The sequence below is a fragment of the Aristolochia californica genome, unplaced genomic scaffold (genome assembly GCF_029961685.1).
Source record: "Aristolochia californica isolate CCGP_79_NKW_82.1479 unplaced genomic scaffold, dmAriCali1.0.hap1 SCAF_6, whole genome shotgun sequence".
Taxonomy (NCBI): Eukaryota; Viridiplantae; Streptophyta; class Magnoliopsida; order Piperales; family Aristolochiaceae; genus Aristolochia; species Aristolochia californica.
Window position 1 is genome coordinate 11900414 of NW_027182257.1, and position 72089 is coordinate 11972502.

A 72089-nucleotide genomic window follows, 5' to 3' on the forward strand; every position below is an offset into this window, starting at 1 on the left:
TTTGATCCATAGGTCAATTGCATCATTAACATGTTGCAAGCATGCATATCCATTTTAAAACATGTGTAGAAATTTTCTTTCTTATAAAATTCCAAGCTATTATGGTTGAACTAGTTGAATTTCCCAAACTTGGATAACAAAACTTTTGTGTCCATTTGTGGTGTGTGAATAAATTTTCTTTATTTACATATGTTATTTTTTAAAACTTTTTCCATAAAAAAAACTCTAAAATTTTCATTTAGTTGTGATCTATTTTCGTATTCATCACTTTTCTTGTTTACGAGTTGAAGGGGGAGTGGAAACTCATGTTTTGGTTTAATAAAAAATTATACATCTAAAATGGAAATTTATAAAAGTGTTTGTAATTTTAATGGATTCTAAACTCTTTCTAGTTTTTATATATTAGGTTTTGCAATCGTCGGGAAAAGGGGGAGGCGGGGAGTTTTTTAACTAAGTCTTGACACCCACTCCATAAGTCATTTATTACAAAAATATAGCTCATTACACATGATTAACTGCTTTACAATCATCTATGATTGTTTGGTCAGCTTTTTGTAAGTGGGCAAACTAATGGCTTGTTTGACTCGGGTAAATATCCCACCACACGTTCACTTAAAAATTTAATGACCGTTTGTTATTTTCTTTAAAAGGTTTGGATCCTTTGGTCATTTTCATCTTTAATATGTGTCGATCATGCATATCCATTTTTAAAACATGTGTAGAAATCTCTTTCTTATAAATTCCCTGCAATAATGGTTGAACTAGTGGAATTTCCCAAACATGAATAACAAAAGTGTTGTGTTCTTTTGTGGTGTGTAAATAAATTTTCTTTACTTACATTTTTTATTGTTCTCAACTTTTTACAAACATATACTCTAAAATTCTCATTTTGTTGTGATCTATTTGCGTTTTCATCTCTTTTCTTGTTTACGAGATGAAGGGGGGGGGGGGGGGGGGGGGGGGGGGGGGGGGGGGGGGGTGTGGAAACTCAAGATTTTATTTAAGAAAACACTTTACATCTAAAATTGAAATGCACAATGCACTAATGTAGAGAGAGATAATGCCAAAAAAATTTTGTAATTTTAAAGGATTGTGAACTCTTTTTAGTTTTTATATATTAGGTTTTGCAATTGTTGGGAAAAGTGGGTGGCAGGGGATTTTTAAACTGCGTGTTGACTCCCAATCCATAAGTCATTTCTTACAAAAATATACCCCATTATGCATAATGAATTGCTTTACAATCATCTCTGATTGTGACGTCAACTTTTTGTTAGTGGGGAAAATAATAACCTGTTTGACTCGGGTAAATATGCCACTGCACGTTCACTTGAGAATTTAATGAGCATTTATTATTCTCTTTAAAAGGTTTGTATCCATGGTCATTTGCATCTAACATATTTCAAGCATGCAAATCCATTTTTAAAAAATGTGTAGAAATCTCTAATTCAAAGCTATTAGGGTTGAACTAGTGGAATTTCTCAAACTTGGATAACAAAAATTTTGTGTTAATTTGTGGTGGGTGAATATATTTTCTTTACTAATATTTGTTATTGTTTTAAAATATTTCCATACATAATCTCTAATTTTTTTTTATGTTGTGATCTATTAGTGTTTTCATCGCTTTTCTTGTTTACAAGATGAAGGGGGAGTGGAAACTCAAGTTTTGATCTAAGAAAATGGATATGGACAATGCACAAATGTAGAGGGAGATAATTCCAAAAAGTTTCTATCACTTTTAAGGATTGTAAGCTCTTTCGAGGTCTTTTTTATAACGTTTTTTAATCATTGGGAACTAGGAGAGGTGGGGGATTTTTGAACTAAGTGTTGACTCCCAATCCATAAGTCATTTCTTACAAAAATATAGCCCGTTATGCATGATAAATCAATTTACAATAATCTATGATTGTTAGGTCAGCTTTTTGTAAGTGGGCAAAATAATGGCTTGTTTGACTTGGGTAAATATCCCACCACACTTTCACTTGAGAATTTAATGAGCGTTTATTATTCTCATTAAAATGTTTGGATCGATAGGTCATTTGCATTTTTAAAATGTTTCAACCATGCATATCCATTTTTAAAACATGTGTAGAAATCTCTTTCTTATAAAATTCCAAGCTATTAGGGTTGAACTAGGGGAATTTTCAAAACTTGGATAACAAAACTTTTGTGTTCATTTGTGATGTGTGAATAAATTTTCTTTACTTACATTTGTTATAGTTTTAAACTTTTTCCATTCATAAACTCTAAAATTTTCATTTTCTTATGATCTATTTATGTTTTCATCTCTTTTCTTGTTTACAAGATGAAGGGGGAGTTGAAACTCAAGTTTTGATTTAAGAGAAAATAATACATCTAAAATGGAAATGCACAAAGCAAAAATGTAGAGGGAGATAATTCGAAAAAATTTCTGTAATTTTTAAGGATTGTAAACTCTTTCGAGTTTTTATTTATTCGGTTTTGCAAACATCGGGAAAAAAGGGGGTGGCGGGGATTTTTAAATTGAGTGTTTACTCCAAATCCATAAGTCATTTCTTACAAAAATATAGCCCATTACGCATGATAAATCGCTTTACAATCATCTATGATTGTTATGCCAACTTTTTGTAAGTGGGCAAAATAATGGCTTGTTTGACTCGGGTAAATATCGCACCACACGTTCACTTGAGAAATCAATGAGTGTTTGCTATTCTCTTTAAAAAGGTTGGATCCATTGATCATTCTCATCTTTAACAAGTTGCATGCACGCATATCCATTTTTAAAAACATGTGTAGAAATCTCTTTCTTAAAAAATTCAAAGCTATAATGGTTGAACTTGTGGAATTTCCCAAACATGGATAAGAAAAGTTTTGGGTTCATTTGTGGTGTCTGAATAAATTTTATTTGCTTACATTTGTTATTGTTATAAACTTTTTCCGTACATAATATCTAAAATTCTCATTTTGTTGTGATCTATTTGCGTTTTCATCTCTTTTCTTGTTTACAAGATGAAGGGGGAGTGGAAACTCAAGTTTGTTTTAAGAAAAAAGTATACATCTAAAATTGAAATGGTCAATGCACAAATTTAGAGGGAGATAATTCCAAAAAGTGTCTGTAATTTTTAGGGATTTTCAACTCTTTTTAGTTTTTATATATTAGGTTTTGCAATTGTCAGGAAAATGGGGAGGCAGGGGATTTTTAAATTGAGTGTTGACTCCCAATCCATAAATGATTTCTTACTAAAATATAACCCATTACGCATGATAAATTGGTTTACAGTCATCTCTGATTGTTGGGTCAGCTTTTTCTAAGTTGGCAAAATAATGGCTTGAGTAAATATCCCACTGCACATTCACTTTAGACTTTAGTGAGAATTTATTATTCTCTTTAAAAGGTTTGTATCCATTGGTCATTTGCATCTTTAACATATTTCAAGCATGCATATCCATTTTTAAAAAATATGTAGAAATCCTTTTCTTATAAAATTCGAAAGTAATAGGGTTGAACTAGTGGAATTTCCCAAACATGGATAACAAAACTTTTGTCTTCATTTGTGGTGTATGAATAAATTTTCCATACTTACATTTCTTATTGTTTTAAACTTTAAAATTTTCATTTTTTTTATCTATTTGCTTTTTCATATCTTTTCTTGTTTACGAGATGAAGGGGGAGTTGAAACTAAAGTTTTAAATTAAGAAAAAAAGTATACATCTCAAAAGGAAATGCACAATCCACATATGTAGAGGGAGATAATTCCAAAAAGTGTCTGTAATTTTTATGGATTGTAAACTCTTTCTAGTTTTTATCTATTTGGTTTTGTAATTGTCGGGAAAAGGTGGTGACAGGGGATTTTTAAACTGAGTGTTGACTCCCAATCCATAAGTCATTTCTTACAAAAATAAAGCATGTTATGCATAATAAATCGCTTTACAATCATATATGATTGTTAGGTCAGCTTTTTGTAAGTGGGCAAAATAATGGCTTGTTTGACTTGGGTAAATATCCTACCGCATATTCTCTTGAGAATTTAATGAGCATCTGTTATTATGTAGAAAAGGTATGGATCCATAGGTCATTTGCATCTTTAACATGTTTCAAGCATGCATATCCAGTTTAAAAAAATGTGTAGAAATGCTGTTCTTATAAAATGCCAAGGTATTCGAGTTGAACCAGTGGAATTTCCCAAACTTGGACAACAAAACTTTTGTGTTCATTTGTGGTGTGTGAATTAATTTTCTTTACTTATATTTTTTATTGTTTTAAACTTTGTCCAAACATAAAGACTAAAATTTTCATTTTGTTGTGATCTATTTCCGTTTTCATCTCTTTTCTAGTTTACGAGATGAAGGGGTAGTGGAAACTCATGTTTTGGTTTAAGAAAAAATTATACATCTAAAACAGAAATGCACAATGCACAAATGTTAAGGGAGATAATTCCAAAAGGTTTCTGTAATTTTTAGGGAATGTAAAATCTTTCTTGTTTTTATGTAATAGGTATTCCAGTCATCTAGAAAAAGGGGAGGTGGGGGAATTTTCAACAGAGTGTTGACTCCAAATCCATAAGTAATTTCTTAAAAAAAAATAGCTTGTTACGCAAGATAAATTGCTTTAGAATCTTCTATGATTGTTAGGTCAGCATTTTCTAATTGGGCAAAATAATGGCTTGTTTGACTCAGGTAAATATCCCACTGCACGTTCACTTGAGAATTTAATGAGCGTTTGTTATTCTCTTTAAATGGTTGGGATCCAAAGGTCATTTGCATCTTTAACATGTTTCAAGCATGCATATCCATTTTTAAAACATGTCTAGAAATCTCTTTCTTATAAAATTCCAAAGTATTAGGGTTGAACTAGTGGAAATTACCAAAGTTGGAGAACAAAACTTGTGTTCATTTGTAGCGAGTGAATAAAAAAGTATACATCTAAAATGGCAATGCACAATTCACAAATGTAGAGGGAGATAATTCCAAAAAGTTTCTATAATTTTTAGGTATTGTAAACTCTTTCTAGTTTTTATATATTAGGCTTTGCAATCATTGGGACAAGAGGGAGGCAGGGGATTTTTAACCTGAGTGTTTACTCCGAATCCATAAATCATTTCTTACAAAAATAAAGCCCGTTAATCATGATAAATCCCTTTACAATCATCTATGATTGTTAGGTTAGCTTTTTGTAAGTGGGCAAAATAATGACTTGTTTGACTCGGGTAAATATCCCACAGCACATTCCGTTGAGAAATTAATGAGCCTTTTTTATTCTTATTAAAAGAATTTGATCCATGGGTAATTTGCATCTTTAACATGTTTCAAGCTTTCATATCAATTTTTTTCACATGTGTGGAAATCTCTTTCTTATAAAATTACAAGCCATTATGGTTGAACTAGAGGAATTTCTCAAACTTGGATCTCAAAACTTTTGTGCTCATTTTTAGTGTGTGAATAAATTTTCATAACTTACATTTGTTATTGTTTTAAACTTTTTCCATACATAAACTCTACAATTTTCATTTAGTTGTGACCTTTTTGCGTTTTCATTTCTTTTCTTTTTTACGAGATGAAGAGGGAGTGAAAACTCAAGTTTTGATTTAAAAAAAAATTATACATCTAAAATTAAAATGCAAAATGCACAAATGTAGAGGGAGATAATTCAAAAAAGTGTCTGTAATGTTTTGGGATTGTAAATTCTTTCTAGTTTTTATATATTAGGTTTTGTAGTCGTCGGGAAAAGGGGAGGCGGGGAATTTTTAAACTGAGTGTTGACTCCAATTCCATAAGTCATTTCTCACAAAAATAGAGCCCGTTACACACGATAAATCACTTTACAATCATATATGATTGTTAGCTTAGCTTTTTGTAAGTAAGCAAAATATTGGCTTGTTTGAGGCACGTTCACTTGAGAATTTAATGAAAGTTTGTCATTCTCTTTAAAAGGTTTGGATCCATAGGTGTTTTGAATCTTTAACATGTTTCAAGCATGCATATCCATTTTTAAAACATGACAAGAAATCTCTTTCCAATAAAATTCCAAGCAATTAGTGTTGAACCAGTGGAATTTCCCAAACTTGGATAAGAAAACTTTTGTGTTCATTTGGATTGTGTGAATAAATTTTCTTTATTAAAATTTGTTACTGTTTGAAACTTTTTCCATACGTAAACTCTAAAATTTTCATTTTGTTGTGATCTATTTGTGTTTTCATTTCTTTTCTTGTTTACGAGGTGAAGGGGCAGTGGAAACTCAAGTTTTGATTAAAGATAAAATTATATATCTAAAATTGAAATGCACAATGCACAAATGTAGAGGGAGATAATTCCAAAAAGTGTCTATAATTTTAATGGATTGTGATCTCTTTCTAGTTTTTATATATTAGGTTTTGCAATCGTCAGGAAAAGGGGGAGGCGGGGGATTTTTATATTGAGTGTTGTCTCACACTCCATAAGTCATTTCTTACAAAAATAAAGCCCGTTACGAATAATAAATCACTTTAAAATCATCTATGATTGATAGGTAAGCTTTTTTTAAGTGGGCAAAATAATGGCTTGTTTGACTCGGGTAAATATCCCACCGCATGTTCACTTGAGAATGTAACATGCGTTTGTTGTTCTCTTTAAAAGGTTTAGATCCATAGGTCATTTGTATCTTTAACATGTTTCGAGCATGCATATCCATTTTTAAAACATGTGTAGAAATCTCTTTCTTATAAAATTCCATGCTGTAACGGTTGAACTAGTGGAGTCACCCAAACTTTAATAACAAAACTTTTGTGTTCATTTGTGGTGTGTGAATAAATTTTCTTTACTTATATTTTTTATTGTTTTAAACTTTTTCCATACATTAACTATAGATTTTCATTTTGTTGTGATCTATTTGTCTTTTCATCTCTTTTCTTGTTTACGAGATGAAGGGGAAGTGGAAACTAAAGTTTTAATTTAAGAAAAAATTATTCATCTAAATTGGAAATGCACAATGCACAAATGTAGAGGGAGATAATTCCAAAAGGTGGCTGTAATTTAATGGATTTCTAAACTCTTTATAGTTTTTATAAATTAGGTTTTGCAATCATCGGGAAAAGGGGGAGGCAGGGGATTTTTAAAGTGAGTGTTGACACCCAATCCATAAGTCATTTCTTACAAAAACATAGCCCATTATGCTTGATAAATTGCTTTACAATCATCTATGATTTTTAGGTCAGCTTTTTGGAAGTTGGCAAAATAATGGTTTGTTTGACTCAGGTAAAGATCCCACCGCACGTCCACTTAAGAATTTAATGAGCGTTTGTTATTCTCTTTAAAAGGTTTGTATGCATGGGTCATTTGCATCTTTAACATGTTTCAATGCGCATATCCATTTTAAAATATTTTTGAAATCTCTTTGCTATAAAATTCCAAGCTATTAGGGTTGAACTAGTGGAATTTCCAAAACATGGATACTGAAACTTTTATGTTCATTTGTGGTGTCTGAATAATTTTTCTTTACTTACATTTGTTATTGTTTTAAACTTTTTTCATACATAAACTCTAAAATTTTCATTTTGTTGTGATCTATTTGTGTTTTCATCTCTTTTCTTGTTTTCCAGATGAAGAGGGAGTGGAAAATCAAGTTTTCATTGAAGAAAAAAATATACATCTAAAATAGAAATGCACAATGCACAAATGCAGAGGGAGATAATTCCAAAAAGTTGTTGTGATTTTTATGGATTTAAAAATCTTTTTAGTTTTTATATATTAGGTTTTGCAATCGCCGAGAAAAGGACGAGGGGGTGAATTTTTAAAGTGAGTGTTGGCTCCCAATCTATAAGTCATTTCTTACAAAAATAAAGCTCATTACTCATGGTAAATCGCTTTACAATCATCTATGATTGTTAGGTCATCTTTTTATAAGTGGGCAAAATAATTGCTTGTTTGACCGAGGTAAATATCCCACTGCTTGTTCAATTGAGAATTTAATGAGCGTTTGTTATTCTCTTTAATAGGTTTGGATCCATAGGTTATTTGAATCTTTAACTTGTTTCAAGCATGCACATCCGTTTTTGAAACATGTGTAGAAATCTCTTTCTTATAAAATTCCTTGGTATTAGGGTTGGTCTAGTGGAATTGCCAAAACATGGATAACAAAACTTTTGTGTTCATTTGTGTGTGAGAATAATTTTTCTTTACTTACATTTGTTATGGTTTTAAATTTTTTCCATACATAAACTCTAAAATTTTCATTTTGTTGTGATCTATTTGTGTTTTCATCTCTTTCCTTGTTTACGAAATGAAGGGGGACAGGAAACTCAAGTTTTGATTTAAGAAAAAAATTGTACATCTAAAATGGAAATGCACAATGCACAAATGTAGAGGGAGATAATTTCAAAAAGTGGCTTTAATTTTTAGGGATTGTAAAATCTTTCTAGTTTTTATATATTAGGTTTTGCAATCGTTAGGAAAATGGGGTGGCGGGGGATTTTTAAACTGAGTGTTGACATCCAATCCATAAGTAATTTATTACAAAAATATAGCATGTTACGCATGATTAATCGCTTTACAATCATCTATAATTGTTGGGTCTGCTTTTTGTAAGTGGGCAAAATAATGGTTTGTTTGACTCTGGTAAATATCTCACCACACTATCACTTGAGAATTTGCATCTTTAACATGTTTGAAGAATGCTTATCCATTTTTTAAACATGTGTAGAAATCTCTTTATTATATAATTCCTAGGTATTAGGGTTGAACTAGTGGAATTTCCCAAACTTGGATAACAAAACTTTTATGTTCATTTGTGGTGTGTGAATAAATTCTTTTTACTTACTTTTTTTTATACTTTTAAATTTTTCTATAGATAAACTCTAAAATTTTCATTTTGTTTTGATCTATTTGCGTTTTTTGTCTCTTTTCATAGTTTGTGAGATGAAGGGAAACTGGAAACTCAAGTTGTGATTTAAGAAAAAATTATACATCTAAAATGGAAATCCATATTGCACAAATGTACAGGGAGACAATTCCAAAAAGTGTCTAAATTTTTTATGAATTGTAATCTCTTCCTAGTTTTTATATATTAGGTTTTGAAATCGTCGGGAAAAGGGGGAGGCGGGGGATTTTTAAATTGAGTGTTGACTTCCAATTCTTAAGTCATTTCTTACACAAATAAAGCCCATTATGCATGATATATAACTTTAGAATTATCAATGATTGTTAGGTAAGCTTTTTGTAAGTGGGCAAAATAATGGCTTGTTTGACTCGCGTAAATTTCCCACTGCTCGTTCACTTGAGAATGTAATGTGCGCTTGTTATTCTCTTTAAAAGGTTTGGATCCATAGGTCATTTGCATCTTTAACAAGTTCCAAGCTTACATATCAATTTTAAAACATGTGAAGAAATTTTCTTTCTCAAAAAATTCCAAGTTATTACGGTTGAACTAGTTGAATTTCCCAAACTTGGATAACAAAACTTTTGTGTCCATTTGTGGTGTGTGAATAAATTTTCTTTACTTACATATGTTATTTTTTTAAAAATTTTTCATACAGAAACTCTAAAAGTTTCATTTAGTTCTGATCTATTTTTGTATTCATCACTTTTCTTGTTTACGAGTTGAAGGGGGAGTGGAAACTCATGTTTTGGTTTAAGAAAAAATTATACATCTAAAATGGAAATGCACAATACATAAATGTAAAGGGAGATATTTCATAAAAGTGTTTGTAATTTTAAGGGATTGTAAACTCTTTCTAGTTTTTATATATTAGGTTTTGCAATCGTCGGGAAAAGGGGGAGGCAGGGGATTTTGTAACTAAGTCTTGATTCCCACTCCATAAGTCATTTATTACAAAAGTATAGCTCATTACGCATGATTAATTGCTTTACAATCATCTATGATTGTTAGGTCAACTTTTTGTATGTGGCCAAACTAATGGCTTGTTTGACTCAATAATGGTTGAACTAGTGGAATTTCCCAAACATGAATAACAAAAGTTTTGAGTTTTTTTGTGGTGTGTAAATAAATTTTTTTTACTTACATTTGTTATTGTTTTAAACTTTTCACAAACAGAAACTCTAAAATTCTCATTTTGTTGCGATCTATTTGTGTTTTCATCTCTTTTCTTGTTTACGAGATGAAGGTGGAGTGGAAACTCAAGTTATTATTTATGAAAAAACTATACATCTAAAATTGAATTGCACAATGCACATATGTAGAGGGAGATAATTCCTAAAAGTGAGAAGTGTCTATAATTTTTAGGGATTGTAAACTCTTTTTAGTTTTAAAATATTAGGTTTTGCAATTGTCGGGAAAAAGGGGTGGTAGGGGATTTTTAAACTGAGTGTTGACTCCCAATCCATAAGTCATTTCTTAGAAAAATATTGCCCATTATGCATAATGAATTGCTTTACAATCATCTATGATTGTAAGGTCAACTTTTTTTTAAGTGGGGAAAATAATGGCATGTTTGACTCGAGTAAATATGCCACTGCACGTTCACTTGAGAATTTAATGAGCGTTTATTATTCTCTTTAAAAGGTTTGTATCCATGGTCATTTGGATCTTTAACCTATTTCAAACATGCATTTCCCTTTTTAAAAGATGTTTAGGAATCTCTTTCTTATAAAATTCAAAGCTAATAGGATTGAAGTAGTGGAATTTCCCAAACTCTGATAACAAAACTTTTCTATTCATTTGTGGATTCTGAATATATTTTCTTTACTAATATTTTTTATTGTTTCAAAATTATTTCATACATAATCTCTAAAAAATTTATTATGTTGTGATCTATTAGTGTTTTCATCTGTTTTCTTGTTTACAAGATGAAGGGGGAGTGGAAACTCAAGTTTTGATATAAGAAAATATTATACATCTAAAATGGAAATGCACAATGCACAAATGTAGAGGAAGAGAATTCCAGAAAGTTTCTGTAATTTTTAAGGATTGTAAGCTCTTTCGAGTTTTTTTTATTAGGTTTTGCAATCATCGGGAAATGGGGGAGGTGGGGGGTTTTTAAACTGAGTGTTGACTCCCAATCCATAAGTCATTTCTTACAAAAATATTGTCTCTTATGAATGATAAATCAATTTACAATCATCTATGATTGTTAGGTCAGCTTTTTGTAAGTGGGCAAAATAATGGCTTGTTTGACTTGGGTAAATATCCCACAGCATGTTCACTTGAGAATTTAATGAGCGTTTATTATTCTCATTAAAAGGTTTGGATCCAAACGTCATTTGCATCTTTAACATGTTTCAAGCATGCATATCCATTTTTAAAACCTGCGTAGAAATCTTTTTCTAATACAATTCCAAGCTATTAGGGTTGAACTAGTGGAATTTCCAAAACTTTCGTGTTCATTTGTGGTGTGTGAATAAATTTTCTTTACTTCAAATTGTTATAGTTTTAAACTTTTTCCATTTTAAAACTCTAAAATTTTCATTTTCTTATGATCTATTTATGTTTTCATCTCTTTTCTTGTTTACAAGATGAAGGGGGAGTGGAAACTCAAGTTTTGATTTAAGAGAAAATTATACGTCTAAAATGGAAATGCACAATGCACAAATGTAGAGGGAGATAATTCCAAAAAGTTTCTGTACTTTTTAAGGTTTGTAAACTCTTTCGAGTTTTTATTTATTAGGTTTTGCAAACATCCGAAAAAAGGGGGTGGCGGGGATTTTTAAACTGAGTGTTTACTCCCAATCCATAAGTCATTACTTACAAAAATATAGCCCATTACACATGAGAAATCCTTTTACAATCATCTATGATTATTATGCCAGCTTTTTGTAAGTGGGCAAAATAATGGTTTGTTTGACTCGGGTAAATAGCCCACCGCACGTTCACTTGAGAAATTAATGAGCGTTTGTTATTCTCTTTGAAAAGTGTGGATCCATTGGTCATTTGCATATTTAACATGTTGTAAGCATGCATATCCATTTTTAAAACATGTGTGGAAATCTCTTTCTTATAAAATTCCAAGCCATTATGGTTGAACTAGTAGAATTTCCCAAACTTGGATCACAATACTCATTTGTAGTGTGTTAATAAATTTTCCTAACTTACATTTGTTATTTTTTTAAACTTTTTCCATACATAAACTCTACAATTTTATTTTGTTGTGATCTTTTTGCGTTTTTATGTCTTTTCTTGTTTAGAAGATGAAGGGGGAGTGCAAACTCAAGTTTTGATATAAGAAAATATTATACATCTAAAATGGAAATGGACAATGCACAAATGTAGAGGGAGATAATTCCAAAAAGTTTATGTAATTTTTAGGGTTTGTAAACTCTTTCAAGTTTTTTTTATTAGATTTTGCAATCATCGGGAAAAGGGGGAGGCGGGGGATTTTTAAGTTGAGTATTGACTCCCAATCCATTAGTCATTTCTTACAAAAATATAGCCCGATAGGCATGATAAATCACTTTGCAAAATAATGGCTTGTTTGACTTGGGTAAATATCCCACCCCACCTTCACTTGAGAATTTAATGAGCGTTCGTTATTCTCATTAAAAATTTTGGATCCATTGGTCATTTGCATCTTTAACATGTTTGAAGCATGCATATCTATTTTTAAAACATGTGTGGAAATGTCTGTCTTACAAAATTCCAAGCCATTATGGTTGAACTAGTGGAATTTCCTAAACTTCGATCACAAAACTTTTGTGTTCATTTGTGGTGTGTGAATAAATTTTCTTAACTTACATTTGTTATTTTTTTAAACTTTTTCGATACATAAACTGTACAATTTTCATTTTGTTGTGATCTATTTTCATTTTCATCTCTTTTCTTGTTTACGAGATGAAGGGGGTGTGGAAACTCAAGTTTTGATTTCAGGAAAAAATTCTACATCTAAAATGGAAATGCACTATGCACAAAAGTAGAGGGAGATAATTCCAAAAAGTGTCTGTAATTTTTAGGGATTGTAACTCTTTTTAGTTTTTATATATTAGGTTTTACAATCGTGAGGAAAAATGGGAGGCGAGGGATTTTTAAATTGAGTGTTGACTCCTAATCCATAAGTTATTTCTTACAAAAGTATAGCCCGTTACACATGATAAATCGGTTTAAAATCATCTAAGATTGTTAGGTCAGCTTTCTGTAATTGGGCAAAATAATGACTTGTTTGAATCGGGTAAATATTCTACCACACGTTCACTTGAGAATTTAATGATTGTTTGTTATTCTTTTTTTAAAGGTTTGGATCCATTGGTCATTTTCTTCTTTACCATGTAGCAAGCACACATATGCATTTTTAAAACATGTGTAGAAATCTCTTTCTTAAAAAATTCCAAGCTCTAGTGGAATTTCCCAAACTTGGATAAGAAAAGTTTGTGTTCCTTTGTGGTGTCTGAATAAATTTTCTTTCCTTACATTTTTTATTGTTTTAAACTTTTTCCATACATAAACTCTAAAATTCTCATTTTGTTGTGATTTATTTTCATTTTCATCTACTTTCTAGTTTATGCGATGAAGCGGTAGTGGAAACTCAAGTTTTGATTTAAGGAAAAAGTATACATCTAAATTTGAAATTTACAATGCCAAAATGTAGAGGGAGATAATTCCAAAAAGTGTCTATAATTTTAAGGGATTGTAAACTCTTTTCTTGTATTTATAGTTTAGGTTTTGAATTTGATGGGAAAAGGGGGAAGCGGGAGATTTTTAAACTGAGTGTTGACACCCAATGCATAAGTCATTTCTTACCAAAATATAGCCCATTACGCATGATAAATTGCTTTTCAATCATCTATGATTGTTTGGTGAACTTTTTTTAAGTGGGGAAAATAATGGCTTGTTTGACTTGGGTAAATATCCCACTGTATGTTCACTTGAGAATTTCATGAGCGTTTATTACTCTCTTTAAAAGGTTTGTATCCATAGGTCATTTGCATCTTTAACATGTTTCAAGCATGCATATCTATTTTTAAAACAAGTCTAGAAATCTGTTTCTTATAACATTCCAAAGTATTAGGGTTGAACTAGTTGACTTTCCCAAACTTGGATAACAAAACTTTTGTCTTCATTTGTGGTGTGTGAATAAATTTTCTGTACATACCTTTGTTATTTTTTTGAACTTTTTCCATATATAAACTCTAAATTTTTTATTTTTTTGTGATATATTTGCGTTTTCATCTCTTCTCTTGTTTGCGAGATGAAGGGGGGAGTTGAAACTCAAGTTTTGATTTAAGAAAATAGTATAATTCTAAAATGGAAATGCACAATGCACAAAAGTAAAGGGAAATAATCCCAAAAAGTGTCTGTTATTTTTATGAATTGTAAACTCTTTCAAATTTTTATATATTCAGCTTTACAATCGTCTGGAGAAAGGTGGAGGCAGGGGATTTTTAAACTGAGTGTTGACACCCAATCCATAAGTCATTTCTTACTAAAATAAAGCCCATTACGCATTGTAAATAATTTTACAATCATATATGATTCTTAGGCCAGCTTTTTGTAAGTGGGCAAAATAATGGCTTGTTTGACTTGGGTAAATATCCCACCACACGTTCACTTGAGAATTTAATAAGCGTTTGTTATTCTCTTTAAAAGGTTTGGATCCATAGGTCATTTGCTTCTTTAACTTGTTTCAAGCAAGCATATCCATTTTTAAAACATGTGTAGAAATCTCTTTCTTATAAAATTCCAAGCAATTAGGGTATAACTAGTGCAATTTTCCAAACTTGGGTAATAAAACTTTTGTGTTCATTTGTGGTGTGTGAATAAATTTTCTTTACTTACATTTGTTATTGATTTCAACTTTTTCCATGGATAAACTCTAAAATTTTCATTTTGTTGTGATATATTTGCATTTTAATTTCTTTTCTAGTTTACATGATGAAGGGAGAGTGGAAACTTAAGTTTTGATATAAGAAAAAATTATAGATCTAAAATGGAAATGCACAATGCACAAATGTAGATGGAGAAATTCTGGAAACTTTCTGTAATTTTTAGGGATTGTAAACTCTTTCAAGCTTTATATATAAGGTTTTGCAATCATCTGGAAAAGGGGGAGGCAGGCGATTTATAAACTGAGTGTTTACTCCCAATCCATAAGTCATTTCTTGCAAAAATATAGCTCGTTACACATGATAAATCGCTTTGCAATCATCTATGATTGTTAGGCCAGCTTTTTGTAAGTGGGCAAAATAATGGCTTGTTTGACTCGGGTAAATATCTTGCCCCATGTTCACTTGAGATTTTAAAGAGAGTTTGTTATTCTCATTAAAAGGTTTGGATCCACAAGTCATTTCCATCTTTAAAATGTTTCAAGCATGCATATCCATTTTGAAAACATGTGTAGAAATCCATTTCTTATAAAATTCGAAGCTATTAGGGTTGAACTAGTGAATTTCCAAAACTTGGATAACAAAACTTTTGTGTTTATTTGTGGTGTGTGAATAAATTTTTTTACTTACATTTTTTATTTTTTAAAACTTTTTCCATACATAAACTCTAAAATTTTCATATTGTTGTGATCCTTTTGCGTTTTCATCTCTTTTCTTGTTTACAAGATCAAGGTGGAGTGGAAACTCAAGTTTTGATCTAAGAAAAAATTATATATCTAAAATGGAAATGCACAATGCACAAATGTAGAGGGAGATAATTCCAAAATGTTTCTGTAATTTTTAGGGATTGTAAAATCTTTCTAGTTTTTATATATTAGGTTTTGCAATCATCGTGAAAAGGGGGAGGTGGGGGATTTTTAAATTGTGTGTTTAATCCCAATCCATAAATCATTTCTTACAAAAATAAAGCCAATTACTCACGATAAATTGCTTTACCATCATATATGACTGTTAGGGCAGCTTTTTGTTAGTGGGCAAAATAATGCCTTGCTTGACTTGGGTAAATATCCCACCGCACGTTCACTTGAGAATTTGATGAGCGTTTGTTATTCTCTTTAAAGGGTTTAGATCCATAGGTCAGTTGCATCTTTAACATGTTTCAAACATGCATATCCATTTTTAAAAGATGTGTAGAAATCTCTTTCTTATAAAATTCCAAGTTGTTAGGGTTGAGCTTGTGGAATTTCCCAAACTTGGATAATAAAACTTTTGTGTTTATTTGTGGTGTGTTAATAAATTTTCTTTACTTATATTTTTATTTTTTTAAACTTTTTCTATACATAAACTCTAAAATTTTCATTTTGTTGTGATCTATTTGCGTTTTTATCTCTTTTCTTGTTTACAAGATGATGGGGGAGTGGAAACTCAAGTTTTGACATAAGAAAATACTATACATCTAAAATGGAATTGCACAATGCAGAAATTTAGAGGGAGATAATTCCAAAAATTTTATGTAATTTTTAAGGATTGTAAGCTCTTTCTTGTTTTTATATATATTAGGATTTCCAATCATCGGGAAAAGGGGGAGGAGGGGGATTTTTAAACTGAGTGTCTACTCCCAATGCGTAAGTCATTTTTGACAAAAATATAACCCGTTATGCATGATAAATCGATTTAGAATCAGCTATGATTGTTAGGTCAGCTTTTTGTAAGTGGGCAAAATAATGGCTTGTTTGACGTGGGTAAATTTTCCACTGCACGTTCACTTGAGAATGTAATGAGCGTTTGTTATTCTCTTTAAAAGGTTAAAAGGTTTGGATCCATTGTTTTTTTTCATCTTTAACATGTTTCAAGCATGCATATCCATTTTTAAAACATGTGTAGAAATCTCTTTCTTATAAAATTCCAAGCTACAATAGTTGAACTAGTGGAATTTCCCAAACATGGATAACAAAAATTTTGTGTTCATTTGTGGTGTGTGAATATATTTTTTTTACTTACATTTGTTATTTTTTTAAACTTTTTCCATACATAAACTCTAAAATTCTCATTTTGTTGTGATCTATTTCAGTTTTCATCTCTTCTCTTGTTTACGAGATGAAGGGGGAGAGGAAACTCAAGTTTTGATTTAAGAAAAAAGTATACATCTAAATTTGAAATACACTATGCACATATGTAGAGGGAGATAATTCCAAAAACTGTTTGTAATTTTAAGAGAATGATAGTCTTTTTGGTGTTTATATAGTTTTTAATTTGACTACAAAAAGGGGACTCGGGGGATTTTTAAACTGAGTGTTGACACCCAATGTATAAGTCATTTCTTACTAAAATATAGTCCGTTACAGATGATAAATTGTTTTTCAATCATCTATGATTGTTTGGTCAACTATTTTTAAACGGGGAAAATAATGGCTTGTTTGACTTTGGTAAATATCCCACTGTACGTTCACTTGAGAATTTAATGAGCGTTTATTATTCTCTTTAAAAGGTTTGTAACCATAGGTCATTTGCATCTTAAACATTTTTCAAGCATGCATATCCATTTTTAAAACATGTCTAGAAATCTTTTTCTTATAACATTCCAAAGTATTAGGGTTGAACTAGTAGAATTTTCAAAACTTGGACAACAAAACTTTTGTCTTCGTTTGTGGTGTGTGAATAAATTTTCTTTACATACATTTGTTATTGTTTTAAACTTTTTCCATATATAAACTCTAATTTTTTTATTTTTTTGTGATCTATTTGCGTTTTCTTCTCTTTTAATGTTTGCTAGATGAAGGGAGTTGAAACTCAAGTGTTGATTTAAGAAAATTGTATACGTCTAAAATGGAAATGCACAATGCAAAAATGTAGAGGGAGATAATCCCAAAAAGTGTCTGTAATTTTTATGGATTGTAAACTTTTTCTAGTTTTTATGTATTTAGTTTTGCAATCATCAGGAAAAGGTGGAGGCATGGAATTTTTAAACTAAGTGTTGACACCCAATCCATAAGTCATTTCTTACAAAAATTAAGCCCGTTACCCATTGTAAATCACTTTACAATCATATATGATTGTTAGGTCAGCTTTTTGTAAGTGTGCAAAATAATGGCTTGTTTGACTCTGGTAAATATCCCACTCCATGTTCACTTGAAAATATAATGGAGTTTGTTATTCACATTAAAAGGTTTGGATTCATAGGTCATTTGCATCTTTAACATGTTTCAAGCATGCATATCCATTTTTAAAACATGTGTAGAAATCTCTTTTATATAAAATTCCAAGCTATTAGGGTTGAACTGGTGAATTTCCCAAACTTCGAGAAATACTCTTTTGTTTTTATTTGTGGTGTGTGAATAAATTTTATTTACTTACAATTTTTATTATTTTATACTTTTTCCATACCTAAACTCTAAATTTTTTATTTTGTTGTGATCTATTTGCGTTTTCATCTCTTTTCTTGTTTACAAGATGAAGGTGGAGTGGAAACTCAACTTTTGATATATGAAAAAATTATACATCTGAAATGGAAGTGCACAATGCACAAATGTTGAGGGAAACATTCCAAAAATGTTATGTAATTTTTAGGGATTGTTAACTCTTTCTAGTTTTTATATATTAGGTTTTGTAATCATCAAGAAAATGGGAGGGGGGGGGGGGGGGGGGATTTATAAACTGAGTGTTTACTCCTAAGCTAGAAGTCATTTCTTGCAAAAATCCAGCCCTTTACACATGATAAATCTCTTTGCAATCATCTATGATTGTTAGGCCAGCTTTTTGTAAGTGTACAAAATAATGGCTTGTTTGACTCGAGTAAATATCCCACCCCATGTTCACTTGAAAATTTAATGAGCGTTTGTTATTCACTTTAAAAGGTTTGGATCCATAGGTCATTTGCATCTTTAACATGTTTCAGGCATGCATATCCATTTTTAAAGACATGTCTAGAAATCACTTTTATATAAAATTCTAAGCTATTAGGGTTGAACTAGTGAATTTCCAAAACTTGGATAAATACTCTTTTGTGTTTATTTGTGGTGTATGAATAAATTTTATTTACCAACATTTGTTATTGTTTCAAATTTTTTCCATACATAAATTTTCATTTTGTTGTGATCCATTTGCGTTTTCATCTCTTTTCTTTTTTACAAGATGAAGTTGGAGTGGAAACTCAAGTTTTGATATAAGAAAAAATTATACATCTAAAATGGAAAGGCACAATGCACAAATGTAGAGGGAGATAATTTCAAAACATTTCTATAATTTTTTGGGATTGTAAACTCTTTCTAGTTTTTATAAATTTTGTTTTGCAATAGTCAGGAAAAGGTGGAGGCGGGGGATTTTTAAACTGAGTGTTGACTCCCAATCCATAAGTCATTTCTTACAAAAATAAATCCCGTTACGCTTCATAAATCACTTAACAATCATATGTGATTGTTAGGTCAGCATTTTGGTAGTGGGTAAAATAATGACTTGTTTGACTTGGGTAAATATCCCACCCCATGTTCAGTTGAGAATTTAATGAGCGTTCGTTATTCACATTAAAATATTTGGATCCATAGGTCATTTGCATCTTTAACATGTTTCAAGCATGCATATCCATTTTTAAAACATGTAGAAATCTCTTTTATATAAAATTCCAAGCTATTAGGGTTGAACTGGTGAATTTCCCAAACTTCGAGAAATACTCTTTTGTTTTTATTTGTGGTGTGTGAATAAATTTTATTTACTTACAATTTTTATTATTTTATACTTTTTCCATACCTAAACTCTAAATTTTTTATTTTGTTGTGATCTATTTGCGTTTTCATCTCTTTTCTTGTTTACAAGATGAAGGTGGAGTGGAAACTCAACTTTTGATATATGAAAAAATTATACATCTGAAATGGAAGTGCACAATGCACAAATGTTGAGGGAAACATTCCAAAAATGTTATGTAATTTTTAGGGATTGTTAACTCTTTCTAGTTTTTATATATTAGGTTTTGTAATCATCAAGAAAATGGGAGGGGGGGGGGGGGGGGGGGGATTTATAAACTGAGTGTTTACTCCTAAGCTAGAAGTCATTTCTTGCAAAAATCCAGCCCTTTACACATGATAAATCTCTTTGCAATCATCTATGATTGTTAGGCCAGCTTTTTGTAAGTGTACAAAATAATGGCTTGTTTGACTCGAGTAAATATCCCACCCCATGTTCACTTGAAAATTTAATGAGCGTTTGTTATTCACTTTAAAAGGTTTGGATCCATAGGTCATTTGCATCTTTAACATGTTTCAGGCATGCATATCCATTTTTAAAGACATGTCTAGAAATCACTTTTATATAAAATTCTAAGCTATTAGGGTTGAACTAGTGAATTTCCAAAACTTGGATAAATACTCTTTTGTGTTTATTTGTGGTGTATGAATAAATTTTATTTACCAACATTTGTTATTGTTTCAAATTTTTTCCATACATAAATTTTCATTTTGTTGTGATCCATTTGCGTTTTCATCTCTTTTCTTTTTTACAAGATGAAGTTGGAGTGGAAACTCAAGTTTTGATATAAGAAAAAATTATACATCTAAAATGGAAAGGCACAATGCACAAATGTAGAGGGAGATAATTTCAAAACATTTCTGTAATTTTTTGGGATTGTAAACTCTTTCTAGTTTTTATAAATTTTGTTTTGCAATAGTCAGGAAAAGGTGGAGGCGGGGGATTTTTAAACTGAGTGTTGACTCCCAATCCATAAGTCATTTCTTACAAAAATAAATCCCGTTACGCTTCATAAATCACTTAACAATCATATGTGATTGTTAGGTCAGCATTTTGGTAGTGGGCAAAATAATGACTTGTTTGACTTGGGTAAATATCCCACCCCATGTTCAGTTGAGAATTTAATGAGCGTTCGTTATTCACATTAAAATATTTGGATCCATAGGTCATTTGCATCTTTAACATGTTTCAAGCATGCATATCCATTTTTAAAACAAGTGTAGAAATCTCTTATATATAAAATTCCAAGCTATAAGGGTTGAACTAGTGAATTTCCCAAAGTTAGATAAATACTCTTTTGTGTTTATTTCTGGTGTATGAATAAATTTTATTTACTGACATTTGTTAATGTTTTAAAGTTTTTCCATACATAAACACTAAAATTTGCAGTTTATTGTGTTATATTTGCGTTTTCATCTATTTTCTTGTTCACAAGATGAAGGAGGAGTGGAAACTCAAGTTTTGATTTAAGAAAAATTTTTGAATCTAAAATGGAAATGCACAATGTACAAATGTAGAGGGAGATAATTCCAAAAATTTTCTATAATATTTTGGGTTTGTAAACTCTTTCGAGTTTTTATATATTAGGTTTTGCAATCATCGGGAAAACGGAGAGGCGGGGGATTTTTAAACTGAGTGTTGACTCCCAATCCATAAGTCATTTCTTACAAAAATAAAGCCCGTTATGCATTGTAAATCACTTTACAATCATATATGATTGTTACGTCAGCTTTTTGTAATTGGGCAAAATAATGGCTTGTTTGACTCGGGTAAATATCCCACCGCATGTTCACTTGAGAATTTAATGAGCGTTTGTTATTCTCTTTAAAAGGTTTGGATTCATAAGTCATTTGCATCTGTAACATGTTTCAAGCATGCATATTCATTTTAAAAACATGTGTAGTAATCTCTTTCTTATAAAATTCCATCCAATTGGGGTTGAACTAGTGCAATTTCCCAAACTTGGATAAAAAAACTTTTGTTTTCATTTGTGGTGTGTGAATAAATTTTCTTTACTGACATTTGTTATTGTTTTCAACTATTTCCATATATAAAATATAAAATTTTCATTTAGTTGTGATCTATTTGCGTTTTCATCTCTATTCTTGTTTACAAGATGAAGGGGGAGTGGAAACTCAAGTTTTGATATAAGAAAAAAATATACATCTAAAATGGAAATTCACAATGCACAAATGTAGAGGGAGAAATTCTAAAAACATTCTGTAATTTTTAGGGTTTGTAAACTCTTTCTAGTTTTTATATATTAGGTTTTGCAAACATCAGGAAAAGGGGGAGGCGGGGGATTTATAAACTGAGTGTTTACTCCCAATCCATAAGATATTTCTTGCAAAAATATAGCCCGTTACGCATGATAAATCTCTTTGTAATCATCTATGATTGCAAGGCCAGCTTTTTGTAAATGTACAAAATAATGGCTTGTTTGACTCGGGTAAATATCCCACCCCATGTTCACTTGAGAATTTAATGAGCGTTTTTTATTCACATTAAAAGGTTTGAGTCCATAGGTTATTTGCATCTTTACCATGTTTCAAGCATGCATATCCATATATAAAACATGTGTAGAAATCTCTTTCATATAATATTCCAAGCTATTATGGTTGAACTAGTGATTTTCCCAAACTTGGATAAATACTCTTTTGAGTTTATTTGTGGTGTGTGAATAAATTTTCTTCACTAGCATTTGTTATTGTTTTGAACTTTTTCCATACATTAACTCTAAAATTTTCATTTAGTTGTGATCTGTTTGCGTTTTCATCTCCATTCTTGTTTACAAGATGAAGGGGGAGTGGAAACTCAAGTTTTGATATAAGAAAAAAAAATCTAAAATGGAAATTCACAATGCACAAATGTAGAGGCAGAAATTCTAAAAACATTCTGTAATTTTTAGGGTTTGTAAAATCTTTCTAGTTTTTATATATTAGGTTTTGCAAACATCAAGAAAAGGGGGAGGCGGGGGATTTATAAACCGAGTGTTTACTCCCAATCCATAAGATATTTCTTGCAAAAATATAACCCGTTACGCATGATAAATCTCTTTGCAATCATTTATGATTGCTAGGCGAGCTTTTTGTAAATGTACAAAATAACGGCTTGTTTGACTCGGGTAAATATCCCACCCCATGTTTACTTGAGAATTTAATGAGCGTTTTTTATTCACATTAAAATGTTTGAATCCATAGGTTATTTGCATCTTTAACATGTTTCAAGCATGCATATCCATATATAAAACATGTGTAGAAATCTCTTTCATATAATATTCCAAGCTATTATGGTTGAACTAGTGAATTTCCCAAACTTGGATAAATACTCTTTTGTGTTTATTTGTGGTGTGTGAATAAATTTTATTTACTTACATTTGTTTTTTTTAAAACTTTTTCCACACTTAAACTCTAAAATTTTCATTTTGTTGTGATCCATTTGCATTTTCATCTCTTTTCTTGTTTACATGGTGAAGGTGGAGTGGAAAATCAAGTTTCGATATAAGAAAAAATTATGCATCTAAAATGGAAATGCACAATGCACAAATATAGACGGAGATAATTCCAAAACTTTGCTGTAATTTTTAGGGATTGTAAACTCTTTCTAGTTTTTATAAATTTGTTTTTGCAATCGTTAGGAAAAGGTGGAGGCAAGGGTTTTTTAAATCGAGTGTTGACTCCCAATTCATAAGTCATTTCCTAGAAAAATAAATCCCGTTACGCTTGATAAATCGTTTTACAATCATATAGGATTTTTAGGTCAGTATTTTTTAAGTGGGCAAAATAATGGCTTGTTTGACTTGGGTAAATATCCCACAGCACGTTCACTTGAGAATTTAATAAGCTATTTTTATTCTCTTTAAATGGTTTGGATCCATATGTCATTTGCATCCTTAACATGTTTCAATCATGCATAACCATTTTAAAAACATGTGTAGAAATCTCTTTCTTTTAAAATTCAAAGCTATTAGGGTTGAACTAGTGGAATTTCCCAAACTTGGATAAAAAAACTTTTGTGTTCATTTGTGAGGTGTTAATAAATTTTCTTTACTTACATTTGTTATTGTTTTCAACTTTTTCTATACATAAAGTCTAAAATTTTCATTTTTTTGTGATCTATTTGTGTTTTCATCTCAATTCTTGTTTACAAGATGAAGGGGGAGTGGAATCTCAAATTTTGATATAAGAAAAAATTATGCATCTAAAATGGAAATGCACAATGCACAAATATTGAAGGAGAAATTACAAAAACGTTATGTAATTTTTAGGGATTGTAAACTCTTTCTAATTTTTATATATTAGGTTTCTCAATCATCAAGAAAAGGGGAAGGCGGGGGATTTATAAACTGAGTGTTTAGTCCCAATCCATAAGTCATTTCTTGCAAAAATATAGCCCGTTACACATGATAAATCTCTTCGCAATCTTATATGATTGTTAGGCCAGCTTTTTGTAAGTGTATAAAAGAATGGTTTGTTTGACTCGGGTAAATATCCGACCCCATGTTCACTTGAGAATTTAATGAGCGTTTGTTAATCACATTAAAAGGTTTGGATCCATAGGTCATTTGCATCTTGAACATGTTTCAAGCATGCATATCCATACATAAAACATGTGTAGAAATCTCTTTCATATAATATTCTAAGCTATTAGGGTTGAACTAGTGAATTTCCCAAACTTGGATTAATACTCTTTTGTGTTTATTTGTGATGTGTGAATAAATTTTATTTACTTACATTTGTTATTTTTTTAAACTTTTTCCATACATAAACTCTAAAATTTTCATTTTGTTCTGATCCATTTGCATTTTCATCTCTTTTCTTGTTTACAAGATGAAGGTGGAGTGGAAACTCAAGTTTTGATATAAGAAAAAATTATACATCTAAAATGGAAATTCAAAATGCACAAATGTAGAGGGAGATAATTCCAAAAATTTTCAGTAATTTTTAGGGATTGTAAACTCTTTCTAGTTTTTATAAAAAAAAAATTGCAATCGTCAAGAAAAGGTGGAGGCGGGGGATTTATTAAACTGAGTGTTGACTCCCAATCCATAAGTCATTTCCTAGAAAAATAAATCCCGTTACGCTTGATAAATCGATTTACAGTCATATATGATTGTTAGGTCAGCATTTTGCAAGTGGGAAAAATAATGGCTTGTTTGACTTGGGTAAATATCCCACTGCACGTTCACTTGAGCATTTAATGAGCTATTTTTATTCTCTTTAAAAGGTTTGGATCCATATGTCATTTGCATCCTTAACATGTTTCAAGCATGCATATCCATTTTTAACCATGTGTAGAAATCTCTTTCTTATAAAATTCAAAGCTATTAGGGTTGAACTAGTGGAATTTCCCAAACTTAGATAAAAAAACTTTTGTGTTCATTTGTCTGTGATGTGTGAATAAATTTTCTTTACTTACATTTGTAATTAGTTTCAACTGTTTCCATACATAAACTCTAAAATTTTCATTTTGTTGTGATCTATTTGAGTTCTCATCCCAATTCTTGTTTACAAGATGAAGGGGGAGTGGAATCTCAAGTTTTGATATAAGAAAAAATTATACATCTAAAATGGAAATGCACAATGCACAAATATTGAAGGAGAAATTCCAGAAATGTTTTGTAATTTTTAGGGATTGTAAACTCTTTCTAGTTTTTATATATTAGGTTTATCAATCATCTAGAAAAGGGTGAGGCATGGGATTTATAAACTGAGTGTTTAGTCCCAATCCATAAGTCATTGCTTGCAAAAATATAGCCAGTTATGCATGATAAATCTCTTCGCAATCATCTATGATTGTTCGGCCAACTTTTTGTGAGTGTACAAAAGGATGGCTTGTTTGACTCAGGTAAATTTCCCACCCCATGTTCACTTGAGAATTTAATGAGCATTTGTTATTCACATTAAAAGGTTTGGATCCATAGGTCATTTGCATCTTGAACATGTTTCAAGCATGCATATCCATTTTTAAAACATGTGTAGAAATCTCTTTCATATAAAATTCCAACCTATTTGGGTTGGACTAGTGAATTTCCCAAACTTGGATAAATACTCTTTTGTGTTTATTTTTGGTGTATGAATAAATTTTATTTACTTACATTTGTTATTGTTTTACACTTTTTCCATACATCAACTCTAAAAATTTTATTTTGTCGTGATCTATTTGTGTTTTCATCTCTTTCCTTGTTTACAAGATGAAGGTGGAGTGGAAACTCAAGTTTTGATATAAGAAAAAATTATACATCAAAAATGGAAATGCACAATGCCCAAATGTAGAGGGAGACAATTCCAAAACGTTTCTGTAATTTTTAGGGATTGTAAACTCTTACTAGTTTTTAAAAATTTTGTTTTGGAATCGTCAGGAAAAGGTGGTGGCAGGAGATTTTTAAACTGAGTGTTGACTCCCAATCCATAAGTCATTTCTTACAAAAATAAATCCTGTTACGCTTGATAAATCGCTTTACAATCATATAAGATTGTTAGGTGAGCATTTTGTTAGTGGGCAAAATAATGGCTTGTTTGACTTGGGTAAATATCCCACCCCATGTTCACTTGAGAATTTAATATGTGTTTGTTATTCACATTAAAAGGTTTGGATCCATAGGTCATTTGCATCTTTAATATGTTTCAAGCATGCATATCCATTTTTAAAACATGTGTAGAAATGTCTTTCATATAAAATTGAAAGCTATTAGGGTTGAACTAGTGAATTTCCCAAACTTGGATAAATACTCTTATGTGTTTATTTGTGGTGTGTGAATAAATTTTATTTACTAACATTTTTTATTGTTTTAAACTTTTTCCATACATAAACTCTAAAATTTTCATTTTGTTGTGATCTATTTGCGTTTTTATCTATTTTCTTGTTGACAAGATGAAGGAGTGGAAACTCAAGTTTTGATTTAAGAAAAAATTATGCATCTAAAATGGAAATGCACAATGCACAAATGTAGAGGGAGATAATTCCAAAATGTTTCTGTAATTTTTAGGGATTGTAAACTCTTTCGAGTTTTTATATATTAGGTTTTGCAATCATCGAGAAAAGAAGGAGGCGGGGAATTTTTAAACAGAGTGTTGACTCCCAATCCATAAGTCATTTCTTACAAAAATATTATCCGTTACACATTATAAATCACTTTACAATCATCTATGATTGTTAGGTGAGCTTTTTGTAAGTGGGCAAAATAATGGCTTGTTCGACTTGGGTAAATATTCCGCCGTACGTTCACTTGAGAATTTATTGAGGATTTGTTATTATCATTAAGAGGTTTGGATCCATAGGTCATTTGCATCTTTAACATGTTTCAAGCATGGATATCCATATTTAAAATATGTGTAGAAATCTTTTTTTTATAAAATTCCAAGTTATTTGGGTTGAACTTGTGCAATTTCCCAAACTTGGATAACAAAACTTTTGTGTTGATTTGTGGTGCGTGAATAAATTTTCTTTTCTTTCATTTGTTATTGTTTTAAACTTTTTCCATACATAAACTCTAAAATTTTCATTTTGTTGTGATCTATTTGCGTTTTCATCTCTTTTCTTGTTTTCAAGATGAAGGGGAAGTGGAAACTCAAGTTTTTATATAAGAAAAAATTATACATCTAAAATGGAAATGCACAATGCACAAATGTAAGGGGAGATAATTCCAAAAAGTTTTTGTAATTTTTAGGGATTGTAGACTTTTTCTAGTTTTTATATATTAGGTTTTGCAATCATCGGGAAAAGGGGGAGGCGGGGAATTTTTAAACTGTCTGTTGACTCCCAGTCAATAAGTCATTTCTAGCTGAAATATAGCCCGTTACGTATGATAAATCGATTTGCAATCATCTATGATTGTTAGGCCAGGTTTTTGTAAGTGGGAAAAATAATGGCTTGTTTGACTCGGGTAAATATCCCACCACATGTTCACTCGAGAATTTATTGAGCATTTGTTATTCTCTTTAGAAGGTTTGGATCCATAGGTCATTTGCATCTTTAACTTGTTTCAAGCATGCATATGCATTTTTAAAACATATGTAGAAATTTCTTACTTATAAAATTCCAAGCTATTACGGTTGAACTAGTGGAATTTCCCAAACTTGGAAACAAAACTTTTGTGTCCATTTGCGGTGTGTAAATAAATTTTCTTTACTTACATTTGTTATTGTTTTGAACTTTTTCCTTAGATAAACTCTAAAATTTTCATTATGTTGTGATCGATTTTCATTTTCATCACTTTTCTTGTTTTCGAGATGAAGTGGTTGTGGAAACTCATGTTTTATGTTTAAGAAAAAATTATACATCTAAAATAGAAATGCACAATGTACAAATGTAGAGGGAGATAATTCAAAAGAGTTTATGTAATTTTTAGGGATTGTAAACTCTTTCTATTTTTTAAATATTAGGTTTTGCAATCGTCGGGAAAAGGTGGAGGCGGGGGATTTTTAAACTGAGTGTTAACTCCCAATCCATAAGTCATTTCTTATAAAAATATAGCCCATTACATATGATTAATCGCTTTAAAATCATCTAGGATTGTTAGGTCAGCTTTTATTAAGTGGGCAAAATAATGGCTTGTTTGACTCGGATGCACCTTCTTTGAATGAGTATGCGCATAAACGCAGAGCATGTAGCTTCACGAAATTCTTGTATCTCGATCATGCTTAAACTACCTAGATATATCAAATTCCATATACACGCTCTCGTAGATACATGATGTTCATATTGCCTAGCCAGACAAAATCTACTTCCTAAGGATCTATGGAAACCACTTGAAGTTCCCCTTAAAGTAACAGTCGGCTTAGAAGAAAATATATCTCTTCCTACAGAAGCCCAAAACATTCATCTCAACATTGGAGGTGAAAAGTTTATGATCCCAAAACTCATTAGTTTAGGACCAAACATAAACTCAGGACCTGATTTAGTCCTCGAAAATGAATGGCTCATGCTTCATGCCCCTATAGAGCAAACACCAGCCTAGTATAAACTTCGATGTCGCACTCGAAGTGAAATCAATAATTTTGCTATATTTGTCTACACAGTAAAACCCACTGAAGCCTTTGCCATTTCTGGCAATGGAGATGTTCTCCATCAGGTCTTCAAAAAATGCAGCAAGCATGGTGATGAGATTCTTCCCTTAGAAACTCTACTCCTCGCTGAATCCTGCAAATTAGAAGTTCAGTAGCTTCTAGAATCCACTTTTTTCTGAGAAACCCTTAGAATGGTGGAATAAACAAAAACCATATGCCGACCTCGAACTTCTTGATCTTGAAAAAGAAATCCGAGAAAAACCTATGGTTTACACTTCTTATGATGTTGAAGAATTCTCAACACAGATAAATGACTTGCTAACTCAAGGTTTAATCCGTGCAAGTTATTCTCCACATACATCTCCTGCTTTCCTGGTTAGGAATCATGCATAGATAAAACGTCGAAAAGCTAGAATGGTCATTAACTATAAAAAAGGTTAATGAAGCCACAAAAATGGATGCCTACTATCTTCCTAACAAAGAAAGATTAATAGCTGCCATAAGAGGAAAACAATGGTTTTCTAAATTTGATTGCAAATCCAGGTTTTGGAAAATTTGTCTAACCGAAAGAGATATTCCCTTTACTACATTCAGTTGTCCTTCAGGACATTATGAGTGGCTTGTAATGCCCTTAGGGTTAAAACATACAACCAACATATTTCAAAGAAGAATGGACGATATCCTCAAACCATTCTTTAAATTTTATTTAGTTTATGTTGATGACATCCTAGTCTTTTCAGAAACTAATGATCAACATAAAGAGCAATTACTCACTGCTCGTTCACTTGAGAATTTAATGAGCGTTTTTTATTCTCTTTAAAAGGTTTGGATCCATAGTTCATTTGCATCATTAACATGTTTCAAACATGCATATCCATTTTTAAAACATGTGTAGAAATCTCTTTCTTATAAAATTCCAAGCAATTAGAGTTGAACTAGTGGAATTTCCCAAACTTGGATAACAATACTTTTGTGTTCATTAGTGGTGTGTGAATAAATTTTATTTACTTACATTTGTTATTTTTTAAAACTTTTAAAATACATAAACTCTAAAATTCTCATTTTGTTGTGATCTATTTGCGTTTTCATCTCTTTTCTTATTTACTAGATGAAGGGGGAGTGGAAACTCATGTTTTGATTTAAGAAGAAAGTATACATCTAAAATTGAAATGCACAATGCAAAAATTTAGAGGGAGATAATTCAAAAAAGTGTCTGTAATTTTAGGGATTGTAAACTCTTTTTAGTTTTTATATAATAGGTTTTGCAATAGTCAGGAAAAGGGCGAGGTGAGGGGTTTTTAAACTGAGTTCTAACTCCCAATCCATAAGTCATTTCTTATAAAAATATAGCCCATTACACATGATAAATTGCTTTACAATCATCTATGATTGTTAGGTCAGCTTTTTGTAAGTGGGCAAAATAATGGCTTGTTTGACTTTGAAAAAATATCCTACCACACGTTCACTTGAGTCTTTAGTGAGCAGTTATTATTCTCTTTTAAAGGTTTGTATCCATAGGTCATTTGCATCTTTAACATTTTTCAATCATGCATATCCATTTTTAAAACATGTGTAGAAATATCTTTCTTATAAAATTCCAAGATATTACGGTTGAAATAGTGGAATTTCCCAAACATGGATAACATAACTTTTTTCTTCATTCATGGAGTGTGGATAAATTTTATTTACTTATATTTTTTATTTTTTAAAATTTTTCCATACTTAAACTCTAAAGTTTTCATTTTTTGTGATCTATTTGCATTTTCATCTCTTTTCTTGTTTACAAGATGAAGGGGGAGTTGAAACTCAAGTTTTCATTTAAGAAAAAAGTATACATCTAAAATGGAAATGCACAATGCACAAATGTAGACGGAGATAATTCCAAAAAGTGTCTATAATTTTTATGGATTGTAAACTCTTTCTAGTTTTTATATATTTGGTTTTACAATCGTCGGGAAAAGGTGGTGTCACGGGATTTTTAAACTGAGTGTTGACTCCCAATCCATAAGTCATTTCTTACAAAAATAAAGCCCATTACGCATGATAAATCGGTTTACAATCATATATGACTGGTAGGTCAGCTTTAGGTGGGTAAAATATTGGCTTGTTTGACTTGGCAAAATATTCCACCGCACGTTCACTTGAGAATTTAAGGAGTCTTTGTTAGTCTCTTTAAAAGGTTTCGATCAATAGGCCATTTGCATCTTTAACATGTTTCATGCATGTATATCTATTTTTAAAACATGTGTAGAAATATCTTTCTAATAAAATTCCAAAGTATTTGGGTAGAACTAGTGGAATTTCCCAAACTTGGATAACAAAACTTTTGTGTGCATTTGTAGTGTGTGAATAAACTTTCTTTACTTACATTTGTTATTGTTTAAAACATTTTATATACTTTAACTATAAAATTTTCATTTTTTTGTCATGTATTTGCGTTTTCAAATCTTTTCTTCTTTCCTAGATGAAGGGGGAGTTGAAACTATAGTTTTGATTTAAGAAAAATGTATACATCTAAAATGGCAATGCACAATGCACAAAAGTAGAGGGAGATAATTCAAAACATTCTTGTAATTTTTTCTCATTGTAAACTCTTTCTAGTTTTTATATATAAGGTTTTCCAATCATCAGGAAAAGAAGGCGGTGGGGGATTTTTAAACTGAGCGTTCACTCCCAATCCATAAGTCATTTCTTACAAAAATATAGCCCGTTACGAATGATAAATCACTTTCCAATCATCTATGATTGTTAGGCCAGCTTTTTGTAAGTGGGCAAAATAATGGCTTGTTTGACTCGGGTAAATATCCCACCGCACGTTTAGTTGAGAAATTAATGAGCATTTGTTATTCTCTTTAAAATGTTTGGATCCATAGGTTATTTGCATCTTTAACATGTTCCAAGCATGCATATCCACTTTTAAAACATGTGTGGAAATCTCTTTCTTATAAAATTGCAAGCCATTATGGTTGAACTTGTGAAAATTCCCAAACTAGAATCACAAAACTTTTGTGCTCATCTGTGATGCGTGAATAAATTTTCTTTACTTACATTTGTTATTGTTTTAAACTTTTTCCATACATAAACTCCACAATTTTCATTTTGTTGTGATCTTTTTGCGTTTTCAACACTTTTCTTGTTTACTAGATGAAGGGGGAGTGGAAACTCAAATTTTTATTTAAGAAATTTTTTTTACATCTATAATGGAAATGCAAAATGCACAAATGTAAAGTGAGGGAGGCGGGGGCATTGTAAACACTTTCTAGTTTTTTTATATTATGTTTTGCAACCGTCGGGAAAAGGGGGAGGCGAGGGATTTTTAAACTGAGTGTTGACTCCCTATCCATAAGTCATTTCTTACAAAAATATAGCCCATTACGCATGATTAATCGCTTTACAATCATCTATAATTGTTAGGTCAGCTTTTTGTAAGAAGGCAAAATAATGGCTTGTTTGACTTAGGTAAATATTTCACCGCACGTTCACATGAGAATTTAATGAGCGTTTGTTACTCTCTTTAAAAGGTTTGGATCCATCGGTCATTTGCATCATTAATATGTTTCAAGCATGCATATCCATTTTTAAAACATGTGTTGAAATATCTTTCTTATAAAATTCCTAGCTATTAGGGTTGAACAAGTGGAATTTCCCAAACTTGGATAACACTCCTTTTGTGTTCATTTGTGGGGCGTGAATAAATTTTCTTTACTTACATTGTTATTGTTTTGAACTTTCCCCATACATAATGTCTAAATTTCTCATTTTGTTGTGATCTATTTGTGTTTTCATCTCTTTTCTAGTTTACAAGTGGAAGGGCGAGTGGAAACTCAAGTTTCAATAAAGAAAAAAGTACACATCTAAAATTGAAATGCTCAATGCACAAATTTACAGGGAGTTAATTCCAAAAAGTGTCTGTAATTTTTAGGGATTTTCAACTCTTTTTAGTTTTTATATATTACGTTTGATATTATCGGGAAAAGGGGGAGGCGAGGATTTTTAAACTGAGTGTTGACTTCCAATCCATAAGTCATTTCTTACAAAAATATAGCCCGTTACGCATGATAAATTGTTTTACAATCATCTATGATTGTTGGGTCAACTTTTTCTAAGTAGGCAAAATAATGGCTTGTTTGACTTTGGTAAATATCCCACCGCACGTTCACTTTAGACTTTAGTGAGCATTTATTATTCTCTTTAAAAGGTTTGTATCCATTGGTCATTTGCATCTTTAACATGTTTCAAGTATGCATATCCATTTTTAAAACATGTCTAGAAATCTCTTTATTATAAAATTCAACAGTAATAGGGTTGAACTAGTAGAATTTCCCAAACATGGATAACAAAACTTTTGTCTTCATTTATGGTGTGTGAATAAATTTTATTTACTTACATTTCTGAATGTTTTAAACTTTTTCCAAACATAAACTTTTAAATTTTCATTTTTTTGTGATCTATTTTCGTTTTCATCTCTTTTCTTGTTGACAAGATGAAGGGGGAGTTGAAACTCAAGTTTTAATTTAAGAAAAAAGTATGCATCTAGAAAGGAAATGCACAATGCTAATATGTAGAGGGAGATAATTCCAAAGAGTGTTTACTCCCAATCCATAAATCATTTCTTATAAAAATAAAGCTCATGATAAATCACTTTACAATCATCTATGATTGTTAGGCCAACTTTTGTAAGTGGGCAAAATAATGACTTGTTTGACTCGGGTAAATATCCCACCGCATGTTCAGTTGAGAAATTAATGAGCGTTTTTTATTCCCTTTCAATGGTTTGGATCCATAGGTCATTTCCATCTTTAACAAGTTTCAAGCTTGCATATCCATTTTTAAAACATGTGTGGAAATCTCTTTCTTATAAAATTACAAGTCATTATGGTTGAACTAGTGGAATTTGTCAAATTTGGATCTCAAAACTTTTGTGCTCATTTGTGGTGTGTGAATAATTTTCTTAACATACATTTGTTATTGTTTTAAAATTTTTCCATACATAACCTCTACAATTTTCATTTAGTTGTGACCTTTTTGGGTTTTCATCTCTTTTCTTGTTTACGAGATGAAGGGGGAGAGGAAACTCAAGTTTTGATTTAAAAAAAAAATTATACATCTAAAATTGAAATGCACAAATGCACAAATGTAGAGGGAGATAATTCCAAAAAGTGTTTGTAATGTTTTGGGATTTTAAATTCTTTCTAGTTTTTATATATTAGGTTTTGCAATCGTCGTGAAAAGGGGAGGGGGGATTTTTTAAACTAAGTGTTGACTCCCAATCCGTAAGTCAATTCGTACAAAAATATAGCCCATTACGCATGATAAATCACTCTAAACTCATCTATGATTGTTAGGTCAGCTTTTTGTAAGTGGGCAAAATAATGGCTTGTTTGACTTGGGTAAATATCCCAATGCACATTCACTTGAGAATTTAATGAGTGTTTGTTATTCTCTTTAAAAGGTTTGGATCCATAGGTGATTTCAATCTTTAATATGTTTCAAGCATGCGTATCCATTTTTAAAACATGTCTAGAAATCTCTTTCCTATAAAATTCGAAGCAATTAGGGTTGAACTAGAGGAATTTCCCAAACTTGGATAAGAAAAATTTTATGTTATTTTGTATTGTATGAATTAATTTTCTTTATTAACATTTGTTATTGTTTTAAACTTTTTCCATACATAAACTCTAAAATTTTCATTTTGTTGTGATTTATTTACATTTTCATCTCTTTTCTTGTTTACGAGGTGAAGGGGGAGTGGAAACTCAAGTTTTGATTAAAGAAAAAATTATACATCTAAAATTGAAATGTAGAATGCACAAATGTAGAGGGATATAATTCCAAAAATTTTCTATAATTTTTATGGATTCTAATCCTTTCTAGGTTTTATATATTAGGTTTTGCAATCGTCAGGAAAAGGGGGTGGCGGGGGAATTTTATATTGAGTATTGTCTCCCAATCTAGAAGTCATTTCTTACATAAATAAAGCCCATTAGGCATGATAAATCACTTTAAAATTATCTATGATTGTTAGGTAAGATTTTTGTTAGTGGGAAAAATAATTGCTTGTTTGACTCGGGTAAATATCCCAAAACAACTTCACTTCAGAATGTAACGTGTGTTTGTTATTCCCTTTAAAAGGTTTGGATCCATAGGTCATTTGCATCTTTAACATGTTTCAAGCATGCATATCCTTTTTTAAAACATGTGTAGAAATCTCTTTCTTATAAAATTCCAAGCAATTAGGGTTGAACAAGTGGAATTTGCCAAACTTGGATAACCAAAACTTTAGTGTTTTATTTGTGGCATGTGAATAAATTTTCTTTACTTCCGTTTGTTATAGTTTTAAACTTTTTCCATACATAAACTCTAAAATTTTCATTTTGTTGTGATCTATTTTCTTTTTCATCTCTTTTCTTGTTTACGAGGGGAAGGGGAAGTTGAAACTAAAGTTTTGATTTAAGGAAAAATTATTGATCTAAAATGGAAATGCACAATTCACAAATGTAGAGTGCGATAATTCCAAAAATTGGCTGTAATTTTTAGGGATTTCTAAACTCTTTTTCGTTTTTATATATTAGGTGTTACAATCGTCGGGAAAAGGGGGGAGGCGGGGGATTTTTAAACTGAGTGTTGACTCCCAATCCATAAGTCCTTTCTTAAAAAAATATAGCCCATTACGCATGATAAATCGCTTTACAATCAACTATGATAGTTAAGTGTTTTTTTTGGAAGTGGGCAAAATAATGGTTTGTTTGACTCGGGTAAAGATCCCACCGCACGTCCACTTAAGAATTTATTGAGTGTTTGTTATTCTCTTTAAATGGTTTGGAAGCATGGGTCATTTTCATCTTTAACATGTTTCAATGCGCATATCCATTTTTAAAATTTGTGTTGAAATATCTTTCTTATAAAATTCCAAGCTATTAGGGTTGAACTAGTGGAATTTCCCAACCTTGGATACAAAAACTTTTGTGTTCATTTGTGGTGTCTGAATAAATTTTCTTTACTTACATTTTTTTTTTAAAACTTTTTCCATACATAAACTCTAAATTTTCATTTTGTTGTGATATATTTGCTTTTTCATCTCTTTTCTTGTTTTCGAGATGACGGGGGAGTGGAAACTCAAGTTTTCTTCGAAGAAAAAAATATACATCTAAAATGGAAATGCACAATGCACAAATGTAGAGGGAGATAATTCCAAAAAGTGGTTGTGCTTTTTAGCGATTGTAATCTCTTTTAGTTTTTATATATTAGTTTTTGCAATCGTCATGAAAAGAAGGAGGCGGTGAAGTTTTAAAGTGAGTGTTGGCTCCTCATCCAAAAGTCATTTCTTAAAAAAAAAGCCGGTTACGCATGAAAAATCGCTTTACAATCATCTATGATTGTTAGGTCAGCTTTTGTAAGTGGGCAAAATAATGGCTTGTTTGACTGAGGTAAATATCTGACTGCTCATTCAATTGAGAATTTAATGAGCGTTTGTTATTCTCTTTAATAGGTTTGGATCCATAGGTCATTTGAATCTTTAACTTGTTTCAAGCATACATATCCTTTTTTAAAACATGTGTAGATATCTCTTTCTTATAAAATTCCTTGCTATTAGGGTTGATCTTGTGGAATTTCCCAAATTTGGATAACAAAACTTTTGTGTTCATTTGTGGTGTGAGAATAAATTTTATTTACTTACATTTGTTATTGTTTTATACTTTTTCCATACATAAAGTCTAAAATTTTCATTTTGTAGTGATCTGTTTGCGTTTTCATCTCTTTCCTTGTTTTTGAGATGAAGGGGGAGTGGAAACTCAAGTTTTGATTTAAAAAAAAAGTATACATCTTAAATGGAAAATCACAATGGAAAAATGTAGAGGGAGATAATCCCAAAAAGTGTTTGTAATTTTTAGGGATTGTAAAGTCTTTCAAGTTTTTATATATTAGGTTTTGCAATCGTCGAGAAAGCGTGAGGAAGAGGATTTTTAAACTAAGTGTTGACTCCCAATCCATAAGCCATTTCTTACAAAAATATAGCCCATTACACATGATTAATTGATTTACAATTATCTGTGATTGTTAGGTCATTTTTTGTAAGTGGGCAAAATAATGGCTTGTTTGACTAGGGTAAGTATCCCGCCACATGTTCACTTGAGAATTTAATGAGTGTTTGTTATTCTCTATTATAGGTTTGGAGCCGCAGGTCATTTACTTCTTTAACATGTTTCAAGCATGCATATCTATTTTTAAAACATGAGTAGAAATCTCTTTCTTATTAAATTCGAAGCTATTAGGGTTAAACTAGTGGAATTTCCCAAACTTGGATAACAAAAATTTTGTCTTCATTTGTGGTGTGTGAATAATTTTCTTTACTTAAATTTTTTATTGTTTTAAAAGTTTTCCATACATAAACTATAAAATTTTCATTTTGATGTGATCTATTTGCGTTTTCATTTGATTTCTTGTTTAGGAGATGAAGGGGGAGTGGAAACTCATGTTTTGATTTAAGAAAAAAATATACATCTAAAATGGAAATGCACAATGCACAAGTCTAAAGGGAGGTAATTCCAAAAAGTGTCTATAATTTTTAGGGATTGTAAACTCCTTTTACTTTTTATGTATTAGGTTTCTCAATCGTTGGGAAAAGGGGGACACAGTTAAACTGAGTATTGACTCCAAATCCAAAAGTCATTTCTGAAAAAGAAAAATAGCCCATTATGTATGATAAATCGCTTTACAATCATCTATGATTGTTAGGTCAGTTTTTTGTAAGTGGGGAAAATAATGGATTGTTTGACTCAGGTAAATATCCCTCCCCCCCACCCCCACGTTCACTTGAGAATGTAATGTGCATTTGTTATTCTATTTAAAAGTTTTGGATCCATAGATCATTTGCACGTTTAACATGTTTCAAGAATGCTTATCCATTTTTAAAACATGTGTAGAAATCTCTTTCTGATAAAATTCCAAGTTATAAGGGTTGAACTAGTGGAATATCCCAAACTTGGATAACAAAACTTTAGTGTTCATTTGTGGTGTGTGAATAAATTTCCTTTATCTACTTTTGTTATTGTTTTAAACTTTTTCCATATATAAACTATAAAATTATCATTTTGTTGTGATGTATTTGTGTTTTGTTCTCTTTTCTTGTTTATGAGAAGAAGGGGAAGTGGAAACTCAAGTTTTGATTTAATAAAATATTATTAATCTAAAATGGAAATGCACAATGTACAAATGTAGAAGGCAATAATTCCAAAAAGTGGCTGTAATTTTTAGGGATTTCAACTCTTTTTAGTTTTCATATATTAGGTTTTACAATCGTCAGGAATAGCAGGAGGCAGGGGATTTATATACTGAGTGTTGACTCCCAATCCATAAGTCATTTCTTAAAAAAATATAGCCCGTTACGCATGATAAATCACCTTACAATCATCTATGATTGTTAAGTCAACTTTTTGTAAGTGGGCAAAATAATGGCTTATTTGACTTGGGTAAATATCCCATCGCACGTTCACTTGAGAATGTAATGTGTGTTTGTTATTCTCTTGAAACGGTTTGTATCCATAGGTTATTTGCATCTTTAACATATTTCAAGCATGCATATCCATTTTTAAAACATGTGTAGAAATCTCTTTCTAATAAGATTCCAAGTTATTAGGGTTGAACTAGTGGAATTTCCCAAACTTGGATAACAAAAATTTTGTGTTCATTTGTGGTGTCTGAATAAATTTTCTTTAATTAAATTTTTTTATTTTTAAAATTTTTCCATTCATAAACTTTAAAATTTTCATTTTGTTGTGATCTTTTTGCGTTTTCATCTCTTTTCTTGTTTTCGAGATGAAGGGGAAGTGGAAACACAAGTTTTGATTTAAGAAAAAATTATTCATTTAAAATGAAAATCCACAATGCACACATGTAGAGGGCGATAATTCCAAAAAGTGGCTGTAATTTTTAGTGATTGTAAACTCTTTTTAGTTTTTATATATTAGGTTTTGCAATCGTCAGGAAAAGGGGAAGGCGGAGGATTTTTAAACTAAGTGTTGACTCCCAATCCATATGTCATTTTCTTAAAAAATAAAGCCCGTTAGCATGATAAATCGGTTGACAATCATCTATGATTGTTAGGTAAGGTTTTTGTAAGTGGACAACATAATGGTTTGTTTGACTCGGGTAAATATCCCACTGCACGTTCACTTGAGAATTTAATGAGTGTTTGTTATTCTCTTTAAAAAGTATGGATCCATAGGTCATTTGCTTCTTTAACATGTTTCAAGCATGCATATCCATTTTTAAAACATGTGTAGAAATATTTTTCATATAAAATTCCAAGCTATTAGGATTGAACTAGTGGAATTTTCCTAACTTGGAAAACAAAACTTTTGTGTTCATTTGTGTTGTGTGAATAATTTTTCTTTACTTACATTTGTTATTGTTTTAAACTTTTTCCATACATAAACTATAAAATTTTCATTTTTTTGTGATCTATTTGTGTTTTCATCTCTTTTCTTGTTTATGAGATGAAGGGGGAGTGGAAACTAGTGTTTAGATTTAAGAAAAAAGTATACATCTAAAATGGCAATGCACAATCCACAAATGTGAAGGGGGATAATTCCAAAAAGTATCTATAATTTTTTGGGATTGTAAACTCTTTCTAGTTTTTATATATAAGGTTTTGCAATCGTCGGGAAAAGCGGGAGGCAGGGGATTTTAAAACTGAGTGTGGAGTCCGAATCCATCAGTCAATTCATATAAAAATATAGCCTGTTACGCATGATAAATCGCTTTACGATCATCTATGATTGTTAGGTCTACTTTTTGTAAGTGGACAAAAACAATGGCTTGTTTGACTAGGGTAAATATTCCATCGCACGTTCACTTGAGAATTTAATGAGCATTTGTTATTCTCTTTAAAACATTTGGATCATAGGCCATTTGCATTTTTAATGTATTTCAAGCATGTATATCCATTTTTAAAACATGTGTAGAAATATCTTTCTTATAAAATTCCAAGCTATTAGGGTTGAACTAGTGAAATTTCCAAAACTTGGATAAAAAGCTTTTGTTTTCATATGAGGTGTGTGAATAAATAATTTTTTACTTACATTTGTTATCGTTTAAAACTTTTTCAATAGATAAACTCTAAAATTTTCATTTTCTTTTGATCAATTTGCATTTTCGTCTCTTTTATTTTTTTACGAGATGAAGGGGAAGTGGAAACTCAAGTTTTGATTTCAGAAAAAAGTATACATGTAAAATGGAAATGCACAATGCACAAATGTAGAGGGAGGTAAAAAGTGTCTATAAATTTATGGATTGTAAAGTCTTTCTAGTTTTTATATATGAGGTTTTGAAATCGTCGGGAAAAGGGGGAGACGGGGGATTTTTAAATTGAGTGTTGACTCCCAATCCATAAGTCATTTCTTACAAAAATAAAAACCGTTAAAATCACAATTTATTATAGGTAAGCTTTTTGTAAGTGGGCAAAATAATGGCTTGTTTGACTTGGGTAAATATGCCACCATACGTTCACTTGAGAATGTAATGTGCATTTGTTATTCTCTTTAAAACGTTTGGATCCATAGGTCATTTGCATCTTTAACATGTTTCAAGCATGCATATCTATTTTTAAAATATGTGTAGAAATCACTTTCTTATAAAATTCCAAGCTATTTGGGTTGAACAAGTGGAAATTCCCAAACTTGGAAAACAAAAATTTTGTGTTCATTTGTCGTGTGTGAAAAAATTTTATTTACTTGCATTTTTTATTGTTTTAAACTTTTTCCCTAGATAAATTCTAAAATTTTCATTTTTTTTATCTTTTTGCGTTTTTCGTCTCTTTTTTTTGTTTACGAGATGAAGGGGAAGTGGAACCTCAAGTTTAGATTTAAGAAAAAAGTATACATCTAAAAGGGAAAAACACAATGCACACATGTAGAGGGAGACAATTCCAAAAAGTGTCTATAATTTTTATCGATTGTAATCTCTTTCTAGTTTTTAAATATTAGGTTTTGCTATCGTCAGGGAAAGGGGGAGGGCGGGGGATTTTTATATTCAGTGTTGACTCCCAATCCATAAGTCTTTCTTACAAAAATAAAGCATGTTATGCATGATAAATCGCTTTACAATCATCTATAATTGTTAGGTAAGCTTTTTGTAAGTGGGCAAAATAATGGCTTGTTTGACTCGGGTAAATATCCCACAACACGTTCACTTGAGAATGTAACGTGTATTTGTTATTCTGTTTAAAAGGTTTGGATCCATAGGTCATTTGCATCATTAACTTGTTTCAAGCATGCATTTCCATTTTTAAAACATGTGTAGAAACCTCTTTCTTATAAAATTTCAAGCTATAAGGATTGAACTAGAGGAATTTCCCAAACTTGGATAACAAAACTTTTGTGTTCATGTGTGGTGTGTGAATAAATTTTCTTTACTAATATTTGTTATTGTTTAATAATTTTTCCATACATAAGCTATAAAATTTTCATTTTGTTGTGATCTATTTGCGTTTTCATCTCTTTTCTTGTTTTTAAAATGAAGGGGGAGTGGAAACAAAAATGGAAATGCACAATGCACAAATGTAGAGGGCGATAATTCCAAAAACTGGCTGTAATTTTTAGGGATTTCCAAACTCTTTTTAGTTGTTATTTATTAGGTTTTGCAATCTTTAGGAAAAGGGGAAGGCGGGGGATATTTAAACGTAGTGTTCACTCCCAATCCATAAGTCATTTATTACAAAAATATAGCCCGTTACTCATGACAAATTACTTTACAATCATCTATGATTGTTAGGTTAGCTTCTTGTAAGTGGGAAAAATAATGGTTTGTTTGACTCGGGTAAAGATCCCACCGCACGTTAACTTGAGAATTTAATGAGCGTTTCTTATTCTCTTTAAAAGGTTTGGAGCCATAGGTCATTTGCATCTTTAACATGTTTCAGGCATGCATAACCATTTTTAAAACATTTGTAGAAATCTCTTTCTCATAAAATTCCAAGCTATTAGGGTTGAACTAGTGGAATTTGCCAAACTTGGATAAAAAAACTTTTGTGTTCATTTGTGGTGTGTGAATAATTTTTTTTTACTTACTTTTGTTTTATTTTTAACCTTTTTCAATACATAAACTGTAAAATTTTCATATTTTTTTATTTATTTGCATTTTCGTCTCTTTTCATAGTTTACGAGATGAAGGGGAAGTGGAAACTCAAGTTTTGATTTAAGAAAAAAGCATACATCTAAAATGGAAATGTACAATGCACAAATGAAGAGGGAGATAATTCCAAAAAGTGCCTGTAATTTTTATGGATTATAATCTCTTTCTAGTTTTTATATATTAGGTTTTGAAATCGTCGAGAAAAGGAGGAGGCGGGGGATTTTTAAATTGAGTGTTGACTCCATATCCACAAGTCATTTCTTACAAAAATTAAGCCCGTTATGCATTATAAATCGCTTTACAATCATCAACGATTGTTAGGTAATGTTTTTTAAAGTGGGCAAAATAATGGCTTATTTGACTCGGGTTAATATCCCACCGCTCGTGCACTTGAGAATCTAATGTGCGTATGTTATTCTCTTCAAAAGGTTTGGATCCATAGGTCATTTGAATCTTTAATATGTTTCATGCATGCATATCCATTTTTAAAAAATGTGTAGAAATCTCTTTCTTATAAAATTGCAAGCTATTAGGGTTAAACTTGTGGAATTTCCCAAACTTGGATAAAAAACTTTTGTGTTCATTTGCGGTGTGTGAATAAATTTTCTTTACTTAAATTTGTTATTGGTTTTGATCTATTTTCTAGTTATCTAGATGAAGGCGGAGTGGAAACTCAAGTTTTGATTTAAGAAAAAAATGTACTTCTAAAATGGAAAGTCACAATGCACAAATGTAGAGGGAGATAATTCTAATTTTTTTGTAATCTCTTTTTATTTTTATATATTAGGCTTTGCCCTCGCCTAGAAAATGGAGAGGCGGGGGATTTTTAAACTGAGTGTTGACTCCAAATCCATTAGTCATTTCTTACAAAAATATAGCCCGTTACGCTTGATAAATCTCTTTACAATCATCCATGATGTTAGGTCATCTTTTTGTAAGTGGGCAAAATAATGGCGTGTTTGACTTAGATAAATATCCCACCGCACGTTCACTTGAGAATTTAATGAGCGTTTGTTATTCTCTTTAAAAGTTTTGGATCCATTAACCATTTGCATCTTTAATATGTTTCAACCCTGCATATCCTTTTTTAAAACATGTGTAAAAATATCTTTCTTATAAAATTCCAAAATATTAGGGTTGAACTAGTGGAATTTCACAAACTTGGATAACAAAAGTTTTGTTTTCATTTGTGGTGTGTGAATAATTTTTTTTACTTAAATTTATTATTGTTTTAAACTTTTTTCATACATAAACTCTAAAATTTTCATTTTCTTTTTTTCTATTTGCATTTTCGTCTTTTTTTTTTATGAGATGAAGGGGAAGTAGAAACTCGAGTTTTGATTACATAAAAAAGTATACATCTAAAATGGAAATGCACATTGCACAAATGTAGAGGGAGATAATTACAAAAAGTTTCTATAATTTTTATAGATTGTAATCTCTTTCTAGTTTTTATATATTTGGTTTTGAAATTGTCTGGAAAAGGGGAAGGCGGGGGATTTTTAAATTGAGTGTTGACTGCCAATGCATAAGTCATTTCTTACAAAAATAAAGCTTGTTGCGCATGATAAATCGATTTACAATCATCAATGATTGTTAGGTATGCTTTTTGAAAGTGTGAAAAATAATGGCTTGTTTGACTCGGGTAAATATCCCACCACACGTTCACTTAAGAATGTAATGTGCGTTTGTTATTCTCTTGAAAAGGTTTGGATCCTTAGTTCATTTGCTTCTTTAACTTGTTTCAAATATGCATATCCATTTTTAAAACATGTGTAGAAATATCTTTCTTATAAAATTCCAAGCTATTAGGGATGAAATAGTAGAATTTCCCAGACTTGGATAACAAAACTTTTGTCTTGATTTGTGGTGTTTGAATAAATTTTCCTTACTTAAATTTGTTATTGTTTTAAACTTTTTCCATACATAAACTCTAAAATTTTCATTTTGTTGTGATCTATTTGCATTTTCATCTCTTTTCTTTTTTTCAGAGATGAAGGGGAAGTGGAAACTCAAGTTTTGATTTAAGAAAAAATTATTTATTTAAAATGGAAATCCACAATACACAAATGTATTGAGCAAAAATTCCAAAAAGTTGTTGTAATTTTTATGGATATTAAACACTTTTTAGTTTTTATATATTAGGTTTTGCAATTGTCGGGAAAAGGGGGAGGCGGAGGATTTTTAAACTGAGTGTTGACTGCCAATCCATAAGTCATTTCTTACAAAATAAAGTCTGTTACGCTAGATAAATCGCTTTACAATCATCTATGATTGTTAGGTAAGCTATTTGTAAGTGGGAAAAATAATGGCTTGTTTGACTCGGGTAAATATCCCACTGGACGTTCACTTGAGAATTTAATGAGTGTTTGTTAATCTCTTGAAAAGGTATGGATCCATAGGTCATTTGCTTCTTTAACATGTTTCAAGCATGCATATCCATTTTTTAAACATGTGTAGAAATCTCTTTCTTATAAAATTCCAACCAATTAGGGTTGAACTAATGGAATTTCCCAAACTTGGATAACAAAAATTTTGTGTTCATTTGTGTTGTGTGAATAATTTTTCTTTATGAACATTTTTTATTGTTTTAAACTTTTTCCATACATAAACTATAAAATTTTCATTTTGTTGTGATCTATTTGTGTTTCTATCTCTTTTCTTGTTTACGAGATGAAGAGGAGTGGAAACTCAAGTTTTGATATATGAAAAAAGTATACATCTAAAATGGCAATGGACAATGCACAAATGTGGATGGAGATAATTCCAAAAAGTGTTTGTAATTTTTAGGGATAGTAAACTCTTTCTAGTTTTTATATATATGGTTTTAGAATCGTCGGGAAAAGGGGGAGGCGGGGGATTTCTAAATTGAGTGTTGACTCCATAAGTCAATTCTTACCAAAATAGCCTGTTACGCATGATAAATCTCTTTACAATCATCAATGATTGTTAGGTCAACTTTTTGTAAGTGGGCAAAATAATGGCTTGTTTAACTCGGGTAAATATCCCACCGAACGTTCGCTTGAGAATGTAATGTGTGTTTTGTTATTCACTTTAAAGGGTTTCGATCCATAGGTCATTTGCATCTTTAACATGTTTCAAACATGCGTATCCATTTTTGAAGAATGTGTAGAAATCTCTTTCTAATAAAATTTCAAGCTATTAGGGTTGAACTAGTGGAATTTCCCAAACTTGGATAACAAAACTTTTGTGTTCATTGGAGGTGTGTGAATAAATTTTTTTTACTTACATTAATTATTCTTTTAAACTTTTTTCCATACATAAACTATAAAATTTTCATTTTGTTGTGATCTATTTGCGTTTTCATCTCTTTTCTTGGATATGAGATGAAGGGGAAGTGGAAACTCAAGTTTTGATTTAAGAAACAATTATTCATCTAAAATGGAAATGCACAATGCACAAATGTAGAGGGCGATAATTCCAAAAAGTGTTTGTAATTTTTAGGATTTTTAAACTCTTTTTTTTTATATATATCAAGAAAAGGGCGAGGTGGGGGATTTTTAAGCTGAGTATTGACTCCAAATCCATAACTCATTTCTTACAAAAATATAGCCCGTTACACATGAAAAATTGCTTTGCAATCATCTATGATTGTTAGGTCAACTTTTTGTAAGTGGCAAAATAATGGCTTGTTTGACATGGGTAAATATCCCATTGCACATGCACTTGAAAATTTAATGAGCTTTTGTTATTCTCTTTAAACTATTTGGATCCATAGCCCCTTTGCATCTTTAATGTGTTTCAAGCATGCATATCCTTTTTTAAAACATGTGTAGAAATCTCTTTCTTATAAAATTCCTAGCTATTAGGGTTGAATAAGTGGAATTTCCCAAACGTGGATAACAAAACTTTTGTTTTCATTTGTGGTGTGTGAATAAATTTTTATTACTTGCATTTGTTATTTTTGAAAACTTTTTCCATACATAAACTCTAAAATTTTCATTTTCTTATGATCTATTTACATTTTCGTCTCTTTTCTTTGTTTACGAGATGAAGGGGAAGTGGAAACTCAAGTTTTTATTTCAGAAAAAATTATACATCTAAATTGGAAATGCACATTGCGCAAATGTAGAGGGAGATAATTCCAAAAAAAGTGTTTATAATTTTTATGGATTGGATTAGGTAAGGGATTTTTAAATTGAGTGTTTACTCCCAATCCATAAGTCACTTCTTACAAAAATAAAGCCCGTTACGCTTGATAAATTGCTTTAAAATCATCAATGATTGTTAGGTAAGCTTTCTGTAAGTGGGCTAAATAATGGCTTGTTTGACTCGGGTAAATATCCCATCGCACGTTCACCTGAGAATGTAATGTGCATTATTTATTCACTTTAAAAGTTTTGGATCCATAGGTCATTTGCATCTTTTAGATGTTTCAAGCATGCATATCCAATTTGAAAACATGTATAGAAATCTCTTTTTTATAAAATTCCAAGCTATTAGGGTTGAACTAGTGGAATTTCCCAAACGTGGATAACAAAAATTTTGTTTTCATTTGTGGGGTGTGAATAATTTTTTTTACTTAGATTTTTTATTGTTTTAAAATTTTTCCTTACATAAACTCTAAAATTTTCATTTTCTTTTGATGTTTTTTCATTTTCGTCTCTTTTCTTTGTTTACAAGATGAAGGGGAAGTGGAAATTCATGTTTTGATTTCAGAAAAAAGTATACATCTAAAATGGAAATGCACAATGCACAAATGTAGAGGGAGATAATTCCAAAAAGTGTCTATAAATTTTATGGATTGTAATCTCTGTCTATTTTTTATATATTAGGTTTTGGAATCATCGGTAAAAGGAGGAGGCGGGGGATTTTTAAATTGAGTGTTGACTCCCAATCCATAAGTCATTTTGTATAAAAATAAATCCTATTACGCATGATAAATCGTTCTAAAATCATCAATGATTGTTAGGTAAGCTTTTTGTAAGTGGGCAAAATAATGGCTTGTTCGACTCATGTAAATATCCCACCGCACATTTACATGAGAATGTAATGTGCATTTGCTATTCTCTTTAAAAGGTTTGGATCCATAATTCATTTGTATCTTTAACATGTTTCAAGCATGGATATCCATTTTTAAAACATGTGTAGAAATCTCTTTCTTATAAAATTCCAAGTTATTAGGGTTGAACTAGTGGACTTTCCCAAACATGGATAACAAAACTTTTCTGTTCATTCGTGGTGTGTGAATAAATTTTCTTTGTCACATTTTTTATTTTTTTAAAATTTTCCGATAAATAAGCTATAAAATTTTCATTTTGTTGTGATCTATTTGCATTTTGATCTCTTTTCTTGTTTTCGAGATGACGGCAAAGTGGAAACTCAGGTTTTGATTTCACAAAAAATTATACATCTAAAATAGAAATGCACAATGCAAAAATGTAGAGGGAGATAATTCCAAAAAGTGGTTGTAATTGTTTTGGATTGGTAACTCTTTTTAGTTTTTATATATTAGGTTTTGCAGTAGTCGGGAAAAGGGGGAGGCGGGGGATTTTTAAACTGAGTCTTGACTCCAAATCCATAAGTCATTTCTTAAAAAAATATTTCCAGTAACATATGATAAATCGCTTTACAATCATCTATGATTGTTAGGTCAACTTTTTGTAAGTGGGAAAAATAATGTCTTGTTTGACTCAAGTAAATATCCCACCGTCTTTCACTTGAGAATTTACTGAGCATTTGTTATTATCTTGAAAAGGTTTGGATCCATAGGTCATTTGCATCTTTAACTTGTTTCAAGCTTGCGTATCCATTTTTTAAACATGTGTAGAAATCTCTTTCTTATAAAATTCCAAGCTATTAGGGTTGAACTAGTAGAATTACCCAAACTTGGATAACAAAACTTTTGTGATAATTTGTTGTGTCTGAATAAATTTTCTTTACTTAAATTTTTTATTGTATTAAACTTTTTCCTTACACAAACTCTAAAACTTTCATTTTGTTGTGATCTATGTGTTTTCATCTCTTTTCTCGTTTTCGAGATGAAGGGGAAGTGGAAACTCAAGTTTTGATTTAGGAAAGAATTATTCATTTAAAATGGAAATCCATAATGCACAGATGTAGAGGGTGACAATACCAAAAAGTGGCTGCAATTTTTAAGGATTGTAAAGTCTTTTTAGTTTTCATGTATTAGGTTTGGCAATCGTCGAGAAAAGAGGGAGGCGGAGGATTTTTAAACTGAGTGTTGACTCCCAATCCACAAGTCATTTCTTACAAAAATAAAGCCCATTACGCTTGATAAATCACTTTACAATCATCTATGATTGTTAGGTAAGGTTTTCGTAAGTGGGTAAAATAATGGCTTATTTGACTCGGGTAAATATCCCACCGCACGATCAATTGAGAATTTAATGAGAGTTTGTTATTCTCTTTAAAAAGTATGGATCCATAGGTCATTTTCTTCTTTAACATGTTTCAAGCATGAATATCCATTTTTTAAACATGTGTAGAAATCACTTTCTTATAAAATTCAATGCTATTAGGGTTGAACTAGTGGAATTTCCCAAACTTGGAAAAACAATCATTTGTGTTCATTTGTGTTGGGTGAAAATTGTTTCTTTGCTTACATTTGTTATTGTTTGAAACTTTTTCCATACGTAAACAATAAAATTTTCATTTTGTTGTGATCTATTTGCGTTTACATCTCTTTTCTTGTTTACGAGATGAAGGGAGAAAGGAAACTCAAGTTTATATTTAAGAAAAAATTATTCATCTAAAATGGAAATGCACAACGCACAAATGTAGAGGGCGATAATTCCAAAAAGTGGCTGTAATTTTTGGGGATTGTAATCTCTTTCTAGTTTTTATATATTAGGTTTTGAAATCATTGGGAAAAGGGGGAAGCGGGGGATTTTTAAATTGAGTGTTGACTTCGAATCCATAAGTGATTTCTTACAAAAAATATAGCCCGTTACACATGATAAATCAATTTACAATCGTCAACGATTGTTAGGTAATCTTTTTGTAAGAGGGCAAAATAATGGTTTATTTTACTCGGGCTAATATCCCACCACTTGTTCACTTGAGAATGTAATGTGCATTTGTTATTCTCTTTAATAGGTTTGGATCCTTAGGTCATTTGCACCTTTAACATGCTTTATGCATGCATATCCATTTTTAAAACATGTGTAGAAATCTCTTTCTAATAAAATTCCAAGCTATTAGGGTTGAACTAGTGGAAATTCCCAAACTTGGGTAAAAAAACTTTTCTATTCATTTGTGGTGTGTGAATACATTTTCTTTACTTAAATGTGTTATTGTTTTAAAATTTTTCTGTACATAAACTCTAAAATTTTTATTTTTATGTGATCTATTTGTGTATTCTTCTCTTTTCTTGTTTTCGAGAAGAAGGGGGAGTGGAAACTCAAGTTTTGATTTAACAAAAAAGTATACATCTAAAATGGAAATGCACAATGCAAAAATGTAGAAGGAAATAATTCCAAAAAGTGTTTGTAATTTTTAGGGGTTGTAAACTCTTTTTAGTTTTTATATATTAGGTTTTGCAATCGTGGGGAAAAGGGGGAGGCGTGCGATTTTTATATTGAGTGTTGACACCAAATCCATAAGTCATTTCTTACAAAAATAAAGCCTGTTACGCATGATAAATCACTTTACAATCATCTATGACTGTTAGGTAAGGTTTTTTTAAGTGGGTAGAATAATGGCATGTTTGACTCGGGTAAATATCTCATCGCACGTTCACTAGAGAATGTAACGTGTGTTTGTTATTCTCTTTAAAAGTTTTGGATCCATAGGTTATTTGCATCTTTAACATGTTTCAAGCATGCATATCAATTTTTAAAACATGTGTAGAAATCTCTTTCTTATAAAATTCCAAGCTATAAGGATTGAACTAGTGGAATTTCCCAAACTTCGATAACAAAACTTTTGTGTTCATTTGTGGTGTGTGAATTAATTTTCTTTACTTATATTTGTTATTGTTTTAGAATTTTTCCCCTCACCATTTACCCCTACACTGATTGAAGACGGTAAGGTCTCTCTCATTCTGGTCAAAATTCTGCAAACCAAGCAGCTCGAGGACAACCCCCATGTTCTGGTTCAGTGGTCACATATTGATCTGACCAAGGCCACTTGGGAAGACTTATTGGTGTTTCACCATGTATACCCTTCATTTGAGCTTCAGGACAAGCTCTCTTTCAAAGGGGGAAGTGATGTTATAGACTCGATAGCCGAATGAGTCATTCAAAGGCATCGCAGTTGAAGGCAGATCACGTGTGTTTTGTGTTCTTGAACGTGCAAGCCATAATGACACTTTTGGTAAATCTGTTTTACAGCAGCTACTTAATATTTATGTTGTATGCTTCAGCTCTTTCAGCGTGTAAGCCTTTATTTATGTTGAATGCTTCAGCTCTTTGAGCGTTTAAGCCTTAATGGCAACATTGTAAATATTGAGCCTCAGCGAACAACTTAAAGGGGCAAAATGAAATGAAGAAAGGGGAATGAAATTGAAATCAGAAAATAGGACAGGTTCGCCTCCGACGAACAAGGTTATGGTCTCCCTCAGAGCCATAGGTTACGGCCTCCCTCAAAGCCGGGTTATCCTCCATCTCTTCCCCTCTATTTCGAGCACTTCCCTTTTCTCATTTTCCTCTACTTCACCCAGAATTCAAAATCATAGGAAGACCAGGACCTCTCCTTCCGTCAGGTTACACGGTCCATGGTCAAAGACCATAATAAGTCACCTTCTATAGAACAAAAGCGAGCCTTCATGGCCAATGCGTCTTATGCTTCTACTCTTGGCAGTCTCATGTATGCCATGGTGTACACTAGACACGACATAGCTCATGCAGTGGGAGTTGTGAAAAAATATGTGAGTAATCCGGGTAAACAACATTGGGAAGCAATGAAGTGGATTCTCAGGTATTTGAGAGGCACTAGAGACTCATCTTATGTTTCAGAAAATCAGACTTGGGATTATATGTTTATGTAGATGCTGACAAGGCTGGAGATATTGATGGTAGAAAGAGTACCACTGGATATGTTTACACATTGGGTGGTAGAAAAGTTAGTTGGGTCTCTAAGTTGTAGAAGATAATTGCTCTTTCCACTACTGAAGTAGAATATGTTACAGTGACTGAAGCCAGCAAAGAGATGGTATGGTTGTAGTCTTTCTGTGAAGAATTAGGTTTCAAACATGAGAAGAATGTGTTGTATTGTGACAGTCAGAGTGCTATTCATTTTGCAAAGAATCCTATTTATCATGCCAAAACAAAGCACATATAGGTGCGTTATCACTTCATCATACCGGCACTAGAGGAAGGAGTCTTAGCACTTGAGAAGATCCAACGAAGTCAGAATCCAGTTGATATGTTGACAAAGACTGTTACAATTGAGAAATTGAAGTTGTGTGCAACTTTTGTTCAGCTTCTCTCTATGGATTGTTGCCATTGCAGAGGAGATATTGATGATGGATTAGTCTCCAAGTGGGAGACTGTTAAGTTGTGGAGCCTAATCAATGCCCTACGCCGAGTCTGTACATGGTTCAACCTTTGCGGTAAGGTGTCATGGGGGCAGGGAGCCCCTCTCCTGGGGGTGGAGCCCTGACTAGCTCCATGATATATTATCTGTTGTTTTATTAAGGGCAGTTGCAGAATTTTACTCTTGTAAAGTAGGTTCCATAGTTTTCTCTTTATATTGGGGGCAGGGGTGGGGGCACCACTATTTGGGTTTCATGATTATCATTCGAGGAGCATCAGTTGCGACCGAGAGAGATTAGATAAAACACTTGTAAGTGTGTGTAATTTCGCTTGTAAACTATTTCATCTTTATAGTGGATTACTACAGCTGTGGAAGACAGGACGTAGTCCCACCTTGAGGCAAACCCGTATAAATGTTGTGTTGTTCTCAAACCTTCTTCTATGTTTATTATTTTTCCTTCACCTTGAGGTGTCTAATTCCTAACACCCTAGAGTTAATGATCTAGGATGGAGAGGTAGCTGAGACCATACCTATTATAGAAGTATCAACAATAGGAGAAATCTTGTTGGAGGTGGTCTAGTTGTTTGTATAAGCCATCAAACACTTTATGTTCTAAAGTAGTACAAATTATTTGGCAGAGACAATCTTCATCGTAGTGCAAGCTGACACCATTCAGTAATAATCCAAGATAATAACCCAATATGAGGCAATGACGGTAGTGAGACACAATGAGTGTGTCAAGCTGGGTTAAGATCTCAAGTTAAGCCAAGTCAAGGGACTGAGTTCAGATGGCCAAGGTACCTAGTTAGGTTGAATAAAGCAACTGAGCCAAGCTGAGTTAGGTACCCATACAATATTCTGAGAGTAGCCGAGTCAATAGACCATTTTTGAAAATTTAGCCACAAGTTCTCTATGAATGTAAGGTCAGCTTTTTCGAAGTTGGCAAAATAATGGTTTGTTTGACTAGGGTAAAGATCCCACTACACGTCCACTTGAGAATTTAATGAGCGTTTGTTATTCTCTTTAAAAGGATTGGTTGCATGGGTCATTTGCATCTTTAACATGTTTCAACGCCCATATCCATTTTTAAAATATGTGTAGAAATCTCTTTCTTATAAAATTCCAAGCTATTAGGGTTGAGCTAGTGGAATTTCCCAAACTTGGATACCAAAACTTTTGTGTTCATTTGTGGTGTATGAATAGATTTTCTTTACTTACATTTTTTAATGTTTTAAACTTTTTCCATACATAAAGTCTAAAATTTTCATTTTTTTGTGATCTATTTGCATTTTCATCTCTTTTCTTGTTTTCGAGATGAAGGGGGAGTGGAAATTCAAGTTTTGATTTAAGAAAAAAAGATACATCTAAAATGGAAATGCATAATGTACAAATGTAGAGGGAGATAATTCCAAAAAGTGCCTGTGATTTTTAGGGATTGTAAAATATTATTAGTTTTTATATATTAGGTTTTGCAATCATCGTAAAAAGGAGGAGGCAGTGAATTTTTAAACTGAGTGTTGGTTCACTATCCATAAGTTATTTCTGACAAAACTTAAGTCCGTTATGCATGATAAATCGCTTTACAATCATCTATTATTGTTAGGTCAGCTTTTTGTAAGTGGGCAAAATAATGGCTTATTTGACTCGGGTAAATATCCCACCGCATGTTCACTTGAGAATGTAATGTACATTTTTTATTCACTTTAAAAGGTTTGGATCCATAGTTTATTTGCATCTTTAACATGTTTCAAGCATGCGTATCCATTTTTATAACAAGTGTAGAAATCCTTTTTTTATAAATTCCAAGCTATTAGGGTTGAACTAGTGGAATTTCCCAAACTTGGATAACAAAACTTTTGTGTTCATTTGTGGTGTGTGAATAAATTTTCTTTACTTACGTTTGTTATTTTTTTAAACTTTTTCCATACATAAACTATAAAATTTTTATTTTGTTGTGATCTATTCGCGTTGTCATATCTTTTCTTGTTTATGAGATGAAGGGGAAGTGGAAAGTCAAGTTTTGATTTAAGAAAAATTTATTCAACTAAAATGGAAATGCACAATGAACAAATGTAGAGGGCGATAATTCCAAAAAGTGTTTGTAATTTTTAGGGATTGTAAACTCTTGCTAGTTTTTTATATATTAGGTTTTACAATCATTGAGAAAAGAGGGAGACGGGGGATTTTTAACCAGAGTGTTGACTCCCAATCTATAAGTCATTTCTAACTAAAATAAAGTCCGTTATGCATGATAAATCGCTTTACAATCATCCATGATTGTCAAGTAAACTTTTTGTAAGTGGGCAAAATAATGGCTTGTTTGACTCGTGTAAATATCACACCGCACGTTCACTTGAGAATGTAATGTGTGTTTCTTATTCTCTTTAAAAGGTTTGGGTCCATTGGTCATTTGCATCTTTAACATGTTTCAAGCATGCATATCCATTTTTAAAACATGTGTAGAAATCTTTTTTTTATTAGATTCCAAGCTATTAGGGTTGAACTAGTGGAATTTCCAAGACTAGGATAACAAAACATTTATGTTCATTCGTGGTGTGTGAATAAATTTTCTTTGTTCCATTTGTTATTGTTTTAAACTTTTTCCATACATAATCTAAAAAATTTTCATTTTGTTGTGATCTATTGGCATTATCATCTCATTTATTGTTTCAAGATGAAGGCGGAGTGGAAACTCAAGTTTTGATTTAACAAAAAAGTATACATTTAAAATGGAAATGCACAATGCACAAATGTAGAGGGATATAATTCCAAAAAGTGTTTGTAATTTTTAGGGATTGGAAACACTTTTAAGTTTTTATATATTAGGTTTTGCAATCGTTAGGAAAAGGGGGAGGCGGGGGATTTTTAAACTGAGTGTTGACTCCAAATCCATAAGTCATTTCTTACAAAAATATTACCCGTTACGCATGATAAATCGCTTTACAATCATGTATGATTTTTGGGTCAGGTTTTTGTAAGTGAGCAAAATAATGGCTTGTTTGACTCGGATAAATATCCCACCGCACTTTCACTTGAGAATTTAATGAGCATTAGTTATTCTCTTTAAAAGGTTTGGATCCATAGCCCATTTGTGTCATTAATGTGTTTCAAGCATGCATATCCATTTTTAAAACATGTGTAGAAATCTCTTTCTTTTAAAATTCCAAGCTATTAGGGTTGAACTAGGGGAATTTCCCAAACTTTGATAACAAAACTCTTGTTATCATTTGTGATGTGTGAATAATTTTTTTTTACTTACATTTGTTATTGTTTTAAACTTTTTCTATACATAAACTCTAAAATTATAATTTTCTTTTCATCTATTTGCATTTTCTCTCTTTTCTTTGTTTACGAGATGAAGGGGCAGTGGAAAATCATGTTTTAATTTCAGATTAAAGTATACATCTAAAATGGAAATGCATAATGCACAAATGTAGAGGGAGATAATTCCAAAAAGTGTCTATAATTTTTATGGATTGTAATCTGTTTATAGTTTTTATATATTAGGTTTTCAAATCGTCGGAAAAGGGGGAGGTAGGGGATATTTAAATTGAGTGTTAAATCCAAATCTATAAGTCATTTCTTAAAAAAATAAAGCCCGTTACACATGATAAATCGCTTTACAATCATATATGATTTTTAGGTAAGTTTTTTGTAAGTGGGCAAAAAAATGGCTTATTTGACTCAGGTAAATATTCCACCGCACGTTCACTTGAGAATGTAATGTGCATTTTTTTTTCTGTTTAAAATGTTTGGATCCATAGGTCATTTGCATCTTTAACATGTTTCAAGCATGCATATCCATTTTAAAACATGTGTAGAAATCTCTTTCTAATAAAATTCCAAGCTATTAGGGTTGAACTAGTGGAATTTCCCAAACTTGGATAACAAAACTCTTTTTTTTCATTTGTGTCGTCTGAATACTTTTTATTTACTTAATTTTTTTATTGTTTTAAAATTTTTTCATACATAAACTCTAAAATTGTCATTTTTTTGTGATTTTTTTGCGTTTTCCTGTCTTTTCTTGTTTTCGAGATGAACGCATAGTGGAAACTCATGTTTTGATTTAACAAAAAAGTATACATCTAAAATGGAAATGCACAATGGACAAAAGTAGGGGCAGATAATTCCAAAAAGTTTTTTTAATTTTAAGGGATGGTAAACTCTTTTAATTTTAATATATTAGGTTTTCCAGTCGTCAGGAAAAGGGGGAGGCGGCAGATTTTTAAACTGAGTGTTGACTCCAAATCCATAACTCATTTCTTACAAAAATATAGCCTGTTACACAAGATAAATCGCTTTACAATCATCTATGATTGTTAGGTCAGCCTTTTGTAAGTGGGCAAAATAATGGCTTGTTTGACTCAGGTAAATATCTCACTGCACTTTCACTTGAGAATTTAATGAGTGTTTGTTATTCTCTTTAAAAGGTTTGGATTAATAGCCCATTGCATCTTTAATGTGTTTCAAGCATGCATATCATTTTTAAAACATGTGTAAAAATCTCTTTCTTATAAAATTCCTAGCTATTAGGGTTGAACTAGTGGAATTTCTAAAACGTGGATAACAAAACTTTTGTTTTCATTTGTGGTGTGTGAATAATTTTGTTTTACATACATTTGTTATTTTTTAAACTTTCTCCTTACATAAACTCTAAAATTTTCATTTTCTTTTGATCTATTTACATTTTCGTCTCTTTTCTTTGTTTACGAGATGAAGGGGAAGTGGAAACTCAAGTTTTTATTTCAGAAAAAAGTATACATCTAAATTGGAAATGCACAATGCACAAATGTTGAGGGAGATAATTCCAAAAAGTGTCTATAATTTTTATGGATTGTAATATCTTTCTAGTTTTTATATATTAGGTTTTGAAGTCATCGGGATAAAGGGGAGGCGGGGGATTTTTAAATTGAGTGTTGACTCCCAATCCGTAAGTCTTTTCTTAGAAAAATAAAGCCCGTTACGCATGATAAATTACTTTACAATCATCAATGATTGTTAGGTAAGCTTTTTGTAAGTGGGCAAAATAATGGCTTGCTTGACACGGGTAAATATCCCGTCGCATGTTAACCTCAGAATGTTATGTGCGTTTGTGATTCACTTTAAAAGGTTTGGATTCATAGGTCATTTGCATATTTAACATGTTTCAAGCATGCATATCCAATTTTAAAACATGTGTAGAAATCTCTTTTTTATAAAATCCCAAGCTATTAGGGTTGAACTAGTCGAATTTCCGAAACTTGGAAAACAAAACTTTTGTGTTCATTTTCGGTGTGTGAATAAATTTTCATTACTTACATTTGTTATTCATTTTAACTTTTTCCATACTAAACTATAAAAATTTCATTTTATTTGCGTTTTCATCTCTTTTCTTGTTTATGAGATGAAGGGGAAGTGGAAACTCAAGTTTTGATTTAAGAAAAAATTATTCATCTAAAATGGATATGCACAATGCACAAATGTAGAGGGGGATAATTTCAAAAAGTGTTTGTAATTTTTAGGTACTGTAAAATATTTTTAGTTTTTGTATATTATGTTTTGTAGTGGTCTGGAACAAGGGGAGGCGGGGGATTTTTAAACTAATTGTTGACTCCAAATCCATTAGTCATTTCTTACAAAAATATAGCCCGTTATGCATGATAAATCGTTTTACAATCATCCATGATGTTAGGACATCTTTTTGTAAGTGGGCAAAATAATGGCTTGTTTGACTCGGATAAATATCCCACCGCACGTTCACTTGAGAATTTAATGAGCATTTGTTATTCGCTTTTAAAGTTTTGGATCCATAAACCATTTGCATCTTTAATATGTTTCAACCATGCATATCCTTTTTTAAAACATGTGTAAAAATATATTTCTTATAAAATTCCAAACTATTAGGGTTGAACTAGTGGAATTTTACAAACTTGGAAAAAAAATGTTTTGTTTTCATTTGTGGTGTGTGAATAAATATTTTTACTTACATTTTTTATTATTTTAAAATTTTTCTATACATAAACCCTAAAATATTAATTTTCTTTTCTTCTATTTGCATTTTCGTCTCTTTTTTTTCTTTACGAGATGAAGGGGAAGTGGAAACTCAAGTTTTGATTTCAGAAACAAATTATACATCTAAAATGGAAATGCACAATGCACAAATGTAGTGGGAGATAATTCCAAAAAATGTCTATAATTTTTATGAATTGTAATCTCTTTCTAGTTTTTATATATTAGGTTTTGAAATCTTCGGGAAAAGGGGGAGGTGGGGGATTTTTAAATTGAGTGTTGGCTCCCAAACAATTAGTCATTTCTTACAAAAATAAAGTCTGTTATGCATAATAAATCGCTTTACAATCATCAATGATTTTTATGTAAGCTTTTTGTAAGTGGGCAAAATAATGGCTTGTTTGACTCGGGTAAATATCCCACTACATGTTCACATGAGAATGTAATGTGCATTTTTTATTCACTTTAAAGGGTGTGGATCCATAGGTCATTTGCATGTTTAACATGTTTCAAGCATGTGTATCCATTTTTTAAAAATGTGTAGAAATCTCTTTTTTATAAAATTCCAAGCTATTAGGGTTGAACTAGTGGAATTTCCCAAACTTGGATAACAAAACTTTTGAGTTCATTTGTGGTGTGTGAATACATTTTCTATACTTATGTTTGTTATTATTTTAAACTTTTTCCCTACATAAATTGTAAAATTTTCTTTTTTTGTGATCTATTTGCGTTTTCATCTCTTTTCTTGTTTATGAGATGAACCAAAAGTGGAAACTCAAGTTTTGATTTAAGAAAAAATTATTCATCTAAAATGGAAATGCACAGTGCACAAATGTAGAGGGCGATAATTCCAAAAAGTGTTTGTAATTTTTAGGGATTTTAAACTCTTTTATGTTTTTATATATTAAGTTTTGCTGTCATCGGGAAAAGGGGGAGGCGGTGGATTTTTAAAGTGATTGTTGACTCCAAATCCATAAGTCATTTCTTAAAAAAATATAGCCCGTTACGCATGATAAATTGCTTTACAATCATCTATGATTGTTTGGTCAGATTTTTGTAAGTGGGCAAAATAATGGCTTGTTTGACTCGGTTAAATATCTCACCGCACTTGCACTTGAGAATTTAATGAGTGTTTGTTATTCTCTTTAAAAGGTTTGGATCCATAGCCCATTTGCATCTTTAATGTGTTTCAAGCATGCATATCATTTTTAAAACTTGTGTAGAAATCTCTTTCTTATAAAATTCCCAGCTATTAGAGTTGAACCAGTGGAATTTCCCAAACGTGGATATAAAAACTATTTTTTTCAATTGTGGTGTGTGAATAAATTTTTTTTACTTACATTTTTTATTTTTTTAAACTTTTTCCTTTCATAAACTCAAAAAGTTTCATTTTCTTTTGATCTATTTGCATTTTCGTCTTTTTTCTTTGTTTACGAGATGAAGGGGAAGTGGAAACTCAAGTTTTTATTTCAGAAAAAAGTATACATCTAAATTGGAAATGCACAATGCACAAATGTTGAGGGAGATAATTCCAAAAAGTGTCTATAATTTTTATGGATTGTAATATCTTTCTAGTTTTTATATATTAGGTTTTGAAGTCATCGGGAAAAGGGGATTTTTAAATTGAGTATTGACTCCCAATCCATAAGTCATTTCTTACTAAAATATAGCCCGTTACGCATGATAAATCACTTTACAATCATCAATGATTGTTAGGTAAGCTTTTTCTAAGTGGAGAAAATAATGGCTTGTTTGACATGGGTAATATCCCACCACACGTTAACCTGAGAGTATTGTGCGTTTGTTATTCAATTTAAAAGGTTTGGATCCATAGGTCATTTGCATCTTTAACATGTTTCAAGCATGCATATCCAATTTTAAAACATGTGTAAAAATCTCTTTTTTATTAAATTCCAAGCTATTATGGTTGAACTAGTCGAATTTCCCAAACTTGGATAACCAAACTTTTGGGTTCATTTGTGGTGTGTGAATTAATTTTCGTTACTTACATTCGTTATTCATTTTAACTTTTTCCATACTAAACTATAAAAATTTCATTTTATTGTGATCTATTTGCGTTTTCCTCTCTTTTCTTGTTTATGAGATGAAGGGGAAGTGGAAACTCAAGTTTTGATTTAAGAAAAAATTATTCATCTAAAATGGAAATCCACAATGTACAAATGTAGAGGGCGATAATTCCAAAAAGTGTTTGTAATTTTTAGGGACTGTAAACTCTTTTTAGTTTTTACATATTTGGTTTTGCAGTGGTCTGGAACAAGGGGAGGCGGGGGATTTTCAAACCAATTGTTGACTCCAAATCCATTAGTCATTTCTTACAAAAATATAGCCCGCTACGCATGATAAATCGCTTTACAGTCATCTATGAATGTTAGGTTATCTTTTTGTAAGTGGGCAAAATAATGGCTTGTTTGACTCGGGTAGATTTCCCACCGCACGTTCACTTGAGAATTTAATGAGCGTTTGTTATTCTCTTTAAAAGGTTTGGATCCATAGGTCATTTGTAACTTTAATGTGTTTCAAGCAAGCATATCCATTTCTAAAACATGTGTAGAAATCTCTTTGTTATAAAATTCTAAGCTATTAGGGTTCAACTAGTGGAATTTCCCAAACTTGAATAACAAAACTTTTGTTTTTATTTGTGGTGTGTGAATAAATTTTTTTTACTTACATTTTTTATTGTTTTAAACTTCTTCCATACATAAACTCTAAAATTTTAATTTTATTTTCTTCTATTTGCATTTTCGTCACTTTTCTTTTTTTACGAGATTAAGGGGAAGTGGAAACTCAAGCTTTGATTTCAGAAAAAAAATTATACATCTAAAATGGAAATGCACAATGCACAAATGTAGTGGAGATAATTCCAAAAAGTGACAATAATTTTTATGGATTGTAATCTCTTTCTAGTTTTTATATATTAGTTTTGAAATTGTCAGGAAAAGGGGGAGGCGAGGGATTTTTAAATTGAGTGTTGGCTCCCAAACAATTAGTCATTTCTTAAAAAAATAAAGCCCGTTATGCATAATAAATCGCTTTACAATCATCAATGATTTTTATGTAAGCTTTTTGTAAGTGGGCAAAATAATGGCTTGTTTGACTCGGGTAAATATCCCACCACATGTTCACATGAGAATGTAATGTGCGTTTTTTATTCACTTTAAAGGGTGTGGATCCATAGGTCATTTGCATGTTTAACATGTTTCAAGCATGCGTATCCATTTTTAAAACATGTGTAGAAATATCTTTTTTATAAAATTCCAAGCTATTAGGGTTGAACTAGTGGAATTTCCCAAACTTGGATAACAAAACTTTTGTGTTCATTTGTGGAGTGTGAATAAATTTTTATACTTATGTTTGTTATTCTTTTAAACTTTTTCCATACATAAATTATAAAATTTTCATTTTGTTGTGATCTATTTACGTTTTCATTTCTTTTCTTATTTATGAGATGAACAAGAAGTGGAAACTCAAGTTTTGATTTAAGAAAAAATTATTTATCTAAAATGGAAATGCACAATGCACAAATGTAGAGGGAGATAATTCCAAAAAGTATTTTTAAATTTTAGGGATTGTAAACTCTTTTTTGTTTTTATATATTAGGTTTTGCTATCGTCGGGAAAAGGGGGAGGCGGGGGATTTTTAAACTGATTGTTGACTCCAAATCCATAAGTCATTTCTTAAAAAAATATCGCATGTTACGCATGATTAATCACTTTACAATCAGCTATGATTGCTAGGTCAACTTTTTGTAAGTGGGTCAAATAATGACTTGTTTGACTCGGGTAAATATCCCACCGCACGTCCACTTGAGAATTTAATGAGTGTTTGTTATTCTGTTTAAAGGGTTTGGATCCATAGGCCATTTGCATCTTTAATGTGTTTTAAACAATCATATCCATTTTTAAAACATGTATAAAAATCTCTTTCTTTTAAAATTCCAAGCTAATAGGGTTGAAGTAGTGGATTTCCCAAACTTGGATAAAAAAACTTTTGTTATCATTTTTGGTGTGTGAATAAATTTTTTTAACTAACATTTGTTATTGTTTTAAACTTTTTCCATACATAAACTCTAAAATTTTACATCTAAAAGGGAAATGCACAATGCACAAATGTAAAGGGAGATAATTCCAAATAGTGTCTTTAATTTTAATGGATTGTAATCTCTTTCTAGTTTTTATATATTAGGTTTTAAAATCGTCAGGAAAAGTGGGAGGCAAGGGATTTTTAAATTGAGTGTTGACTCCCAATCCATAAGTCATTTCTTACAAAAATTAAGCTTGTTACACATGATAAATCACTTTACAATCATGTATGATTGTTAGGTAAGCTTTTTGTAAGTGGGCAAAATAATGGCTAGTTTGACTCAAGTAAAAATCTGACCGCACGTTTACTTTAGAATGAAATGTGCATTTGTTATTCTCTTTAAAAGGTTTGGATCCATAGGTCATTTGCATCTTTAACATGTTTTAACATTCCATATCCATATTTAAGGCATGCGTAGAAATCTCCTTCTTATAAAATTCAAAGCTATTAGGGTTTAACTAGTGGAATTTCCCAAATTTGGATAACAAAACTTTTGTGTTCATTTGTGGTGTCTGAATAAATTTTATTTACTTAAATTTCTTATTTTTTTAAACTATTTCCTTACATAAACTCTAAAATTTTCATTTTTTTGTGATCTATTTGTGTTTTCATCTTTTTCCTTTTTGTCAAGATAAAGGTGGAGTGAAAACACAAGTTTTGATTTAACAAAAAAATATACATCTAAAATGGAAATTCACAATGCACAAATGTAGAGGGAGATAATTTCAAAAAGTGTTTGAATTTTTTAGGGATTGTAAACTCCTTTTTGTTTTTATATATTGGGTTTTGCAGTCGTCTGGAAAAGGGGGAAGCAGGGGACTTTTAAACTGAGTGATGACTCCAAATCCATAAGTCATTTCTTACAAAAATATAGCCCGTTACACTTGATAAATCATTTTCTTTTGATCTATTTGCATTTTCATCTCTTTTCTTTGTTTACGAGATCAAGGGGAAGTGGAAAATCAAGTTTTGATTTCAGAAAAAAAGTATACATCTAAAATGGAAATTCACAATGCACAAATGTAAAGGGAGATAATTCCAAAAAGTTTCTATAATTTTATGGATTGTAATCTCTTTCTAGTTTTTATATATTAGGTTTTGAAATTGTCGGGAAAAGGGGGAGGCGGGGGATTTTTAAATTGAGTGTTGACTCCCAATCCATAAGTCATTTCTTACAAAAGTATAGCCCGTTATGCATGATAAATCGCTTTAAAATCATCAATGATTGTTAGGTAATCTTTTTGTAAGTGGGCAAAATAATGGCTTGTTTGACTCGGGTAAATATCCCACCGCACGTTCACTTGAGAATGTAATGTGCGTTTGTTATTCACTTTAAAAGGTTTGGATCCATAGGTCATTTGCATCTTTAACATGTTTCAAACATGCATATCCATTTTTAAAACGTGTCAAAATCTCCTTTTTATAAAATTCCAAGCTATTAGGGTTGAACTAGTGGAATTTGCCAAACTTGGATAACATAACTTTTGTGTGCATTTGTGGTGTGTGAATAAATTTTCTTTACTGACATTTGATATTGTTTTAAACTTTTCCATACATAAACTATAGAAGTTTCATGTTGTTGTGATCTATTTGCGTTTTCATCTCTTTTCTTGTTTACTAGATGAAGGGGAAGTGGAAACTCTAGTTTTGATTTAAGAAAAAATTATACATCTAAAATAGAAATGCACAATGCACAAATGTTGCAGGAGATAATTCCAAAAGGTGGCAGTAATTTTTGGGGATTGTAAACTCTATTTAGTTTTTATATATTAGGTTTTGCAATCATCGAGAAAAGGAGAAGGTGGGGAATTTTTAAACAGAGTGTTGACTCCCAATCCATAAGTCATTTCTAACAAAAATAAATCTCGTTACGCATGATAAATCTCTTTACAATCATCTATGATTTTTAGGTAGGCTTTTTGTAAGTGGGCAAAATAATGGCTTGTTTGACTCGAGTTAATATCCCACCGCACGTTCACTTGAGAGTAATGTGCGTTTTTTATTCTCTTTAAATGGTTTGGATCCATAGGTCATTTGCATCTTTAACAAGTGTCAAACATGCATATCTATTTTTAAAACATGTGTAGAAATCTCTTTTTTATAAAATTCCAAGCTATTAGGGTTGAACTAGTAGAATTTCTCTAACTTGGATAACAAAACTTTTCTGTTTATTCGTGGTGCGTCAATAAATTTTCTTTGTCACATTTGTTATTGTTTTAAACTTTTTCCATACATAAGCTATAAAATTTTCATTTTATTGTCATCTATTTGCATTTTCATCTGTTTTCATGTTTATGAGATGAAGAGGAAGAGGAAACTCAAGTTTTTATTTAAGAAAAAATTATTCATCTAAAAATAAAATGCACAATGCACAAATGTAGAGGACGATAATTCCAAAAAGTGGCTGTAATTTTTAAGGATTGTAAACTCTTTTTAGTTTTTAAATATTAGGTTTTGCAATTGTCGGGAAAAGGGGGAGGTGGGGAATTTTTAAACTGAGTGTTGACTCCCAATTCATTAGTCATTTCTTACAAAAAATAAAGTCCGTTACGCATGAAAAATCGCTTTACAATCATCTATGATTGTTAGGTAAGCTTTTTGTAAGTGGGAAAAATAATGACTTGTTTGACTCGGGTAAATATCCCACTGCACGTTCCCTTGAGAATTTAATGAGTGTTTGTTATTCTCTTTAAAAGGTTTGGATCCATAGGTCATTTGCTTCTTGAACATGTTTCAAGCATGCATATCCATTTTTAAAACATGTGTAGAAATCTCTTTCTTATAAAATTTAAAGCTATTAGGGTTGAACTATTGGAATTTTCCAAACATGGATAACAAAACTTTTGTGTTCATTTGTGTTGTGTGAATAATTTTTCTTTACTTATATTTTTTATTGTTTTGAACTATTTCCATACATAAACTATAAATTTTTCATTTTGTTGTTATCTATTTGCGTTTTCATCCCTTTTCATGTTTACGAGATGAGGGGGGAATGGAAACTCAAGTTTTTATTTAAGAAAAAAGTATACATCTAAAATGGAATGTACAATGCACAAATGAAGATGGAGATAATTCCAAAAAGTGTAATTTTTAGGGATTCTAAACTCTTTCTAGTTTTTAAATATTAGGTTTTGCAATCATCGGAAAAAGGGGGACGCGGGGGATTTTTAAACTGAGTGTTGACTCCCTATCCATATGTCATTTCTTACAAAAATATAGTTTGTTCCACATGATAAATCGCTTTACAATCATCAAAGATTGTTAGGTCAGCTTTTTGTAAGTGGGCAAAATAATGACTTGTTTGACTCTTGTAAATATCCCACCGCACGTCCACTTGAATATTTAATGAGCATTTGTTATTCTCTTCAAAAGGTTTGGATCCTTAGGCCATTTGCATCTTTAACATGTTTCAATGCGCATATCCATTTTTAAAACGTGTAGAAATCTCTTTCTTATAACATTTCAAGCTGTTAGGGTTCAACTAGTGGAATTTCCCAAACTTGTATAACAAAACTTTTGTGTTCATTTGTCGTGTGTGAAAATATTCTCTTTACTTACATTTGTTATTGTTTTAAACTTTTTCCCTACTTAAACTTTTGATTTATTTGCGTTTTTGTCTCTTTTTTTTGTTTACGAGATGAAGGGGTAGTGGAAACTCAAGTTTTGATTTAGGAACAAAGTATACATCTAAAATGGAAATGAACAATGCACAAATGTAGAGGGAGATAATTCCAAAAAGTGTCTTAAATTTTTATGGATTGTAATCTCTTTCTAGTTTTTATATATTAGGTTTTGCCATCTTCGGAAAAGGAGGAGGCGGGGGATTTTTAAATTGAGTGTTGACTCCCAATCCATAAGTCATTTCTTACAAAAAATATAAAGTCCGTTACGCATGATAAATTGCTTTACAATCATTTATGATTGTTAGGTAAGATTTTTGTAAGTGGGAAAAATAATGGCTTGTTTGACTCGGGTAAATATATCACCGTACATTCACTTGAGAATGTAATGTGGGTTTTTTATTCTCTTTAAAAAGTTAGGATCCATAGCTCATTTGCATCTTTAACTTTTTTCAAGCATTCATATCCATTTTTAAAACATGTGTAGAAATCTCTTTCTTATAAAATTCCAAGCTATTAGGGTTGAACTTGTGGAATTTCCCTAATTTGGATAACAAAACTTTTTTATTCATTTGTGCTTTGTGAATAAGTTTTCATTACTAACATTTGTTATTTTTTAAAAATTTTTCCATACATAAACTGTAAAAGTTTCATTTTGTTGTGATCGATTTGGATTTTTAACTCTTTTCTTGATTATGAGAGGAAGGGGAAGTGGAAACTCAAGTTTTGATTTAAGAAAAAATTATTCATCTAAAAAGGAAATCCACAATGCACAAATGTAGAGGGCAATAATTCCAAAAAGTGTCTGTAATTTTTAGGGATTGTAGACTCTTTCTAGTTTTTATATTTTATGTTTTGCATTCCTTGGAAAAAGGGGGATTTTTAAACTGTGTGTTGACTCCCAATCCATAAGTTAATTCTTACAAAAATATAGCCCGTTACGCATGATAAATAACTTTACAATCATCTATGATTGTTAGGTCAGGTTTTTGTAAGTGGACAAAATAATGGTTTGTTTGACTCGGGGAAAGATCCCACCACACGTCCACTTGAGAATTTTATGAGCATTTGTTATTCACTTTAAAAGGTTTGGATCCATAGGTCTTTTGCATCTTTAACATGTTTCAAAGCACATATCCATGTTTAAAATATGTCTTGAAATCTCTTTCTTATAAAATTCCATGCTATTAGGGTTGAACTAGTGGAATTTCCCCAAACTTGGATAACAAAACTTTTGGGTTCATTTGTAGTGTGTTAATAAATTTTCTTTACTTACATTTGTTATTTTTTAAAACTTTTTCCATATATAAACTCTAAATTTTTCATTTTGTTTTGATCCATTTGCATTTGCATCTCCTTTCTTGTTTTCGAGATGAAGGGGGAGTGGAAACTCATGTTTTGATTTAAGAAGAAAGTATACATCTAAAATGGAAATGCACAAAGCACAAATGTAGAGGGAGATAATTCCATAAAGTGTTTGGAATTTGTATGGATTGTAATCTCTTTCTAGTTTTTATATATTTGGTTTTGCAATCATCGGGATAAGGGGGAGGCGGGAGATTTTTATATTGAGTGTTGACTCCCAATCCATAAGTCATTTCTTACAAAAATAAAGCCCGTTACGCATGATAAATTGCTTTACAATCATCAATGATTATTAGGTAAGTTTTTTGTAAATTGGCAAAATAATGGCTTGTTTGACTCGGGTAAATATCCCACCGCACGTTCACTTGAGAACGTAACGTGCCTTTTTTTTCTCTTTAAAAGGTTTGGATCCATAGGTCATTTGCATATTTAACATATTTCAAGCATCAATATCCATTTTCAAAACATGTGTTGAAATCTCTTTCTTATAAAATTCCAAGCAATAAGGGTTGAACTAGTGGAATTCCCCAAACTTGGATAAAAAAACTTTTGTGTTTCTTTGTGGTGTGTTAATAAATTTTATTTACTTATATTTGTTATTTTTTAAACTTTTTCCATACATAAACTATTAAATTTTCATTTTGTTGTGATCTATTTGCTTTTTCATCTCTTTTCTTGTTTACAAGATGAAGGGGAAGTGGAAACTAAATTTTTTATTTAAGAAAAAATTACTCATCTAAAATGGATATCCACAATGCACAAATGTAGAGGGCAATAATTCCAAAAACTGGCTGTAATTTTTAGGGATTTCTAAACTCTTTTTAGTTTTTATATATTAGGTTTTGCAATCGTCAGGAAAAGGGGGAGGCGGGGGATTTTTAAACTGAGTGTTGGCTCCAAATCCATAAGTCATTTCTTACAAAAATATAGCCCGTTACGCATGATAAATCGCTTTACAACAATCTATGATTGTTAGGTCAGCTTTTTCAAAGTGGGCACAATAATGGTTTATTTCACTCGTGTAAAGATCCCACCGCACGTCCACTTGACAATTTAAGGAGCACTTTTTATTCTCTTTAAAAGGTTTGGATGCATGGGTCATTTCCATCTTTAACATGTTTCAATGCGCATGTCCATTTTTAAAATATTTGTAGAAATCTCTTTCTTATAAAATTCCAAGCTATTAGGGTTCAACTAGTGGAATTTCCCAAACTTTGATACCAAAACTTTTGTGCTCATTTGTGGTGTGTGAAAATATTTTCTTTACTTACATTTGTTATTTTTTTAAACTTTTTCCGTACATAAACTATAAAATTTTCATTTTGTTGTTTTCTACTTGCGTTTTCATTTCTTTTCTTGTTTTCGAGATGAAGGGGGAGTGGAAACTCAAGTTTTGATTCAAGAAAAAAATAAACATCTAAAATGGAAAGGCACAATGCACAAATGTTGAGGGAGATAATTCCAAAAAGTGGCTATGATTTTTAGGGATAATAAACTCTGTTTACTTGTTATATATTAGGTTTTTGCAATCGTCGTGAAAATGAGGAGGCGGTGAATTTCTAAACTAAGTGTTGGCTCCCAATCCTTAAGTCATTTCTTACAAAAATAAAGCCTGTTACACATGATAAATCGATTTACAATCATCTATGATTGTTTGGTCATGTTTTCTTAAGTGGGCAAAATAATGGTTTGCTTGATTCGGATAAAGATCCCACCGCACGTCCACTTGAGAATTTAATGAGCGTTTGTTATTCTCTTTAATAGGTTTGGATCCATAGGTCATATGAATCTTTAACATGTTTCAAGCATGAATATCCATTTTTAAAACATGTGTAGAAATACCTTTCTTATAAAATTCCATGCTATTAGCGTTGAACAAGTGGAATTTCCCAAACGTCAATAACAAAACTTTTGTGTTCATTTGTGGTGTGTGACTAAATTTTCTTAACTTACATTTGTTGTTGTTTTAAACTTTTTCCATAAATAAACTCTAAAATTTTCATTTTCTTTTTATTTATTTTCATTTTCGTCTCTTTTCTTTTTTTACGAGATGAAGGGGAAATGGAAACTCATGTTTTGATTTCAGAAAAGGTATACATCTAAAATGGAATTGCACAAAGCACAAATGTAAAGGGAGATAATTCCAAAAAGTATCTGTAATTGTTTTGGATTGTAATCTCTTTCTAGTTTTTATATATTAGGTTTTGAAATCGTTGGGAAAAGGGGGAGGCGGGGGATTTTTAAATTGAGTTTTGACTCCCAATCCATAAGTCATTTCTTAAAAAAATAAAGCCCGTTATACATGATAAATCGCTTTACAATCATCAATGATTGCTAGGTAAAGTTTTTTGAAGTGGACAAAATAATGGCTTGTTTGACTCGGGTAAATATCCCACCTCATGTTCACTTGAGAATGTAATGTGCGTTTGTTATTCTCTTTAAAAGGTTTGGATCCATAGGTCACTTGCATCTTTAAATTTTTTCAAGCATGCATATCCATTTTTAAAACATGTATAGAAATCACTTTCATATAAAATTCCATGCTATTAGGGTTGAACTAGTGGAATTTTCCGAACTTGGATAACAAAACTTTTGTGTTCATTTGTAGTGTGTGAATAAATTTTCTTTACTTAAATTTGTTATTGTTTTAAACTTTTTCAATATATAAACTCTAAAATTTTCATTTTGTTGTGATCTATTTGCGTTTTCATCTCTATTCTTGTTTTCGAGATGAAGGCGAAGTGGAAACTCAACTTTTGATTTAACAAAAAAGTATACTTATAAAACGGAAAAGAACAATGCACAAATGTAGAGGGAGATAGTTCCAAAAAGTGTTTGTCATTTTTAGGGATTGTAAAATATTTTTAGTTTTTATATATTAGTTTTTGTAGTTGTCGGAAAAAGGGGGCGGTGGGGGATTTCAAAACTGAGTGTTGACTCCAAATCCATAAGTTATTCCTTACAAAAATATAGCCTGTTACGCATGATAAATCACTTTAATATCATCTATGATTTTTAGGTCAGCTTTTTGTAAGTGGTCAAAATAATGGCTTGTTTGACTCGGGTCAATATCCCACCGCACTTTCACTTGAGAATTTATTGAGCGTTTGTTATTCTCTTTAAAAGGTTTGGATCCATCGGCCATTTGCATCTTTAACGTATTTCAAGCATGCATATCCATTTTTAAAATATGTTTATAAATCTCTTTCTTATAAAATTCCAAGCTATTTAGGTTGAACTAGTTTGAATTTCCCAAACATGGATAACAAAACTTCGTGTTCATTTGTGGTGTGTGAATAAATTTTTTTCACTTACATTTGTTATTGTTTTAAACTTTTTCCATACATAAACTATAAAATTTTCATTTTGTTGTGGTATGTTTGCCCTTTCATCTCTTTTCTTAGTTTACGAGATGTGGGGGAAGTGGAAACTCAAGTTTTGATTTATGAAAAAATTATACATCTAAAATGGAAATGCACAATGCGCAAATGTAGAGGGAGATAATTCCAAAAAGTGGTTGTAATTTTTAGGGATTATAAACTCTTTTCAGTTTTTATATATTAGGTTTTGCAATCATGGGGAAAAGGGGAAGTGGGGAATTTTTAAACTGAGTGTTGACTCCGAATCCATAAGTCATTTCTTACAAAAATAAAGCCCGTTACGCATGATAAATTTCTTTACAATCATCTATGATTGTTAGGTCAGCTTTTTGTAAATGGGCAAAATAATGGCTTGTTTGACTCGGGTAAATATCCCACCGCACGTTCACTTGATAATTTAACGAGCATTTGTTATTCTCTTTAATAGGTTCGTATCCATTTGTCAGTTGCATCTTTAACATGTTTCAAACATGCATATCCATTTTTAAAAAATGTGTAGAAATCACTTGCTTATAAATTCCAAGCTATTATGGTTGAACTAGTGGAATTTACCAAACTTGGATAACAAGACTTTTGTGTTCATTTGTGGTGTGAATAAATTTTATTTACATACATATCTTATTGTTTTATACTTTTTCCACACATAAACTCTAAAATTTTCATTTGTTGTTATCTATTTGCGTTTTCATCTCTTTTCTTTGTTTCGAGATGAAGGGGGAGAGGAAACTCAAGTTTTGATTTAAGAAAAAAGTATACATCTAAAATGTAAATGCACAATGCACAAATGTAGAGGGATATAATTCCAAAAAGTGTCTGTAATGTTTATGGATTGTAAACTCTTTTTAGTTTTTATATATTAGGTTTTGCATTCGTCAAGAAACTGGGGAGGCGGGGGATTTTTAAACTGAGTGTTGACTCCCATTTCATAAGTCATTTCTTACAAAAATATAGCCAGTTACACATGATAAATCTCTTTACAATCATCTATGATTGTTAGGTTAGCTTTTTGTAAGTGGGGAAAATAATGGCTAGTTTGACTTGGGTAAATATCCCATCGCACGTTCGCTTGAGAATTTAATGAGTGCTTGCTATTCTCTTTAAAAGATTTGGTTCCATAGGTTATTTGCATCTTTAACATGTTTCAAGCATGCATATCCATTTTTAAAAAATGTGTAGAAATCTCTTTCTTATAAAATTTCAAGCAATTAGGGTTTAACTAGTGGAATTTCTCAAACCTAGAAAACAAAACTTTTTTGTTCATTTGTGGTGTGTTAAAAAAAATTTTTTACTTACGTTTGTTATTGTTTTAACTTTTTCCATACATAAACTCAAAAATTTTCATTTTGTTGTGATCTATTTTTTTCTTCTTCTCTTTTCTTTGTTTACGAGATGAAGGGGAAGTGGAAAGTCAAATTTTGATTTAAGAAAAAAGTGTTCATCTAAAATGGAAATGTACAATGCACAAATATAGAGGGAGATAATGATGTGAACTAAGGTTGGTTTTACGCTATTATATTGTGGGACATGGGCATCGGGTTCCACAATATTACTTTTCAATGATGTGAACCTTAGGAAAGGAGCGCTTACCATTCTGCCAAAAGCTTATGCTATCAGTAGGGCACAACTTCTTCCTTTAACCCAGATCAGACACGGGTCCCACAAGTCTCGTTCAACTTTGGGGTGCCACTGGCTGAACCCGATCCACACCACCTAGACTCGGGAAGCACACCATTGAGGTCCATCCTCGAACCTCAGACCTGAGAAGCACACCATTCCCTCACTCTTCAGGGAGGTTCGTCCTTGAACCTGAAAATGTGAAGGTGGGATTCGAACTCGTGACCAAGCTCTGATACCAAACCTTTGGAATGGAGCTCTTACCATTCTACCAAAAGCTTAAGCTGATAGTAGGGCGCAACTTCTTTCTGTAACCCAGATCAGACACGGGTCCCACCACTCTCTTTCGACTTTGTGGTGGCACCTAGCCGAACCCAATCCACACCCCCTAGACCCAGGACACACACCATTGAGGTTCATCCCCGAACCTGAGACCCGAGACGCACACCATTTGTGACCCCATGGTGGGTCCCACAATATAACAGCATAAAACCCACCTTGTTTCACATTATTTTGCATCTTTAACTTGTTTCAAGCATGCATATCCATATTTAAAACATGTGTAGGATCAATTAGAAATATCTTTATTTTTAAAATTCCAAGCTATTAGGGTTGAACTAGTGGAATTTCCAAAACTTGGATATCAAAACTTTTGTGATCATTTGTGGTGTGTGAATAAATTTTCTTTACTTACATTTGTAGTTGTTTTAAATTTTTTGAATACATAAACTTTAAAATTTTCATTTTGTTGTGATCTATTTGCCTTTTAATCTCTTTGTATACGAGATGAAGGGAAAAGTGAAAACTCAAGTTTTGATTTAAGAAAAAAGTATACATCTAAAATGAAAATGCACAAATGTAGAGAGAGATAATTCCAAAAAGTGCCCGTAATTTTTAGGGATTGCAAACTCTTTCTAGTTTTTATATATTAGGTTTCGGAATCGTCAAGAAAAGGGGGACGTGGGGGATTT